General features: G+C 43.6%; 1 protein-coding gene across 2 annotated transcripts; it reads left to right on the forward strand.

Moving 5' to 3' along the window:
* The first annotated feature begins 3173 nt into the window (after positions 1 to 3173).
* notum2 (notum pectinacetylesterase 2) lies at positions 3174 to 45668 on the forward strand. Of its 2 annotated transcripts, none has more exons than XM_070856722.1 (13): positions 3174 to 3221; positions 4081 to 4213; positions 4286 to 4621; positions 4822 to 4874; positions 6455 to 6550; positions 7453 to 7513; positions 16836 to 16894; positions 17417 to 17519; positions 27375 to 27563; positions 28845 to 28945; positions 29029 to 29176; positions 39280 to 39327; positions 44751 to 45668. In XM_070856722.1, the coding sequence occupies exons 3-13, from the start codon at positions 4299 to 4301 to the stop codon at positions 45052 to 45054; spliced, it is 1485 nt and encodes a 494-aa protein (XP_070712823.1). In that variant the 5' UTR covers positions 3174 to 3221; positions 4081 to 4213; positions 4286 to 4298; the 3' UTR covers positions 45055 to 45668. The 2 variants fall into 2 exon arrangements, with proteins under 2 accessions (XP_070712823.1, XP_070712822.1); XM_070856721.1 differs by having other exon boundaries at positions 3190 to 3221; positions 4078 to 4213.
* The last annotated feature ends 26421 nt before the right edge of the window (positions 45669 to 72089 follow it).

The following is a 72089-nucleotide window of genomic DNA, read 5'->3' on the forward strand; positions in this document are numbered from 1 at the left end:
TACAAAGAGAATGCAGGCAGGAAACTAAAAAAACTGAATAAATTACTTTTAGCATAATTCTTGCAATACTTAGCTCTTATTATTTGTAATTATCCCATAGAAATTTTAATATTTCTAAGTATAGACTTCTTGGCAGTACGGGATTCCCTAATATAAAGTGGTATGTTAGAAACTCTATTTCAAAATATTGAGATAAGCACTAATTTTCTTATTAAATGTCCTAGAAAAACATCAGAACCATTGCGGGTACAGCAGGAACTGATCATAATGTGGTGTGAGCAGGAGGCTGTTTAAACCCACACTGCTGACGTCTGCCCTCCTGTGGCTAGGCTGGGTATTACTATTTCAAAACTGTTTAAGTATTTCCATCAAGAGGGTGAATGATTATTGCAATACCTTATTACTCTGCTAAAACTTTCTTTTAAGCTACATGCTCAGTAATGTCTGTTAATGTTTGCCTGTCTTATTCCAAAGTAACTAATCTACAGCTGCTTAAATACTCTCCATTTATAAGTCTGGATATATTTCAGTTCAACATGTATTCTTTGAGCAAAGCCTGACATAATTGCTGTAATCTATTTTTATGATTTTAGATGTTTGAAAAATTATTATTATTGAAGCAACGGCACTTAAGGGTCAAAGTTTCCACTTTTGCCGCAATCGACACCCCGGGCGTAAATTGCGCTCAAAATTGCGCTAGTTTAAGAAGATTGTTTTGCAATTTTCTGCTCAAACTCATTTGCATATCGCCGAACGTAAATTCTTCCATGAACCAGTGCATTCGGGCAGGGTTTTAGTACCTAATTTTTTAAAAATTGCATTGAAAGTATTCCTTGATTGTATGTAAGAATGGTAACCGGGTGCAGTTTTATTAATACAGCTGAAAATAGGTTTACCGCAAAAAAATAAGCGTTTTTAATCAGAGTGTCTACTCCACCACCAGTGAGTAACCCAATTTAAAATAACTGGAAAATGACTTTAAAGAAACTATATAGAACCATTTGCTAGTTATATTGCTGTATGGTAATCAGTTTCTTATCACATTTAAAGAAAAAGCTTTTAAAACATACCTGAAATAAAGCTTAATTGTAAGAGCTTCCTCGAAGACCCGCAAACAGGCACAATTAGCAGAAGCTCACCATGGTGATTAATTCGATTTGGGGGGGCGTGGCCAGTTACGTGGATGGGACCTGCTTCTCGGGCGAGGTTTTATAAATGCACGCAAAAGATGGCGGAAACTCAAGTTGCACAGGACATAATTTGCGCTTGAAATTCCTCTATCTTTTGCGCTGGTTTGGCAGATTTCGGGCGAATTGTGCTGAAAAAAGCCAGTGCACCCTAATGGAAACCGCAGGCCAAGGTGTTTGAAAATTATAAATTAAAAAAATAGTCTAATTTTCGTCCTGTATTTGCTCAATGTGCACCTAAGAATATGTTTTTAAAACTTTGGGATCGATTTCAACTCGCTGTCCAGGCAAAAAACTGGCGTTGCAAATCTGCCAGTCGTTTAAAAAAAAAAACGCTCAATTTTACATCTCCATTTTCTTCAATGGAGAAAGGCTTGGGCAGTTTCTGTGATGGGCAGCCAATCTACAATGCTTAGTTTGATGCGCAGGCAGCAATTTGGAAATTTAGCCCTTTATGTCATAAAACCAAACACATTTTTATATGGGTAAAGATCATTTCAATATTAATTCCATAAAACATCTGTGGAACAAATTGAGAACTGAATACAATGGGTAGTATTTGCGCAATGTTCCTTCAGACATACACAAATCTAGCTTCAGCTTGTAACGGGTAAAGTCAAACCATGTGTTACAGATGATGGTGGAGTAAGAAAGTCACAATGTCGGTGCATATCTTTCATCTTCTAATACCGAGAATTATTTTAAGTGAAAAAGCCTTAATGTCTGTGGGTTCTAGGAATGTATTCTCTTAGCAGAGATAATCCGGTTGAAGTTTTTGCAAACATTCTAGTTAGAAATTAACCCGTCTTGGTGTACTAAGCTTCCTAAAGGTGTTGGTGACATTTCCCAGTGACTTATCAAGTTGTCTATCGCAGGTCAATTTCTGAGTGCAAATTAAACAACAAGTAATATCTGTTTGCCCATCTGATTCAGGAGTGCAACTGTTAGAAAATAAGATGTTGTTTCACAATATAAACTATAAGAACTGATCAGGTCATAATTCTGTGAATTCACAGCTTTCGGTATTCAGATTTATTTTATTTATAGATAAACAATTCACTGCACAAGAGAAGCATTATTATCTGGTAGAATATCTTTATTGGGTACAAAAGCAAAGATGTGTGCGATGACACAATTGGTGATGTGATTGCATAATCTAATGAGTAATTGCATCAGCCTCAATACATTATTAAACTTTAATGCGAAATAGACAACCTCTTCCACTCCCCCAAATAACCTAATGTAAACATTCATGCTGCAGGAGATGTAACATTTGCTGCTGAGCATGTGTACCCTGGCAGATAGAATTGTAATTTTACACTGAGTTCGCAGCGAGTCCGGCTTTTCCAGGAACTTAGAAAGCATCTTAATTCAGGAGCGCTTCCTCTTTATTAGAAATATAACATTTGTAAGAGAACCATTCTATAACGATTGAGAATACAAAGAGACAATTTTCAAAAATGTATTCATGTTTGAAAATGCACTTATTTCCTAGCTTTCAATGATGGCAATCAGATAAATGCCTGGAATACACTCCGATTGACAGGAAGATCTCAGTAACTTTAAAGGCTTGCAAAATTCATGGTCATTATGGCTGGTTAGCACTCAATAAGGAATTGTGCTACACATTGGCATTAAAAAATCCATCTGTCAACATTGAATGCTTGAAAGATAGGAGAGTATGGTATGTAGTTACTACACATAAACACCTAAAAGACTGTGCTTTCCTGAAACGAGAGACCCTGTCAATCTTTGATGTAATAGGGGACTGGTTCTAATGATGGATCTGAGCACTGGCTCAATTAGTACGGTTGATGAATGTGGATGTCCAGCATTTCATTGATGAGTGTTTGGTTAGAGCACAGCACTCGTGATTCCCTTTAATGAACAGTACGTCACCCTCCTGCTATCTGAAAGATATGCAGGGCAGGTTCAAATAGCCAGTGTTTTCTTTCAAAGTGTTCAACTGAAACTTGGTGATGACTATTTACTTCAGACTGTCTGGAGAGACAAACTCTGCAACTGAACCCAAAGGTAAAGCCATGAAGTCTGCTGGACTGTACAATGTTGTGCCCAGACCTCGTGTTTGCAAATGTGTTAGGAAGATATTGATTTTATTTATAAATTCTAATTTTTTAATAGAATGGATTCACAAGTTTTATGTATTGAGTTCATTGTTTTAATATAATCTTACCCGGTTGTGTTGCAATTATTTCGACTTACTTTAGGATATTTCTTGATTTAATTCTGAAAAGAAATAGAATGAAGCTTTGTAAGTTTTTCCTGCTGAATTTAGTTTGAAAATGAGTTGTATTGCTTTCAAAGGAGCTGAATGAACCATTGAAAAAGTGTAAAGTACATTTCCTTTAATTTATGCCATTCATGTGTTATGACATGAAGGTTGTTTCACTTTAGTTTCTTAATTTGTATTACTGCTGAGTGCCCTAAAGGTTCCATGTGTTTGAGCACAAGCAGAAGTATAACCGACGAGAGAAGTTGACAAAGCAGGTTTATAGAAAAAATATAGAAACTTCAATGTTGAGAAATACTTCTTTTCTCTTTGTTCATTTGTTTTTGTGGATTCTGCTAAATGAATTCCGTCTAAGAATGCAACTTGACCAAAACAGTCCCATAATTGAGCACCTCTGGAAAAGTAAAACAAGGAAGTTTTAAATATCAGTACTGTGGGTGTCAGTTCAAAGGCAGGATTTACATTTTTCACAGGAGTGTGTCTATGTGTTATCCTTCCTGTCCAATCCATGCCATCTTCACATCCTTGGCACCAGCTCAAAGCAAAATTTAAGAAAAAGAAATTTGATCCATATGGCGACAATATAAAATCAAATTCACATCCGTGATTTGAGTAGATCCAATATTTCTTTCTTTGTAGTAGGTTGGCTTCAGAACCAGTCCTCACCCATTTACTACCTGTCTTTCTAAGAACATTGATAGTGTTGAGACCAAAGAGCTTCTGGACCTAACCTAGCATCCTCACTGCAGCAACTTCCTCCAGCACATTTACAAAGGTATGCATTATTTGAAGCTTTCATTTTCAAATTGACAAGGTTGATTGTTTAACAAGTCTGTATTTTCTATAGATCCCATTGTGCAATGAACCTCTTCAGCACTGTCATTTTCATCACCTTGCTGGGAGCAGTTGTGCCCCAAAACAGGCCAAATTCAAAGGCTACATCCAGGAACTCCAGCCCAAATAGACGCACGCCAAACCCGAGTGGGGAATCAGCGCAACCAGTCACTAATGAAGAACCACCTCATACTAATCTTACCGAAGACAACAATGACAATCTGGTGTCTCATGTCAGGACTCTAGCTCAGACCCTGTACCAATGCTCCAAATCAGCTAATACCGATGAGATGAAACTCAGCTTCCTGAAGAGCACCACAGTGACATGCAATGATGGAACTCCAGCTGGGTATAAAACACACTTCAAATGTATTAATCATAGAGAAAAGAAATATAGCTTAAGTTTGATTGTGTGTACATAAAGATTAAAATATTCACTCTATGACATTTTTATATGGAATCAAATTAAAACAACATATGTCTGCGCTAATTGTTTGTTATGCATTTTATATTAAATTTTATTGCATTTGTGACTTGTTAATTTTACAGATATTACATAAGGGAGTCAAAAGGAAGCAAGCGATGGTTAATATTTTTGGAAGGTATGTGAAATATGGTAAACTAATGGGTGCAGACTCTTCAGTTCAACGTAAGTTATAATGGAATGTGCCAATTATTGATGGAATTATTAAAGATAGATCTCAATAACTGGAAAATGTTGCTTTGTCCGTGTCCATAGATGATGCAAGGAGAATTTAACATGTATTTATGAAATGTTCAGAAAGTTAGTTGAAGCCACTTGAGGAACAATTGAAATTCCATGTAAAAGCCCTTAATGCACATATTATATCCCTGTTTTACACGGGCATTAACTAATTTAATGCCTGCATGGAAATAGGGCACACAGGAATGTAGTGAAAGCACATTCACGTGTTTGTATAAGAAGTTTGCAAATCAGAATTTCTAACCTACAGGTGCTGTATGCAGCTTTCTGTGTAACTGGCACAGTGGAGCCTGTGGAGTATGGTTCTGATTAGTTTGTAACAACCCTTTTAGCTTTCTCAGTGTAGACTCCAATTTCAATCTGTTTGCTACCAGGACAGACTTGTACTGTGCTGGTATTCCACACAGATTGCTTTGAAACATCAAAAAGCAAAGGGTTGTTTTATTCCTTAAGTAATTGCTTCTACTATTGTAAGTTTTGGGGGAAAGTTCCCTGGATAACATCAAGCATGACAGTGCATAACAGGCTGACAGGTTTCAGCCATAGCTCAGTGGTAGCACTCTCGCCTCTGAGTCAGAAGGTTGTGTATTCACGTTCCACTCCAGAGACTTGAGCACATAATCTATGCTGACACTTCAGTGCTCCCTCAGGGCTACACTATTAGACGTGCCATGTAATGTACGAGACGTTAAACCAAGGCCTTGTCTACTCCCTCAGGTGGATTAAAAGATGCCATGAGACTATTCGAAGAAGAGCAAGGGAGTTCTCCCTAGTGTTGTTGCCAATATTTATCCCTCAACCAACACCACCAAAAACAGATTATCTGGTTATTGTCTCATTGCTGTTTGGCTGCCGCATTTCCTACATTACAACAATGGTTACATTCCAAAAGTAATTCATTGGCTGTAAAGTGTTTTGCGACATCCTTAGGTTGTGCTATACGTAAGTTCTTCTCCTGCATAACAGGGCAAAACCAATGCAATGAAGATCTGAAAAAGATTACTTGGTCAACACAGAGTGTAACTATGATCTAAAGTTATATAAGTGATTGTAGCAGTTTTGCACCCTGATATGCCATCGTGGATTAAAAAATAGTATTTTGTTGAGAGATTAGTGATAGAAAGTTTTTGATCTCATCAATTCCAATTGTATCAGGATTTGACTACTTTATCTTTAATCTGGCAATCTGAATTATGTACAAACTTTAATCATAGAGCAAAGTAAGTGGTAGAACACCGTGGTTAAAAATAAGTAAAATATTTCCATTTTAACAGAACAAGGGTAATATATAAGTATTTTTTAAAATCATTGACAATAATAAAATCAAAACTCAATTAATTCTAATTCATTTCATGAGGCCATACTTGTGTTAAAACAACATTTTGTTTAGATGAATATTCTTGGTGTAATGATGAGTCCAGTGACATTAGTTTTTTTCTATTTTGTGAATGAATATAGGTGGCTGGTGTTGTTATAACAAAGAAAGCTGTGACGCAAGATACAGATCAATTCCACGCCTCATGAGTTCTTCTGAATGGCCACAAGCCCAGAAAGGTAATTATATTATACACGGCCAGAATTGACTGGAGCTGGCGAACGAACGGTGCCTGCCATTCATTAGACATACCCTTGCCCGTTTAATTTCCATGAGCTTTCGCACGGCAACTTGCTATAAGTGGGAAGTCAAAATAGCATGGCGCCCTCTACAGGGCATCTTTGACAGGACATGCAATGTGTATCTGCTTAACCAATCAGGTTGAAGAATTGTTAATGCACCACGCAGTCTGAACAGAGAAGTGTAAGTTTGAATTGTGAATTCAATGTCAAATCATGTACAGAAAGCAAAATAAAGAGATGGAAAGAAGGACTAGATTAAGATGGAAAGAAACAAGAAACAAAAAGAAAAAGTTAAAAAAATGAATTTAAATTTTGTTTTTACATCCTTAACAACAATTAAAAGCTGAAGGAATAAGACTCCACACTTGTAAAAGTTAAATTTCAGAGCCAGAGAGGTTTGTCAGTAATTAAGACTTATCACGCCATTATAAAGCGTATTTAGACTGAGATAGACAAGCCCTAACTTTTTGTGGCGAGTTTAGTTAGTATCGACAATGCAAATATACGAACTTGATGCCATTCAATGCATTTGAATGAAGCTAACGACATCTCGGACAGCAACTTCTGACTTTTTACAGTTGACCTCACATTTATCTTCGCCCGAACTTGCTGTGCGATTTGCGCTTAAATAAAGGCGAGCCCCGTTAGCCTCACTGTCATTTACGACAGTAAATTCGGACCCATTATTTCCTTAGGTGCTGTTTTATTCGAAGCAAGGGAAGCCTCTCTAAATATTTTTTTTTTGCAGTTAAGAAAGAGTTATTGCAGTCAATAGGGAAATATCAACTCTGACAACTGTGAAGAATGACCTTGTCTATGCTGTTTATTCAATATGGCAGGTTCTGGAATTCTATCATCGCAGCCTGAAGAAAACCCACATTGGTGGAATGCTAACACAGTGTAAGTGCTGCTTTTCATTTCTGTGTTTCAAGAATGTGTTTCACATTCAGTAAGATAAAACTAGGCAGAACTTCAAATATAACAAGTGATAGGACATTTTTTGCTCAATTGCACGACAAATAAAACTGTGACTAAAAAAGAGCAATGTTTCTATTTTATATACTTAAGACAAAAATTCCCTGTCCTTCCCATGTTTAGTCATTTTTGCATTTAGTTTTCCCCATGGCAAGCGGAATTCCTAGCCTGAGAGTGAACAAACAATCGGGGCTCCAACCAATGTCACTCGAGCCAGCTGTAAGGAGGTACACATTAACTCAATCTCTGACCTACCCTCCTGCCATTCAGCACCCACTGTGCGAAGAAGCATGGAGTAATCTCATTTGGGTTCAATGAGACTGAAAACAGAAGCGCAGGCACTTCTCCACAGGGATAGAGGCAGAACAGGAACACGAGTCTCCCCAGATTAATCTTGCATACTCTAGTCACATGTTATAGAGCAGAGCTCCAGCACATCTTAGGTGGAAATTAGCACAGGAGACTTCACAAAGAGAGCGAAAAAAAAGAGAAGGAATTTATTGAAATATAATCAACGCATCCCAAGAAATAAATGCTACAATGGAAGATGGATATATTTTAATATTCATGAGTAATTTTAATAATCTTACCTTTTAAATTGAGCAGGGCACCACTTGTCTTACTAACAACAACAACAACAACAACAACTTGTATTACATAGCACCTTTAATGTATTAAATGTCCCAAGGCGCTTCACAGGAGTGTTATAAGACAAAATAAATAAATTTGACACCGAGCCACATAAGAAGAAATTACGTCAGATGACCAAAAGCTCAGTCAAAAAGGGAGGTCATAAGGAGCATCTTAAACGAGGAAAGAGAGGTTTAGGGAGGGAGTTCCTAACAGTGACTAATTTTCCTCAAATAAACTTTGAACTCCAAACAGGAGGTTATACATCAGGAAAATAATAATATCCATCCTAGATTGCTGGAAGTAATTACATAGCTGAATAAAGACATTGCACAGTAGCTGGGTATTGGGCCAATGTGGGTTCAAAGCCACCAAAATTGTCAATTAGTAGCTTTTTATACTACATATTTTCCTCTTTAACTTACTATCAGGCAAATGACTGGGTTAGATCGACTCTTTGCTTCAACTAATTTCCTATTGTTCATCTGCTCTTTATTGAATTGATTTGTTTATTTTTTTCAAAAAAGCAAAGTCCTTTGTTTTTTTTCTCCGCCTTGCAGTAACTTCTATATCTAATTGACATTTTTTCAACGTGACCTCAAAAGTCTATTTTCACATCATTAAAGACTTTTAAAGCAGAAATTTCTAAATAACAGACATGCATTGAATTTAGCATAATTGAGAGAGCCGTGGGTTGTGATGAGCAGTCAGCTGAGTAGTTTGAACCCGGTCACAATTCCTTTGATGATTGTATACTAAATTAGCTCAAGCAACAGAGTGTCAGTCAGTACATCCTGGTCATATTTCCCTTTTCTATAACAGGGATTGTTAGGTTCAGTAAAGATTGGTGATACTCTGAGAAAAGGTCAGTGGAAATAGATGGAAAACTCTTTTTGGTTACTGATTAAAAATCTCCAAATTATGAAGAAAATTGAAGATAAAGCCAATAGGAATTGAACTTATTTGGCCAGAGACTAGAAACAGAAGTTATCTTGTTTGGTTTGAATAGTAGGCTCTCGGTTGCCCCTAATAAAAGCTTAAAAAGAAAGTCTGATAACTCTTTTATATTCACCGCATCTAAATGGGATTAAATTGCCTTATCCACGCATATACAATGTCAGATATTATTTGAGGGAGTGTCCAAGTGTTTTTATCTCTTGGAATTTCACAGAAACTTGTTTTTTTTCATTATATTTATTGGGTGAATCTTGGTGCTGCTCAGTGTAAGAGATGTCAGTACTAAGGAATGGAACGCTGTTTCTACTTTTATTTGCCAGTGTCAAGCATTTCCAGGTCGGGTGCTAAGTTAAACTCCAAAGGGTCAGATTTTTGGCTTTCAGGGTTATCCGGTGAAAATGGTAGCGATAGATGAAACTTACTGTTTTCGCTGCGCAACCGTTTTTAGGCCGATCTTTCGGCCTTCACATCTGCGCCACGGTAAGAACATAAGAACATAAGAAATAGGAACAGGAGTAGGCTACCTGGCCCTTCGAGCCTGCTCCGCCATTTAATAAGATCATGGCTGATCTGATCATGGATTCAGCTCCACTTCCCTACCCGCTCCCCTTAACCCTTTATTCCCTTATCACTCAAAAATCTGTCTATCTCCAGATTAAATATATTCAATGACCCAGCCTCCACAGCTCTCTGGGGCAGAGAATTCCACAGATTTATAACCCTCTCGGAGAAGAAAGTCCTCCTCATCTCAGTTTTAAATGTGCAGCTCCATATTCTGAGACTATGTCCCCTAGTTTTAGCTTCCCCTATGAGTGGAAATATCCTCTCCGCATCCACCTTGTCGAGCCCCTCATTATCTTATATGTTTCGATAAGATCACCTCTCATTCTTCTGAACTCCAATGAGTATAAGCCCAACCTACTTGACCTATCTTCATAAGTCCACTTCCTCATCCCCAGAATCAACCTAGTGAGCCTTCTCTGAACAGCCTCCATTGCAAGTATATCCTTCCTTAAACACGGAGACCAAAACTGTATGCAGTACTCTAGGTGTGGCCTCACCAATACCCTGTACAATTGTAGCAGGACTTCTCTGCGTTTATACTCTATCCCCCTTGCAATAAAGGCCAACATTCCATTTGCCTTCCTGATTACTTGCTGTACCTGCATACTAACTTTTCGTGTTTCATGCACAAGGACCCCCAGGTCCGTCTGCACTGCAGCACTTTGCAATTTTTCTCCATTTAAATTATAATTTGCTTTTCTATTTTTTCTGCCAAAGTAGATAACCTCACATTTTCCCACATTATACTCCATCTGCCAAATTTTAGCCCACTCACTTAGCCTGTCTATATCCCTTTGCAGATGTTTTCTGTCCTCACAATTTGCTTTCTCACCCACCTTTGTATCATCAGCAAACTTGGCTACATTACACTCGGTCCCTTCACCCAAGTCATTAATATAGATTGTAAATAGTTGAGGACCCAGCACTGATCCCTGTGGCACCCCGCTGGTCACTGCTAACCAGAAAATGAACAATTTATCCCAACTCTCTGTTTTCTGTTGGTTAACCAATCCTCTATCCATGCTAATATATTACCCCCGTGAACTTTTGTCTTGTGCAGTAACCTTTTATGTGGCAGCTTATATAATGCCTTCTGGAAATCCAAATACACCACACCCACTGGTTCCTCCTTATCCACCCTGCTCATTACATGCTCAAAGAACTCCAGCAAATTTGTCAAACATGATTACCCTTTCATAAAACCAAGCTGATTCTGCTTGATTGAATTATGCTTTTCCAAATGTCCCGCTACTGCTTCCTTAATAATGGACTTCAGCATTTTCCCAATGACAGATGTTAGACTAACTGGTCTATAGTTTCCTGCTTTTTATCTGCATCCTTTTTTAAATAGGGGCATTACATTTGTAGTTTTCCAATCCGCTGGGACCGCCCCAGAATCCAGAAAATTTTGGTAGATTACAACCAATGCTCCACTATCTCTGCAGCCACTTCTTTTAAGATCCTAGGATGTAAGCCATCAGGTCCAGGGGACTTGTCCGCCTTTAGTCCCATTAGTTTACCAAGTATTACTTAATTAGTGATGGTGATTGTATAAAGTTCCTCCCTCCCTAAAGCCCCTTGATTATCCACTATTGGGATGTTTTTAGTGTCATCTACCGTGAGGACCGATACAAACGATTTGTTCAACGTCTCTGCCATTTCCCTGTTCTCCATTACTAATTCCCTAGTCTCATCCTCTAGGGGACCAACATTTACTTTAGCCACTCTTTTTTTATGTACCTGTAGAAACTCTTACTACCTGTTTTTATATTTCATGCTAGTTTATGTTCATAATCGATCTTCCCTCTCTTTATCATTTTTTTAGTTGTTCTTTGCTGGCTTTTAAAAGTTGCCCAATTGTTTGGCCTCTCACTAGTCTTGGCCACATTGTATGCCCTTGTTTTTAAGTTGATACTATCCTTTATTTCCTTAGTTAGCCATGGATGGTTATCCCTTCTCTTACAGCCTTTCCTTCTCATTGGGATATATTTTTGTTGCAAGTTATGAAATATCTCCTTAAATGTCTGCCACTTCTCATCAACCGTCCCATACTTTAATCTATTTTCCCAGTCCACTTTAGCCAACTCTGCCCTCATACCTTTGTAGTGTCCTTTATTTAAGCTTAAGACACTGGTTTGAGATCCAACTTTCTCACCTACAACTGAATTTGAAATTCAACCATGTTATGGTCACTCATTCCTAGGGGATCCTTTACTACGAGATGATTTATTAATCCTGTCTCATTACACAGTATAAGAAAATAAGAAGTAGGAGCAGGAGTAGGCCATACGGCCCCTCGAGCCTGCTCTGTCATTTGAGACGACCATGGCTGATCAGATCATGGATTCAAGTCCGCTTCCCTGCCCGCTCCCCATAACCTCTTATCCCCTTATCGTTTAAGAAACTGTCTATTTCTGTCTTAAATTTATTCAATGTCCTATCTTCCACAGCTTTCTGAGGCTGAGAATTCCAGAGATTCACAACCCTCTGAGAGAAGAAATTTCTCCTCATCTCAGTTTTAAATGGGCGGCCCCTTATTCTAAGATTAAGCCCTCTGGTTCTAGTCTCCCCCATCAGTGGAAACATTCTCTCTGCATCCACCTTGTCAAGCCCCCTCATAATCTTATACATTTCAATAAGAACACCTCTCATCCTTCTGAATTCCAATGAGTAGAGGCCCAACCTACTCAACCTTTCCTCATAGGTCAACCCCCTCATCTCCGGAATCAACCTTGTGAACCTTCTCTGAACTGCCTCCAAAGCAAATATATCCTTTTGTAAATATGGAAACCAAAACTACACTCAGTATTCCAGGTGTGGCCTCACCAATACCCTGTATAACTGTAGCAAGACTTCCCTGCTTTTATACTCCATTCCCTTTGCAATAAAGGCCAAGATTCCATTGGCCTTCCTGATCACTTGCTGTACCTGCATACTATCCTTTTGTGTTTCATGCACAAGTATCCCCAGGTCCCGCTGTACTGCAGAACTTTGCAATCTTTCTCCATTTAAATAATAACTTGCTCTTTGATTTTTTTCTGCCAAAGTGCATGACCTCACACTTCCAACATTAAACTCCATCTGCCAAATTTTTGCCCACTCACTTAGCCTGTCTATGTCCTTTTGCAGATTTTTTGTGTCCTCCTCACACATTGCTTTTCCTCCCATCTTTATATCGTCAGCAAACTTGGCTACGTTACACTCGGTCCCTTCTTCCAAGTCGTTAATATAGATTGTAAATAGTTGGGGTCCCAGCATTGATCCCTGTGGCACCCCACTAGTTACTGATTGCCAACCTAAGAATGAACCATTTATCCTGACTCTCTGTTTTCTGTTGGTTAGCCAATCCTCTATCCACGCTAATATATTACCCCCAATCCCATGAACTTTTATCTTGTAAAGTAATGTTTTATGTGGCACCTTGTCAAATGCCTTCTGGAAGTCCAAATACACCACATCCACTGGTTCCCCTTTATCCACCCTATTCGTTACATCCTCAAAGAATTCCAGCACATTTGTCAAACATGACTTCCCCTTCATAAATCCATGCTGACTCTACCTGACCGAATTTTGCTTTTCCAAATGTCCTGCTACTGCTTCTTTAATAATGGACTCCAGCATTTTCCCAATGACAGATGTTAGGCTAACTGGTCTATAGTTTCCTGCTTTTTGTCTGCCTCCTTTTTTAAATAGGGGCGTTACATTGCAGTTTTCCAATCTGCTGGGACCTCCCCAGAATCCAGAGAATTTGTAAAAAGGGTATGATCTGATGGCCATTACAGAGACGTGGTTGCAAGGTGACCAGGACTGGGAATTAAATATTCAGGGGTACTTGACAATCCAAAAGGACAGACAGAAAGGAAAAGGATGTGGGGTAGCTCTATTGATAAAGAATGGAATCACTGCAATAGTGAGAAATGATATTGGCTCAAATAATCAGGATGTTGAAACAGTTTGGATGGAGATAAAGAATAATGGGAAAAAGTCACTGGTGGGCGTAACCTGCTCCCTGGTTGGTTCCACAATGTACTGTTCAAGGAAACTTTCCTGGATACACTCTATTAACTCTTCCTCAAGGCTACCTTGGCCAATTTGCTTTGTCCAATCAATATGAAGGTTAAAATTGCCCATGATTATTGCTGTTCCTTTTTTACAAGCCTCCATTATTTCTTGATTTATACTCCATCCAACAGTGTAGCTACTGTTGGGGGGCCTATAGACTACGCTCACCAGCGACTTTTTCCCCTTATTATTCCTTATCTCCACCCAAACTGGTTCAACATCTTGATCTTCTGAGCCAATATCGTTTCTCACTAACGCACTGATCTCATCCCTTATTAACAGAGCTACCCCATCTCCTTTGCCTTTCTGTCTGTTCTTCCGAATTGTCAAATACCCCTGAATGTTTATTTCCCAGTCCTAGTCACCTTGCAGCTATGTCTCGGTAATGGCTATCAGATCATACCCATTTGTATCTATTTGTGCCGTCAACTCATCTATTTTGTTATGAATGCTGCGTGCATTCAGATAAAGAGCTTTGAAATTTGTTTTTTTTAACCATCTTTTTCCTGCTTTGACCCCATGTTCTGATTCACTTTATGTTTATACATTTTGTCCCTTCCTGTCACGCTCTGGTTTTCATTTCCCCCAGTGCTACCCTGCTCTATGGGCCTTCTCCTTATTCTTTGACTTTTTAAATTTTCGCTCACCTGCACAAACATTTGTGGTGCAAAACGCAAGTTTTGGCAAATTTAGTGCGGGGCCGGGAGCGCTGCGAGAGAGGCCTTGGGGGTGAGGCGGGGGAGAAAGAAAAAAAATTCCAAAAATCATTCCAAAAACATTTACAAGACCCTTAACTATCTAATCGCTGCAAACAAAATAAATAAATAAAAACTTTAACTTATATTTTTTGCAGGTTTTCGTACTTACCGCTGCTGGCAGGGCTGCACCGATAGGTTTGACCGGTTGTTATTCTGGGCGCGTCGTACGGGTCGGGAGAGCGCCGAAACTCGGACACAAACCCAATCCGAGTCGTTGCACGTAGGCGCACCTCTCCCCGGCGGTACTTGGAAGTGCCGCCGCAAACAGGTACCCGAGGATCCTACCCGGGCTTTGCGACCAAGTGTTCACCACGGAGGGTCAAATCGCGGCCAAAACCCGGTCATGAATCTGCCGAAAATCCGGCCCATCGTCCGACTAAAATAGGCCTGATTCTCTTTTGCTTTGCACCCTGGCTATGCTTATGTCCTGGTGCAGCTCAGAGGGAAAAGGAGCAGAGACTGTGACGCTGGGTGTCTGTCCTTTTTGCATTTCCTGTGTACTTTCAGGGTTTCCTCCAGGAGAGTTGGAGCACTTGCTCCCGGAGCAGGCGCAAGCGTTGTACTGACAGAGTAATGGGGCAGTAGTGACAGCAACACGCCTCTTGCCTCATTTTTTGGGGTTCATCAACTGCCGGTGGCCCAAATGGACGAGTGCCCACAGCAAGTGGGCCTTACTGCCCTCTCCGACAAGAGGATCTGAGATAGGGCTCAAAGCAAAATCCTGGAGGCAGCTAAAATGTAGGTTTCTTTTTCTTACAGGGCCAGCAAAACAACTGTTGGGGCTAAAGGCCTTCTGATTGCTGCTTTTCGACTGCAGTCAGGAGGCTCTGAAGGTAGCAGCCATTACCGCTGCTGTAGGCCTCTGAATGATCTGAATCAGGCAGGGTCAGGTCAGGCAGGGTGGACTCTTATTGATCCACGCCAGGAAAGGAGGAAAATTGCCTCAACCCCAACCTCAAAGAAACACCCCAGACATGCACAAAAGTCCGATTTATTCTCACTCGCCAATAATCCCTCACTACCCAATTTTCAAAGAATTTCCTTTTGAAAACAAACTAAAAAAGGCACTTCCAGCCTTTCACTGGGGAGGAACCTTTGACCAATGCTCATTGGAGTTTAGAAGAATGAGAGGTGATCTATTTGAAACATGTAAGGTTCTGAGGGGGCTTAACAGGATAGATGCAAAGAGGACGTTTCCCCTCCTGTGGTAATCTAGAACTAGGAGACATATTTTCAGAATAAGGGCTCGCCTCATTTAAAACAGAAATGAGGAGGAATTTCTTCTCTCAGAGGGTCATGAATCTGTGGAATACTCTGCCCCATAGAGCTGTTGAGGCTGAGTCATTGAATATATTTAAGGGGTGGAAATAGACAGATTTTTGAATGATAAGGGAATGAAGAGTTATGGGGAGCGGGCAGGGAAGTAGAGTTTAGCCCATGATCAGATCAGCTATGATCATATCGAATGGCGGAGCAGGCTCGAGGGACCAAATGGCCTATTTCTTATGTTCTTATGACCTCGGCGGGAGATGTGAACTGGCGGTATTGGACCTGCCACCTGTACACAACCTGCTTGATTTTCCTTTCCATTTAAGTGAACGGAAAAGAGAATTGGTCAGGGTGTATAACAGGCAGCCGTTCCAATACTGCCAGTTCGCCTCTCCCGCCTAGATCGAAATTTCCTCCCAGCATGTCTTTAAACCATAGAAACTCAGGAGCTGATACTGGGATTAAATCCCACAGCAGTTTTAGGGAATATACCATACTTGGCCTTTATGAGAAAAATATCACCTCTGGTGGATCCAGTATTCTGAAAACAAGATGACCACTCAGCTCTTGTGCGATTTCAATTGTCCAATATTGATTTAAGGTGTCAACAACGTCCTGAACAACTTTAATACCTTAATATAGAGCATCATTCCAAGTTGCTTCACAGAAGTGTATTCAGAGAAAAAAAGTGGGAGCAGTGCCATATTAATGATCTCACCACAGGGGTCTGGCGTGCTTTGTAGAAATATGATATGCTATGCATTAGGAACATTTAGGGATAGTATTTTACTTTTATTATATTAACAACTTGCCCAATTTGCACAGCTTTGATCCTTTTGCTCTGACATGCCAGCACCTGTCGAACATGTGGACAGATCTAACATGTTAATGAACATCCCTGGAACACAAAACTGTTACCTGTTTGCACTTGTACAAATTTTGCATTTGATATAGGAAGAATTAATTTGAAACGTGCTTGTTCATTCATTTCTATTTTTCATGAACAGGTTTGTACCTTATTGTTCAAGTGACGTATGGAGTGGAACTGCACCAAAGACTCGCCAAGGTACATTGTAATGGCTTTATTTGATATATTGAGAAAGAAAGACTTGCATTTTTATAGCGCCTTTCCCGACCACCGGACGTCTCAAAGCGCTTTACAAAGTACTTTTGAAGTGTAGTCACTGTAGGAATTGCGGCAGCCAATTTGCGCACAGCAAGCTCCCACAACAGAAATGTGATAATTGCCAGATAATCTGTTTTTTGTTATGTTGATTGAGGGATAAATATTGGTCAGGACACTGGAGATAACTCCCCTGCTCTTCTTCGAAATAGTGCCATGGGATCGTTTATGTCCACCTGAGAGAGCAGATGGGGCCTCGATTTAACGTCTCATCTGAAAATGGCACCTCCAACAATGCAGCACTCCCTCAGCACTGCACTGGAGTGTCGGCCTACATTTATGTGCTCAAGTCCCTGGAATGGTACTTGAACCCACAATCCTTTGACTCAGAATTAGGAGAATTATTATTAGGAGAAACAAATGTAAATATGTTTCTGTGCATTAATGTAAGTATTTTCCTTCCAGTTGATTATGCGTTTATGGGCTCATTGATTCTCAGGGAGGTGATTAAAGATTTGGTCCCCAAGGGTATTAAATTGGCTAAGGTTGTCATGCTTGCTGGAACCAGGTAAGCAAGATTTATTTATCTTTATCGATTAACAATTTTTTAATGTGAGATAAAGGAGAATAGCTCCATTTATTACCTGCAGGCACGGTTGTTTATTTAACTCCAGCATAAATGATTGAACTAATCAATTTTCACCACTGCTCTTGAATTACATGAGGAGGAAGTTGTGATTAATACATTAAGGAGTTTTATTTTAAATTTAAACTTTGATTATCTCAGGTTCTCAATGGGTCCCAACCATCTGTTCAAACGTGACTGGATCACACTATGCTTTCCACTTGGTTGACAGCCTGAGTTTTGTCACTTTTGCAATTCTCAAACAAAAAAAATCTTCGAAGTCAGCTGCACTTTGCCAATACTGTGTCCAAAATATTAAAAATTATACTGTCAAATTGATACATTGTGGCAGCAAAATAAGGATAGGCCAATTGACTGAAACCTGGGGGCCACAGAATTCTGCAGGCCTTTCCATTGGGAGTGTGGTAGAAGGTCCATGAATTATGCCTGGTCTTTGCTATAGGTTTCCTGGGGGCCTTGTTTGGGTCAGCACCACCGTCATGGTCCCTTACATCAGTGTGGGTGTGGCCATTGGAAGGGAACTCCTCGACTGGGAATTTCCGCATCCTCGGCCTGGGTTCCAGCGAGCAGCTGGTACACCTGGAGGACCCTGGCATTCCGGCCCCCTCCCCCGCCCCACTCCCAACCTGCGGGTGTGAATCCCACCTGGGGGTTGTCTAGGTCTGAGCCTTGGCCTGGACCCTTGAAGAAAATCACAAGCTTTCTGCAACAGATCAAGTAAAGGGGACTGGTGGACTTTTGAAAATGTTTTGTTGGGCCAGGGCTGCTGACGTATTTGCAAGTAGCTGCCCAGCACCCCTTCACTCTGCTGGATGCCTAAGATGTGTCCACTGTGGTGGAGGCGTTCAACAATATCACTGAAATGAGGTAACCTCCCACTGACCCCAGACACTCCTGCATGTTCCCTGTGGCAAATAGTGGCTCACAATGGAATCAAAAACACGCAGATTTTCAAAGCTACAGCATCTCCATACTGTAAAGTTTGCTTTTACTTATGACATGCAATTATCCCTTCTGGTACTGACTCTATCGTTGATGGTATTCGAAAATCATTGACCCCGATAGTTACAGGGAGGGGGCGGGGGCTCGAGTCTGTGGTCGGGAGACTCCGAGATCCCAGGAAGGTGGAAGTCCGACTGTATTTAAAGGCAGGATCTCACTAGCATTCTTTTACTCCATTTTCCACCCGGCCGCTGGCCAGATTGAAGGCTGACACGTGCTGGGCAGGAAAGCATGCGCTCCAAGGTAGCAGCCCGGGATCCCTGGGGACGGTCCCAGGGGATCGGTGAAGGCCGGGGGTTGGTGGAGAAGATTGGAGCGCGGCAGCGAGGAGGGAGTGAGAGCTCGCGGTGGGTGGGGTTAGCCAATTATGGGGAGGACTTTATGATCAGACTTTATGATAAGTGATTAAGCAGATAGAAAACATAATCATTTTGAAATCTTTTGAACGCCAGGTACACATAATATGCCATAAGGAACTGCTTATGATTCAATGCCTTGCTATATATAGTACAATGATGTGACCCAGTGCAAACTGGAGCATATCTGACGTGATTATACTGGAAAGAATGTGTTTCCTATAAAAGCCTATATTTTGCAGCAGGCGGGCATATTTTTCTCCCTCAGCCTATTAATGTGCAAATATCAGTGTCAGAGTGGACAGGCCAGGCCTGCTCCACAGCTTCTGTCAATGCTGCTGTATATCTGTTCATCCTGAGCTGTGTGAGAGTGACTGGCCTCCTGATTCCCCTTTCCTCCCTGCGGAGACTGGCCTGACTCTGCTTGCTCCACCCCAGGGCAGCAAAATGGAATCGGAACCTCCCCGTGTGGAATCAGACACAGACCTGTGTCTGACCACTTTGTAGTGCAACATCTGGAGTTCTAATGCGTTATGCTACCATTCAATCGTCCTCAAGTCTCTGACCCGCTGAGTTACGCAGTCCCCTACATACCTTATGTCAATCTATTTGGAAGTTTCTGTATCATGGTCGGAACAGTGTTGTTCGGAAAACCATAACCAAGCAATATATTATGAAAAAATACATTTTATTATTAACAGAAAATCAAACTTTGCAAACTTTAGCAGCGTGACACATTAGTCATTGGGGATTGTTACAATGTCTAGGTCTGCCTTAGATACTCTCTTGGACCCAGCTATGCTGGACACTCCCATAAACAGTCTGACCGCCTTATGTTTAGGGATATGTCCATATTTCCCAATATCTAACTATATGATGGCGTAACCTTGGGGTGCAACAATAGGACTCTCTTGTGTTCTGGACTGGGTATTTTGAGGATAAAACTAAACTTTGACAGGGTGCGAAATAGACAGTAGTAGATCGTCCACCCTTTATAAAGTCAATGGAAAGGAAAATCGATGGAATGTATAGTGGGCGGCCAATCTGCTATCAACTATTTTATGTAGCAATGCTGATCCCACTATCTCATAAATCATGTGACAAACTCTTAAAAATCATGAGATTTGTTAAGAAATCAGGAGTTGCTATTTTAGAAGTAGAGAGAGGTTTGCGGGCAAGACCGTAACCAGGGGCCATAAATATGAAATAGAAACATAGAAACATAGAAACATAGAAAATAGGTGCAGGAGTAGGCCATTCGGCCCTTCTAGCCTGCACCGCCATTCAATGAGTTCATGGCTGAACATTCAACTTCAGTACCCCATTCCTGCTTTCTCGCCATACCCCTTGATCCCCCTAGCAGTAAGGACCTCATCTAACTCCTTTTTGAATATATTTAGTGAATTGGCCTCAACAACTTTCTGTGGTAGAGAATTCCACAGGTTCACCACTCTCTGGGTGAAGAAGTTCCTCCGCATCTCGGTCCTAAATGGCTTACCCCTTATCCTTAGACTGTGACCCCTGGTTCTGGACTTCCCCAACATTGGGAACATTCTTCCTGCATCTAACCTGTCTAACCCCGTCAGAATTTTATATGTTTCTATGAGGTCCCCTCTCATTCTTCTGAACTCCAGTGAATACAAGCCCAGTTGATCCAGTCTTTCTTGATAGGTCAGTCCCGCCATCCCGGGAATCAGTCTGGTGAACCTTCGCTGCACTCCCTCAATAGCAAGAATGTCCTTCCTCAGGTTAGGAGACCAAAACTGTACACAATACTCCAGGTATGGCCTCACCAATGCCCTGTACAACTGTAGCAACACCTCCCTGCCCCTGTACTCAAATCCCCTTGCTATGAAGGCCAACATGCCATTTGCTTTCTTAACCGCCTGCTGCACCTGCATGCCAACCTTCAATGACTGATGTACCATGACACCCAGGTCTCTTTGCACCTCCCCTTTTCCTAATCTGTCACCATTCAGATAATAGTCTGTCTCTCTGTTTTTACCACCAAAGTGGATAACCTCACATTTATCCACATTATACTTCATCTGCCATGCATTTGCCCACTCACCTAACCTATCCAAGTCGCTCTGCAGCCTCATAGCATCCTCCTCGCAGCTCACACTGCCACCCAACTTAGTGTCATCCGCAAATTTGGAGATACTACATTTAATCCCCTCATCTAAATCATTAATGTACAGTGTAAACAGCTGGGGCCCCAGCACAGAACCTTGCGGTACCCCACTAGTCACTGCCTGCCATTCTGAAAAGTACCCATTTACTCCTACTCTTTGCTTCCTGTCTGACAACCAGTTCTCAATCCATGTCAGTACACTACCCCCAATCCCATGTGCTCTAACTTTGCACATCAATCTCTTGTGTGGGACCTTGTCGAACGCCTTCTGAAAGTCCAAATATACCACATCAACTGGTTCTCCCTTATCCACTCTACTGGAAACATCCTCAAAAAATTCCAGAAGATTTGTCAAGCATGATTTCCCTTTCACAAATCCATGCTGACTTGGACCTATCATGTCACCTCTTTCCAAATGCACTGCTATGACATCCTTAATAATTGATTCCATCATTTTACCCACTACCGATGTCAGGCTGACCGGTCTATAATTCCCTGTTTTCTCTCTCCCTCCTTTTTTAAAAAGTGGGGTTACATTGGCTACCCTCCACTCCATAGGAACTGATCCAGAGTCAATGGAATGTTGGAAAATGACTGTCAACGCATCCACTATTTCCAAGGCCACCTCCTTAAGTACTCTGGGATGCAGTCCATCAGGCCCTGGGGATTTATCGGCCTTCAATCCCATCAATTTCCCCAACACAATTTCCCGGCTAATAAGGATTTCCCTCAGTTCCTCCTCCTTACTAGACCCCCCGACCCCTTTTATAACCGGAAGGTTGTTCGTGTCCTCCTTCGTGAATACCGAACCAAAGTACTTGTTCAATTGGTCCGCCATTTCTTTGTTCCCCGTTATGACTTCCCCTGATTCTGACTGCAGGGGACCTACATTTGTCTTTACTAACCTTTTTCTCTTTACATATCTATAGAAACTTTTGCAATCCGTCTTAATGTTCCCTGCAAGCTTCTTCTCATACTCCATTTTCCCTGCCCTAATCAAACCCTTTGTCCTCCTCTGCTGAGTTCTAAATTTCTCCCAGTCCCCAGGTTCGCTGCTATTTCTGGCCAATTTGTATGCCACTTCCTTGGCTTTAATACTATCCCTGATTTCCCTTGATAGCCACGGTTGAGCCACCTTCCCTTTTTTATTTCTATGCCAGACAGGAATGTACAATTGTTGTAGTTCATCCATGCGGTCTCTAAATGTCTGCCTTTGCCCATCCACAGTCAACCCCTTAAGTATCATTCGCCAATCCATCTCAGCCAATTCACGCCTCATACCTTCAAAGTTAGCCTTCTTTAAGTTCTGGACCATGGTCTCTGAATTAACTGTTTCATTCTCCATCCTAATGCAGAATTCCACCATATTATGGTCACTCTTCCCCAAGGGGCCTCGCACAACGAGATTGCTAATTAATCCTTTCTCATTACATAACACCCAGTCTAAGATGGCCTCCCCCCTAGTTGGTTCCTCGACATATTGGTCTAAAAAACCATCCCTTATGCACTCCAGAAAATCCTCCTCCACCGTATTGCTTCCAGTTTGGTTAGCCCAATCTATGTGCATATTAAAGTCACCCATTATAACTGCTGCACCTTTATTGCACGCACCCCTAATTTCCTGTATGATACCCTCCCCAACATCACTACTACTGTTTGGAGGTCTGTACACAACTCCCACTAACGTTTTTTGCCCTTTGGTGTTCTGCAGCTCTACCCATATAGATTCCACATCATCCAAGCTAATGTCCTTCCTAACTATTGCCTTAATCTCCTCCTTAACCAGCAATGCTACCCCACCTCCTTTTCCTTTTATTCTATCCTTCCTGAATGTTGAATACCCAAATCGTCAATAATAATTCCAATAGGGAATGAATGAAAACGTCTTTACCCAAAGAGTAGTGAGAATGTGGAACTCGCTACCACATGGGTAGTTGAAGCGAATAGTTTTAGTGTATTTCCAACCCGAGGGAAAAACCTACTTGACCTTGCCCTCACCAATCTACCTGTCACAGATGCATCTGTCCATGACAGCACTGGTAGCAGTGACCACCACACAGTCCTTGTGGAGACGAAGTCCCATCTTCACACTGAGGACACCCTCCATTGTATTGTGTGGCACTATCACTGTGCTAAATGGGATAGATTCAGAATGGATCTAGCAGCTCAAAACTGGACATCCATGAAGCGCTGTGGGACATCAGCAGCAGAATTCCATTCCACCACAAATGGCCCGGCATATCCCTCACTCCACTCACTGTCAAACCAGAGGACCACCATGGTTCAATGAGGAGTGCATAAGAGCATGCCAGGAGCAGCACCAGGCCTACCTAAAAATGAGATGCCAACCTGGGGAAGCTGCAATACAGGACTTCATGCATACTAAACAGCAAAAGCAGAATGCTATAGTCAGAGCTAAACGATCCCACAATCAACAGATCAGAATCATAGATCTGCAGTCCTGCCACATCCCGTCATGAATGGTGGAGGACAATTAAAAAACTAATGTGAGGAGGAGGCTCCATGAATATCCCATCCTCAAATATGGTGGAGCCAGCATTCAAATGCAAAAGACAAGGCTGAAGCATTTGCGACCATCTTCACTGAGAAATGCCGAGTGGATGATCCATTTTGGCCTCCTCTTGAGGTCCCCACCATAACAGAAGCCAGTCTTCAGCCAATTCAGTTCACTTCGCATGGTATCAGGAAATGGCTGAACACGCTGGATATAGCAAAGGCTATGGGCCCTGACAACATCCTGTCATGCTGAAGACTTGTGCTCCAGAACTAGCCATGCCAATAGCCAAGCTGTTCCAGTACAGCTACAACACTGGCATCTACCCGACAATGTGGAAAACTGCCCAGGTATGTCCGAGCCACAAAAAGCAGGCCAAATCCAATCTGGCCAATTACTGCCCCATCAGCCTACTCTCCATCATTAGCAAAGTGATGGAAGGTGTTGTCGACATTGCTATCAAGTAGCACTTACTCACTAATAACCTGCTCACCGCTGCTCAGTTTGGGTTCCGTCAGGACCACTCGGCTCCAGACCTCATTACAGCCTTGGTCCAAACATGGACAAAAGAGCTGAATTCCAGAGTTGAGGTAAGAGTGACTGCCTTTGACATCAAGGCAGCATTTGATTGAGTGTGGCATCAAGGAACCTGAGTAAAACTGAATTTAATGGGAATCAGGGGGGAAACTCTCCACTCGCTGGACTCATACCTAGCACAAAGGAAGATGGTTATGGTTGTTGGAGGTCAATCATCCCAATCCCAGGACATTGATGCAGGAGTTACTCAGAGCAGTGTCCTAGGTCCAACTATCTTCAGCTTCTTCATCAATGACCTTCTCTCCATCATAAGTGGGGATGTTCGCTGAAGATTGCAATGTTCAGTTCCATTCGCAACTCCTCAGATAATGAAACAGTCTGTGCCCACATGCAGCAAGACCTGGACATCATTCAGGCTTCAGCTGATACGTGACAAGTAACATTTGCGCCACACAAGTGCCGGGCAATGACTATCTCCAAGTGAGAGTCTAACTACCCCCTCTTGATATTCAACGGCATTATCATTGGAATTCCACGATGAACACCCCGGGGGTCACCATTGACCAGTAACTTAACTGGACCAACCACATAAATACTGTGGCATCAAGAGCAGGTCAGAGGCTGGGTATTCTGTGGCGAGTGACTTTATCCCTGACTCCCGAAAGCCTTTCCACCATCTACAAGGCACAAGTCAGGAGTGTGATGGAATACTCGCCACTTGCCTGGGTAAGTGCAGCTCCAATAACACTCCGGAAGCTCAACACCATCCAGGACAATGCAGCCCGCTTGATTGGCACCCCACCCACCACCTTAAACATTCACTCCCTCCACCACCATGCACTGTGGCTGCAGTGTGCACCATCTACAAGATGCACTGCAGCAACTCGCCAAGGCTTCTTCAGCAACTCCTCCCAAACTTGCAACCTCTGCCACTTAGAAGGACAAGGGCAGCAGGCACATGGGAACATCATCACCTCCAAGTTTCCCTCCAAGTTACATACCATCCTGACTTGGAAATATATCGCCGTTCCTTCATTGTCGCTGGGTCAAAATGCTAAAACACCCTTTCTAACAACGCTGTTTTAGTACCTTCACCACAAGGACTGCTGCAGTTCAAGGGCAATTAGGGATAGACAATAAATGCTGGTCTTGCCAGTGACACTCACATTCCAGGAATGAATAAATAAAATTCAAGGGGAAGCTAAATAATTACATGAGGGAGAAAGGAATAGAAGGACGTGTTGTTGGGGTGAGATGAAGTATGGTGGGAGTAGCATAAATCTATAAACCAGAGTGATGGGCCCTGGGTTCAGGCCCAGCCCCAAGTGATGGGCCTGGGACCAGTTGGGTCAAATGGCCTGTTTCTGCCTGTACAGTCTACATAATTGAAATACATTTTTGCCAATTGACTGCACTGAGTTCTACGTTCAGGTCTGTGATCTGTGTCCCTATCAACTGAGGCTCCACACACAGAGCTCAACAATTACACTGTAGGACAAAGCTGGACCTAACTCTGTGGATATTCCAATGCTGTCTTTTCCCAAGGCATTGCTCCTGCTTTCAGAATCGGAGAACGCAGCACATGAATCCCTAACCCCAACCTTCCCGAGCCGATTGGCATGTGATCTCCGCACCTCGTGCTCTTGCCGGTTCGGCCATGCACAGAAGTTAAAAACCCACGTGTCGATAAAAGTATAAAAAAGTAGTGCCTAAATCAAAAAATAACTTTATTACTGAGATAAATCCCAAAAAAGCCAGTGACTCACTGATACACTGCAGTAGAAGTTAAACGTTCATCCTGCCCGACCCGGTTGCAATGGTGTCCAATGTGCGCATGCAGTCTTTGTATCTCAGAATATTCCAATCACTCAAGGGAGCGGGGGAGAGACTACAGATGGAAAACCAATGGGAGATAGTACTATGGGAAAAAAAAACTCGGGGACCTCTGAAATCTTCTCGTGGACCACTAGGGGCTGCTGACCCCTCCATTGAGAACCCCTGACCCAACCCAAGTGCCCCAGCAGCCAATCACTAAAGTCAGATGAAAAAAAATCATGACTTATCTGAGTGGAATCGCGAGACCATGAGTTGGGGTGAATTTTCATGAGAAATTGTGTGACCCACGATTAAACCACGAGAGTTGGTATTACTATTTGCACCACCACTGGAGTTGAATTTTACCCCCTGTGTCCTTTGCACATACCCTCACGCCCACTTCTCCAATCTAGATGTGCATCTTTAATGAGATGAGAGCAGCACAAATTGTGAAACTGCTTTATGTTACAAATAGCATGTAAATGTACAGAGTAACCATTGTTAAAAAAAAACTCACTTATTTTACTAAATTTTTTTCTTGAAAAATGAGAAAAAAATAATAAACCAGGCACTGTCCCTTTTGTGTTCTAATTAATTTGTTTTTGATATTTCCTTTCCTTTCAGACAGCCTCTAACTGCTAAATATGACCTTTTGCATCCAAGTTTCCAGTTTCAGGCCCAGGCCTGCACTTCACAGTTTCTTGCTCCACGTTTCAGATTTCTCATTTCTCCTTTTGTCTCTGTATTTCATGTGAAAGGAAGGTGCCCCCTCTAACCTCTTCCCCCTCAGTGATTAGCCAGTGGACCGGTGGCCTTTCCTGCCCCCCTTGGGTCTGGTTCTCAAGAGACCCTTCCTTACTATTCTCAAAACAAATTGGCCCCATCTTGGATAATGAGCCTGGGATGAGTCAATTGTCTCCTCATTGTCTCAGTGTGAAGTAGATAGTGAGCCATGACGTTTCGCATTGATACGCAACGTCAATGACGCCTGACACATGAACACATACATTCTTTGCCTCTATGGCTGGGACCTGCGGTTTTTTAAACCTGTGTAAATTCACTTTGAGGCCGTTAATTTTAAATGAAGTAAAACATGACGATCACATTTTACAGACTTGGGTTCAGGTTGGTGGCTCTAAGTTTTGAATTTGGAACCAACGTGAATGCTAGCTGAAGCCAAGATTGGCTGCAAGACTCCAGTTTTCTCACCTGATATAATTACTCCAGAGGATCCTTCACAAGATGGGTGGCTGAGCATGTTTAATGTAAAGAATATTTGCAAACAAGAATAAAAATGCATTAAACTAAGTTCTGGATCTAACAAATTAAAGTTATATTAACAGAGATGACATCTATTAGAAATGATCTTAAATGTTCTTGAGGATTTTTCAGCTTTAAAGTATGTAATCTGGTTGCAGCGCTGGTGGAACTGGAGTATTGCTGAACATCGAGCGGGTGGCTAATCTTCTAGCACAGCTGGGCGCTGATGTTCAGGTCCGAGGCTTGGTGGACTCTGGCTGGTTCCTGGACAATAAACAGCCACGGCAGACTGAATGCACAGATGTAACTTCCTGTAGTCCAAACTATGTCATTAAAAAAGGACTCAGGTAAACCAATACATTAGAAGTATATTAATTATCTTTCGAAATTCACTAAAAATTTAAGCGGGGCGGGGGGGGAAGAAATGTATTGTTAAATATGTAACAGAATACTTACTATGGTGTGTTATTTTAACTTTATAATACAGCATGCAGTTGCTTGAATAACAATAACTTCAAGAAGAATCAGAATTGTAAACAGGAAAGTCCATATGTGTACAATGTAGCATTGCAAAATTCTGATATTATATCCCAAACCCATTCACACATTGGTCTATTTATGGACTGATTATTGTCCCGTCCAAAATTATTATTTTCCCTTCGTAGCACCCAAATAAAAGAGGGGGATAAATTTGACTCCCATCAGGCACGATCCAATCTGTAGGCCAATTTGTTCATTTGAACTCTCCTAAAATATGGGAATGATTCAAATGTATTCGATAAGAAAACCACAACTGTAACCACAGTAACATTTTCGGATTTTCATTGATGTTTTAATGAATACCATATTCTTGCAAACCGCACACCAGCAGTTTATCCTACTGTCAAATACCATCTCTGGTAAATACAGGATGCAGTATATGTACTGAGACAAGATATGAGTTAGCCTTTACCTTTATCACAGTAGTTCCTTTGGTTGAATTAGTCTGTATTTATGTTGCCAGTCTGCACTCCAATGCGAAAGTGGTAGTACCTGTATAACTCAGAAGGGAGTCAAGGGTTATGGGGAGCGGGTGGGGCAATGGAGTTGAGGCCAGAATCAGATCAGCCATGACCTTATTGAATGGCGGAGCAGGCTCAAGGGACCAAATGGCATACTCCTGCTCCTATTTCTTATGTTCTTATGTAAAAGCCCTAAGATTCCCTCCTCTGGAAGGTCATCTATCGCCAGTATGAGTTTCCAAAGTTTGCAGTACCTGTACAAATTGAGCCTAAGCTGTCGGGTTTGAATTGCCTCGGAACTTCTCCTCCTGCTTCGGCGCCCTAACCCATGCAAACAGTTGTCTGCCGGAATTCCGCTGATGGTACGATGATGGGGCGGCAGGAGCTCCGAGGAAATTCACCCCCAAAAATTCTGCAGTTTTCTCGAAATTTCAACATCAGATATATTGTGGGATTTTAATTTTATGATCAAAATTAAAAACCAAATTGAATATTAGTTGGTTGTGTTTAGGAAAGTAAAAATATATATATATATTTTTTTAAAGCTTTATGTGCCCATATGATGCAAAATAGCAACAATTGTTCTGCAGCAGCTTTACAATGAGCTAATGAGCCATTTCTGTGCAGGTTGTGGAATGGCGTTATTCCTGAAAGATGCAGGCAGCAGTTCAGACGGGGAGACGAATGGCAGTGTTTCTTTGGCTACAGGATGTATTCATCGTTAAAATGTAAGTAGAACTTTGAACATAATACATTTATGAATTTCTGTATGGACAGCGGAGTCAATATAACTTGTGCGGCTCTGGTTCAGCCCCAGTGTTTGTGGTGCAGTGGCTGTTTGATGAGGAGCAGTTGAAAATGGAGAATATTCAACTAGGAAGTCACTCTCTTACGGAAAACCAATGGAACTATATCCAGAATCTGGGCAGAGACCTCAGAAATTCACTGCGAGACGTATCGTAAGTAAAGTCGCAAAATATAATGTTATGATTTTAAAATATTGCAAATGTATAAACTCAGTGGAACAAGAGCTATCGAATATCTGATCTGCATTATTTTGAGAAAAAACTGAACAATATATGGCCCCAATTTTCCACAACATAGTCAACCGCCATGGTTTTATCAGCACTGGAGTGGATCAGCAGTTCAACATTGGGGAAAACAGCCATGTGGAAGCTTGAGGCCAATGCATGTTTTAATTTTGGAGCAAATGCTACCAGTTGCTGCGTTAAACTCAAATAGTATTTACAGTGAATTCTATTTTTTGATGGTTCACTGTTCAGAAGGATGGCTTCTACCCTGTACAGGCATGAACTCATCAGGGATCCCTGGAACATATAAAAACATTAACGGAGCACTACATGCTGTGTGAGTAATAGCTTAATCATAAGCATACCGAAACCCTGAGCAAGCGTGAGTGCAGACAGCACGTTGTGGCAAGTCCGCTGTGAGAATCAGCATGTTTGCCTAGAGCCAACTCAAACTTTCTTTGAGAAAGAAGTCTCGAGAAAATGTTAGAGTTGTTGAAGAATGAAAGAGTGGGTATGCAAATCCCAAATTGATCAGTTCCAATTAAGAGTTTTAAGCTGTCAGAGTGAAAGCTGGAAAATGATACAACTCAGTGAGATACTGCCGACATTGATGCTGGAGATCTGTCAGATAAGGTTGACAATGGTACACATTCATGTTACAGTATTTATGGAGAATGCATCCCTTTTGGATTTTGGGATTAATCTATCATAATGGATGCACATAACATAAAGCCAAGAAATTCCAAAATGGGTTGAGAATTCACAGTTAATTGATCGTTAGCATCAGCTCCTATAGACATGGATAAAATATATCGAGTTCAAAACATCAATCTGACCTAACGAATAATAATTTGGGGTCGATGAGGTGCCTTAATCCTCAAAATAATTAACAAAGGGCACAGAAATATCCTAAAGGTTAGAATTTACTGTTGCCAATCTTAATGACGAACATATTCATTTGGTGTTCTCTGTGCTATTTTGAAGAGATATTAACCCATTTAAAATAAAAGTAATAGAAACATAGAAACATAGAAAATAGGTGCAGGAGTAGGCCATTCGGCCCTTCGAGCCTGCACCATCATTCAATATAACGTGGATAAATGTGAGGTTATCCACTTTGATGGCACAAACACGAAGGCAGAATATTATCTGAATGGCGGCAGATTAGGAAAAGGGGAGGTGCAACAAGACCTGGGTATCATGGTACATCAGTCATTGAAAATTGGCATGCAGGTACAGTAGGCGGTGAAGAAGGCAAATGGCATGTTGGCCTTCATAGCTAGGGGATTTGAATATAGGAGCAGGGAGGTATTACTGGGCCTTAGTGAGGCCTTACCTGGAATATTGTGTTCAGTTTTGGTCTCCTAATCTGAGGAAAGATGTTTTTGCTATTGAGGGAGTGCAGCGAAGGTTCACCAGACTGATTCCCGGGATAGCAGGACTGACATATGAGGAGAGACTGGATCAACTGGGCCTGTATTCACTGGAGTTTAGAAGGATGAGAGGGAATCTCATAGAAACATATAAAATTCTGACAGAACTGGACAGGTTAGATGCAGGAAGAATGTTCCCGATGTTGGGGAAGTCCAGAACCGGGGGACATAGTTTAAGGATAAGGTGTAAGCCATTTAGGACTGAGATGAGGAGAAACTTCTTCATTCAGAGAGTTGTTAACCTGTGGAACTTCCTACCGCAAAGAGTTGTTGATGCCAGTTCATTGGATATATTCAAGAGGGAGTTAGATATGGCCCTTACGGCTAAAGGGATCAAGGGGTATGGAGTGAAAGCAGGAAAGGGGTACTGAGGTGAATGATCAGACATGATCTTATCGAATGGTGGTGCAGGCTCAAAGGGCCGAATGGCCTACTCCTGCACCTTTTTCTATGTTTCTATGTCTATGTTTCTAACATGATCATGGCTGATCATGCAACTTTAGTACCCCATTCCTGCTTTCTCTCCATACCCCCTGATCCCTTTAGCCATAAGGACCACATCTATCACCCTTTTGAATATATCTAACGAACTGGCCCCAACAACTTTCTGTGGAAGAGAATTCCACATGCCCACAACTCTCTGAGTGAAGAAGTTTCTCCTCATCTCGGTCCTAAATGACTTACCCCTTATTCTTAGACTGTGACCCTTGGTTCTGGACAGAAATTTCATAATAATGTTAAACATTTGTCCGTTAATACAGGTTGAACCTCTCTTATCCGGGACTCCCTTATCCGGCACCACCCCTCGTCCAGCACCATTTCCGGCCGCCGAGTGGCGCATGCGCAGACTGTGACTGTCAAAATCTTACTCACCAATATCTAATCTTTCTCCTCAATCGGCTGCTTCATCCTCATCGCCCTGCTGGAACCCCTGTAACCACAGTCCTCGGGCCGGCCGCTCCTCCACACAGCACTCCCTCCGGGGGGTCGGGCCAGCTTGTCTGGGCCCGCCTAACCGCTGACTCTTCGCGGCCTGCCGACTGTTCTGAGACCTGCCGGCTCTTCTGGGGCCTGCTGACTCTTCCGGGCCCGCAGGCTCTTCTGGGGCCCCTGCACACTGATTGGCTGACTGACTGACAGTCGGTCCAACCAATCGGAGCACACACATACTTACCCCAGCAATAGCACTTAAAGGCGCAGCCCACCCAAACACGTGACCTCCCCTCATCCGGCAAAACCCCTCGTTCGGGACAGGCCAGGTCCCGAGGGTGCCGGATAAGAGAGATTCAACCTGTATTGACAGTTGTAATTTCTAGGCTTAAATGTACTGGATGTAATAAAAAAAGTTAAAGATCATCCTCACCCGTTGAAAAAGATAATCTAAACCTGGGAATTTCATGTATCAAAAATGATTTGTTACATATTTGAGGTCTAGCCCCAGTCAAAACATTTCCCTTCAAAACAGCAGAGAAATCTGAAGGCTATCGCACCATGAACATTTTAAATGCCTGGAATCTGAGTAAAACACTGCCTACAGTGTGACTGCATGAAAAGATTGTACACCCACCATTACACTTTGCTGAAATCCTGGACACAATGGATTTACTCAAGGGTAATAATTCTAACACTCAGATTCACATAGTGCCTTTCACATTGATAAGTCTCAACGCACTTCATAGATTGCAATACATCTTGAAGTGCAGTGACTGCTATTATTTTGGCAAGCACGACAGTCATTGTGTGCCAGCAGTGCCACACAAATGATCAGCCAATAATAAAACCAGGAAATGCTGAAAATACTCAGCAGGTCAGGCAGCATCTGTGGAGATAGAAACAGAGTTAACGTTTCAGATCGATGACCTTTCGTCAGAACTGGAAAAGTTTAGAGATGTAATAGGTCTTTAAGCAAGTGTAGGTACAGGGAAAGGGGGAGAGGAAGAAAGAACAAAGGGAAGGTCTGTGATAGGATGGAAGGCAGGAGAGATTCATTGACAAAAGGGATGATGGTGCGAGGCAAAAGGAAACGGTAAGGGGACAAGTAAAGAAACAAAAGATGAGTCTAGAGGAGTTGTAAATCGGAATATAAGAATCATTAGCAACAGCTACTGTCCAAAATATGACGGCAGAGGTTATGATCTGAAATTAATGAACAAATGTTGAGTCCGGAAGGCTGTAAAATGCCTAATCTAAAGATGAAGGGCTGTTCCTCGAGCTTACATTAAGCCTCTGAGGACAGAAAGGGCAGAGTGGGAGTAGTCTGGAGAGTTAAAGTGATAGGCTCGGGGTTGAAGCTCGGGGTCACGCTTGCAGACTGAATGGAGCTGTTCCACAAAGCCATCACCCAATCTGCGTTTGGTCTCCCCAATATAAGTTGAAAGATGTACAAGTAAATTGCTGTTACACCTGGAAGGAGTGTTTGGTGCACTGGACGATGGGAAGGGAGGAGGTAAAAGGGCAGGTGTTGCTTCTCCTGCGCTTGCACAGGAAGATGCCGCGGGAAGGGAGTGTGTGCTGGGGGTGCTTGAGGAGTGGACCAGGTTGTTGGGGGGGGTGAAGGGTCTTTTCAGAATGTTGAAAGGGGAAATGAGGGGAAGATGTGTTTGGGGGTGGGATCACGCTGGAGGTGAAGGAAAATGATCCATCGGACGTGGAGGCTGGTGGGGTGGAAGGTGAGGACAAGAGAAACCCTATCATGGGTCTGGGGGGGAGGAAAAGGGTTGAGAGTAGAAGTGTGGGAAATGGCACGGACATGGTCGAGGGCCCTGTCAACCATGGTGGAGGGGAATCCTCGGATGAGGATAAAGGAAGACATATCAGAAACATTGCTATGGAAGGTGGCATCGTTGGAAGAGATGCGATGGAGATGGATAAACTGGAAGAATGGAATAGAGTCCTTACAGGAAGTGGGACGGGAGGAAGTGTAGTCTAGGTAGCTGCGGGAGTCAGTGAGCTATAGTAGATATTGGTCGATAGCCTATCCCCAGAAATGGAGAATAGAGAAATCGAGGAAGGGAAGAGTTGGAAATGGATCATGTGAAGGTGAGGGAAGGGTGGAAATTGGAGCAAAGTTGATAACATTTTCCAGTTCAGGCGAGGGCAGGAAACGACACAGATGTACCAGAAAGAGAGGTGAGGGAGGGGACCTGAGTAGGACTGGAAAAACGAATGTTCCACATAACCCACATAACTACAGGCATAGCTAGGATCCATATGGATTTCCATAGCAACATCTTTTGTTTGGAAGAAGTGAGTGGAGTCAAAGGAGAAGTTGTTCAATGTGAGAACAAGTTCAGCCAGGCGGAGAAAGGTGGTGGTGGATTTCAAGAAAGAAACAGAGCACCCTCAGGCTGTTCTGGTGTGGTAAGGAGGTGTAGAGCGATAGGACGCCCATGATGAAAATGATCAGACAATCTGTTTTACATGGCATTGTTTGTAGGGGAAATGTTATCCAGGAAACTGGGAGAACCTCCTGCCCTTCTTCATATGGTACCGCGGACTTGTTATGTCCATTTAAACCATGAGAACAGGCAGATCAGGACAGATTAACGTTCTCATCTGAAGAGCATCTGTCATGTTTGTAACTACAATGTAACACCACTGTATTACTGTATACACTCAACTTAGATGCACACCTTGATCACAGGGGGTGAACTTGTGGGAGACACTCCTTACCTGATCACACAGGTATATAAAGGGAGGTCCCACGCAGGGTCATCACTTCTGGAGTCCTGTGAATAAAGAGCTAAGGTCACAGAGTGGCCTTGTCCCTGGAATGTGCCTCGTTTAGTTTCATACTGTAGAGTAAGGACTTTACATTGGCGACGAGGAACGGGAATTCACGACCCACGAGAATGGCCACAGGTAGCACAGAGGAACGGTACTGTGTTGGGAAGACTGGGACGATTTTGTCGAGAGGCTTCAGCAAAGCTTCATTACTAAAGACTGGTTAGGGGATGCAGCGGCCGACAAGCGATGGGCTCATCTCCTGACCAGCTGCGGGCCAAAGACTTATGCGCTCATGAAGGACTTACTGGCACCCGAAAAGCTGTCGGACAAAACCTTTGAAGAGCTCAGCAAACTAATCGGGGAGCACCTCAAACTGGCGAGCAGCATACACATGGCTCGACACAGATTCTACACCCACCGACGTCGTGAAGGACAGAGCATACCGGATTTTGGCCAGCCTCCGTAAGTTCACAGATGCCTGCAGAGGGGAGATGCTAAGGGACTTCTTCATCGAGGGTATTGGTCATGCGGGAATTATTCGCAAGTTAATTGAGACCAAGGACTTGACCTTGGAAGCGGCAGCGTTGTTAGCTCAAAACCTCATGGCAGGGGAGGAAGAGACGAAAATGATTTACGCGCGCAATTCTGCCTCTAACGCGGCGATGGATCAGGGAGTCAACATCATAAATGCTACTCAGAGCCCCGCAGGCAGGCAGGGGCAGTCCGACATTTACCAGGCAGCAATAGATCCCAGAGCAGGGTCTCAACAGAGACAATGGCGGGCTGAACGGATGTTCACGCCTTCACAGTGGACAATGTGGCCTGGGATGGGGCCATTGACACCCACTAATAGGGTACTTAAAAGCAGTCAAAGGGACAGTCAGTGCAGAATGCCTGGCCATAGTCCCTTTGTCCCCAACAATGGAAACTTTAACTCATGCTGGAGGTGTGGGGGAAAACACTCAGCCAGATCTTGCAGATTCCAACAGTTTGTCTGCAGAAACTGCAATCTCAGTGGCCATTTAGCTCAAATGTGTAGAAAACCTGCAACCAGACTGATATATGAGGCAGATGAACCAGAAGGGGGTTCTGTGAGGCAGGATGACTTTTGGGGCAAACCGATGGACGCCGAGGTTCAGCGGGTCCATGCGGCGAATATTCACAATTCATACACCAAAATGCCACCAATTAGAATGTATTGAGACACAATTACGGACTCACACCAAGGAAATCATTCCGGTGCTAGGCAGTGCAACGATGGCTGTCATACACAATGGGTTAGTGAACCGGCTGCCACTCTGGATTGTCCCGGGCAATGGTCCCGCACTGTTGGGGAGGAGCTGGTTAGCAGAGATGAACTGGAAATGGGGGGATGTTCACGCAATGTCTTCGGTGGAGCGAAGTTCGTGCTCACAAGTCCCACAACAATTCAAGTCACTATTTCAACCGGGCATTGGGACTTTCAAAGGCACTAAAGTAGTGATACACATCACTCCGGACGCCAGGCCAGTGCACCACAATGCCAGAGCGGTGCCGTATGTGATGCGGGAAAAAATCGAATTGGACCGGCTGTTGCGAGAGGGCATCATCTCGCCTGTTGAATTCAGCGACTGGGCGAGCCCCATTGTTCCCGTTCTAAAAGCGGATGGCTCTGTCAGGATCTATGGCGACTACAGGGCCACCATCAATCGGGTGTCCCTACAAGACCAATACCCGCTCCCATGAGCGGAAGACCTCTTCACCACGCTGGCAGGCGGCAAGCTGTTCACCAAGTTGGACCTCACTTCAGCCTATATGACCCAGGAACTGGCCGACGAATCCAAACTACTGACCACCATCACCACGCACAAGGAACTGTTTGCGTATAACAGGTGCCCGATTGGCATTCGATCAGCGGCCGCGCTTTTTCAACGTACTTAAATCCATTCCGGGAACGATAGTATTCCAGGACGACATCCTCATCACGGGTCGAGACACCGAGGAACACCTCCACAACCTGGAGGAGGTGCTACACCGACTGGACCGGGTAGGCCTGCAACTCAAGAAGTCTAAATGTGTGTTTTTAGCTCCTGAGGTTGAGTTTCTGGGCAGGAGGGTTGCCGCAGATGAGATTCGGCCCACCGAATCCAAAACAGAGGCAATTCGACGAGCACCCAGGCCCTGCAACACATCGGAGCTGCGTTCATTCCTGGGACTGTTGAACTATTTCGGGAACTTTCTGCCGAACTTGAGCACGTTGTTGGAGCCGCTACATGTGCTCCTGCGTAAGGGTTACGATTGGTTTTGGGGGGACTGTCAGGAATGGCCCTTTGATCGGGTGCGAAACCTACTTTGTTCAAACAAGTTGTTGACCCTGTACGACCCCTGTAAACGTTTAGTTCTGACTTGTGATGCATCGTCCTATGGGGTTGGGTGCGTGTTGCAGCAGGGTAATGCTGAGGGTCAGCTACAACCTGTGGCTTATGCCTCCAGGTCGCGCTCTCAAGCAGAACGGGGATATGGCATGGTCGAGAAGGAAGCGCTTGCATGTGTCTATGGTGTAAAAAAAATGCATCAGTACCTCTTCGGTAGGAAGTTTGAATTAGAGAAGGACCACAAGCCACTCACATCCCTGTTGTCAGACAGCAAGGCTGTCAATGCCAAAGCATCAGCTCGCATACAGCGGTGAGCCCTCACGCTAGCTGCTTATGACTACTCCATCCAGCACCGGCCCGGCACTGAAAACTGCGCTGACGCGCTCAGCAGGCTTCCACTGGCCACCACCAAGGGGGCAGCTGAGCAAAGCGCTGAGATGGTCATGGCTGTCGATGCCTTTGACAGTGCATGGCTCCCCCATCACAGCCCGCCAGATCAAAATCTGGACAAACAGTGATCCCCTCCTATCCCTGATTAAGAAATGTGTCCTGACTGGGGATTGGGCGCCCGCACAAGGAGCCTGCCCTGAGGAGGTCAGACCGTTCCACAGGCGGATGGATGAGCTCGCCATCCAAGTCAACTGCCCACTATGGGGCAGCCGGGTAGTCATGCCCCAAAAGGGCAGGGAGGCATTCATCAGGGAAATCCACAGCGAGCACCCAGGCGTTGTGATGATGAAGGCCATTTCCCGGTCACATGTTTGGTGGCCTGGAATTAATTCAGACCTGGAATACTGTGTTCGCAGGTGCACGACCTGTGCCCAGCTGGGTAATGCCCCCAGGGAGGCTCCGCTCAGCACGTGGCCCTGGCCCACCAAGCCATGGTCACGCATTCACGTTGACTACGCGGGCCCGTTCATGGGGAAGATGTTCCTCATTGTAGTAGATGCTTACTTGAAATGGATCGAGTGCATCATCCTGAATTCATGCACATCATCCACCACCGTGGAAAGCCCAAGTGCGATCTTTGCAACCCATTCTGGTTAGTGATAATGGTCCATGTTTCACGAGCTATGAATTCCGGGAGTTTATGTCGGGCAATGGCATCAACCACGTCAGGACTGCGCCGTTCAAGCCGGCCTCCAATGGCCAGGTGGAACGTGCAGTCCAAATCATTAAGCAATGTATGTTCAGGATTCAAGGACCCTCCCTACAATGCCACCTATCGTGCCTCCTGCTGGCCTGTCGATCCCGCCCGTACTTGCTCACGGGGGTCCTGCCCGCAGAGCTACTCATGAAACGGACACTCAAAACTCGGTTGTCCCTCATCCACCCAGTCCTGACCGGCATAGTTGAGGGCAAGCGCAAGTCACAAAACGAGTACCATGACCATAATTCAAGGGGGAGATGTACAGAAATAAATGATCCTGTATTCATCCTCAATCACGCCATGGGGCCTAAATGACTTGAGGGTACTGTAATTGGCAAAGAGGGAAATAGGGTCATCGTGGTAAAACTCAACAATGACCAGATATGCCGTATGCATCTGGACCAAGTAAAAAAAAGATTCAGTATGGACATGGAGGAACCTGAAGACCATGAGATGGAACTCACACTATTGCCAGCGAACGTGCAACAAGAGCAATCAGAAGAATGCACAGTCCCTGAGGTCAGCCCGGACAGGCCAGAATCACCACAGGTGACAGACACTCATGTCAGTGTCCAACAACCAGAGCCCCAACTGTGGCGAGGGAGCGTAGACCACCTGAAAGACTGAACCTATGATCCCAGTAAGACTTTGGGGGGGGGGGGGGGGTGGGGGGGGGGAAGGTGATGTCATGTTTGTAACTACAATGTAACACCACTGTATTACTGTATACACTCAACTTAGATGCACACCTTGACCACAGTGAGTGAACTTGTGGGAGACACTCCTTACCTGATCACACAGGTATATAAAGGGAGGTCCCACGTAGGGTCATCACTTCTGGAGTCCTGTAATAAAGAGCTAAGGTCACAGAGTGGCCTTGTCCCTGGAATGTGCCTTGTGTGGTTTCATGCTGTAGAGTAAGCACTTTACAACGTCTCCTTCGACAATGAGGCACGAATGCAGTTGTGAATTGTCGGCCTGGATTATATGCTCAGAGCCTGATGTAAACCTCGATGCAGTCCAGTCAAGTTGGCAGGAAAGAGTACAAAGTATTCACTAGTAAAATTAGCAATCTCTTTTTAAGTAGTTATTTGCTGTTTCTCACTTGAAAAGATTTAGGTCCTCAGTGCTGGAAAACAGTAAAAAAACAATTAGTTAGCACCTTTCTGAGTTTTACGCGAGCGCAGTGAAAACTATTGTGCCTGGAATCGTTCAATAAGTGTATAATACACATAAACCATTTCATTCTAAATTGTCTAAAATGCCTCAGAAAGGAACCGTGTAGTTTAAGTACTTTGTAAATGTATGTACTGTTCTGATGTTTATTGTACAATAGTTTGTGCATAATTTTAATCATTTCTATTTTAGAGCTGTATTTGCCCCAGCATGTCTATCACACACCATGATCTCTAAAAGGTAAGACATTAAGATGTTAAACAAGTTGAAAGCTATTACATAAAATATTATTGGATTTGTATTCTGCTATTGAGAATTAGCTCATTAAACCATTTATAGAGTGCATATATTTCCTCTGCTGGCTCTGTCAGAACACATCTGCACTATATCAGTCATACCCTTCATGATGCTGTTAGACAGGAGATTAGCTTGGTGCCATAGCTATTTTTAAACCATATTTTATAATAAGGGTAAAATTTCAGTTAAACTAATGATCGCCTCATTAAAATTAGGCAACAAATTATGTCATGGAAAATGAACTAATCTATATTTTGCTAAATTTAGTGGTATATTCTTGTTCCACAATCTTTTGCAAACAAAAATGCTACAAGCAAATACTTATTGTGGCTGTTATCAGTTACGGGCCTGCAAATTTATGAGTTTTGAATACGCTATGCCAACGTGAGACATTTTTACGCAGTCTTCTATGATGAACACATACATTTTAATACTGAAAATGCTTTTTCGAATATTAATTCTGTGGGGTCGGAGAGAACGGTTTTAAGGAGTCTTTTGCAAACAGGAATTGAGGTGCAAAGGAAAAGGATTTTGGGAGAAGTGAAGGAGCAGAGATTGTGCGCAGGGTTATTCAGCTAGAGGAGAACACAGAAGTACGACTAGGCAAGACCATAAAGGAGTTTTAACTCAAGGGCAATGATCTTAGAAGTGATATCTTGGCACAGGGGGCCAGTGGGCGTGGGCACAGGCAGAAAGTTGGTGGTTGCGGATTAACCGCCCGTTGCTCAATCTGCTCGATTTTAGTTTCCAGTATTGCGCTCAAGCCCAAAGTGAAAATTACACCCTGTGAAGCTCGACAAGGATGGGAGTGATGGTGGTGAGAGACTTTGTGCGTAAGAAGCTGTAGGCGGTGGCGTTACAGACCAATTCTAGTTTATGGGGGGTGGAAGTCAACAAAGATCATTCTTGGAATCGTAACAGGAATGAATGAAAATAACAAACTGGAGCCTCAGCAACAGTGGGGGAGTGGGAGGGGCAGAGGAGAGCAATATTGCAGAGGTGGGAAAAGGCAATCTTGGTGATGCATTGGACGTGGAGAAGGAAACTCAGCTTGAGGTCAACCAGGATGCCATGGCCTTCAACCTCTGGGCTGAGCCTGGAGAATAAGTCAGGGGGTTAATGAAGTCCAGAGCTGTGCTAAGTGCAGTAAGTTAAACTTGAATAAAAACTACACCTGATCAAATATTTGTGTTAAGCGTAGGAAAACTCAAAACTAATTCTATGAGCATCTGTTTCATTTTTTCTAGTTGACTGCATTTGAACAAGAAATTCTGTATATTATATTTTCAGCCAGAACTGATGGTTAACAATCAGATAAGGTTTAATTGGTTATTTTTATTGTAATTATGTTTAAAATGTACAGAGTACGTGAACATGAATATATTTAAGCACGTATGCTTGCTGAATAATCAAAAAGTCACTCAATGTTGTCCTTTCTCCTCCTCTACATCACAAAAATAATAGTATTCCGTGGCTCTTTGGAACTTACAGTCGGTTATCAATCATTTTTGCAAGAAGCTTTAAACAAGGTGATGGTAATAGTATGTGAAAAAGTACCCGATTCATTCATGGTCAACAACCAGGGGGCATAGTTTCAAAGTAATTGGTAGAAGGTTTAGAGGGGATTTGAGGGGAAATGTTTTCACCCAGCGGGTGGTGGGCATCTGGAACTCAATGTCTGAAAGGGTGGAAGAAGCAGAAACTCTCACCACATTTTAAAAGTACTTGGATGCGCACTTGAAGTGCCTTAATCTACAGGGCCACGGACTAAGAGCTGGAATATGAGATCAGGCTGGATAGCTCTTTGTCGGCCGGCACGGGCACGATGGGCCAAAATGGCCTCCTTCTGTGCCGTAAATTTCTAAGATTCTATGATTTCACAACCTAGTCATGCAATCAGCCGAAAGGACTCTTACACAAAATTGTTTCATTCATGATGCACACATTTTTAGACAAAGTATATTGTTTCCACTCAACATTCCTCAACATGTAATCATCCTTATTGAAACCACACAATCACATAAATGCAAGTTTCACTACATGAATTTAAGAATGTTCAAACTTATTCGCAAATTCAGAAACAAATAATATACAAAGGAAACTAATAAAATGAGTCCAAGTCTGCAATTATACTGCTACATTTGCTTTGGTGCAAAGTGATTACAGGTGTCTGTCAGTGCAAAAGTTGCAGTATAACCTGGGAGCCTGACTCCTGAGTGCACACTGTCCCAGGGGCATTTTTACACAGCTTGAACTGTTTGGGTGGAGTATAAGTTCAGTCTGGTGTGAAGGCAGATTTTAAAAAGGCACAGGAAGTCCTTTGGTCCTCCTGGCCACTTTATTAACTTAATACTAAGTATAGTTAATGTTCAGTGAAAGCAGATACTGCCCCCTTCCCCCCTCCCCCACACGTTTTCCTAACATTAAAACTAGACGAGGGAATGTAGCACTGCACGTGAGTGTAAACATGTATAATGAGAGCTACCACCTGACATAAAAGAAAGCAAGCGCAACCAGGATTAGCCCACAGTATAACCTGAGTCTAGTTAGTTGTGCTTTGCACTCAATAGATAACAGCCTCTTGTCAATAGTGTAATACAGGGTATTACTGCAGACTTAAAGGCAATCGCAATACAATATAAATTTGAACTTCAAAGTCAACTACATGTGGTACCGATACAATAACAGTATAGTGTATATATAATGTTTATGTAGTTCATTAAGTTGCATTCCATTGGAAGACATGTACATCAACAACTTTACAGTGAACAAGGCATTCTCCAAAAAAGTAATTTTTACCCTCTTAACATTTCATTCCAAAATCATTTCCAAATCACACAGCATTGATTCCAACTGAAGTAACTATATGTACATTTTCTGACATCCTTGTTTTAATATTCATTATCATAAATTAAAGCACAGGGTAATGGTGAAATAGCAGGACAACAACCAGCAACTTCACCTCTTTGTCTTTCGTAGCAGTGACGGTGAGGCCGAAGAGCATCTGGCAAATCATGATTTTTAGATTTTCTGACAGCTGTGAAATGAACAGCATTGCTGACAAGTGCTTGCTCATTAACACCTGTCATCATCATCATCATCATAAGCAGTCCCTGCTAGGGATCTGAAAATCCTTGGGGATCGATCCCGGTAGATATGCCAGGAATGTACCCACCGGTACCAGAATCGAGGAAGACTTGCTTCCACTCCTGAAGTGAGTTCTTTGGTGGCTGAACAGTCCAATACGAGAGCCACAGACTCTGTCATGGGTGGGACAGATAGTTGTTGAGGGAAGGGGTGGGTGGGACTGCTTTGCCGCATGCGCTTGATTTCTGCATGCTCTCGGCATTGAGATTGAGGTGCTCAGCGCCCTCTCGGATGCACTTCCTCCACTTAGGGCGGTCTTGGGCCAGGGACTCCCAGATGTCAGTGGGGATGTCGCACTCTATCAGGGAGGCTTCGAGGGTGTCCTTGTAGCGTTTCCGCTGCCCACCTTTGGCTCGTTTGCCTTGAGGGAGCTCCGAGTAGAGCACTTGGTTTGCGAGTCTCGTGACTGGCATGCGGACGATGTGGCCTTCCAACACATACCTGTATCAAGTGGTTAAATGCAAGGGATCTGAAAATCTTTGCGGCGTGATCCCGGTAGATAAGCCAGCAATGTACCCACCGGTACCCTCCAGCGATGATCCCACCAGAGGTCGTGGGGTCATTGTGAACGTGGCACAGTCGGGCACAAGCATCACTAAGGGTGCCTCTCCGCTGCTCGCCTACCCCATGTGGCCAGAAACTCTGACACATGCCTGACATGGGGGGATATGGGGAGGCGGAGGGGGGGGGGTGTTGCCCAGCCCCCATCTCCTGAATGTCCACTATGTACCCCTTAGCCCCCTGAGGCTGATCAGCAACACAACAAGACTTGAATTTTTATAGCGACTTTAACGTACAAAAACATCCCAGTTATTTCACAGAGGCATAATCAAAAAATGAATGGCGAAACAAAGAGCTGTATATGATGAGGGGTGACCGAAAGCTTGATGCAAGAGGTTGGTTTTAAGGAAAGGAATTTCAGAGCATGGGGCAACAGGAGGCATGGCCGCCAATAGTGGGGCAAAGGACTAGAGTCAGAGGAGCGGAGAGTTTGGAGAGGTGGTTGTAGGGCAGCTGGAGGTTACAGAGATAGCGAGTGGTGAGGCCATGAAAGAATTTAAACAGAAAGATAAAAATTTGCACAACAGTAATTTTTAAATGTGGGGCATTAGATTAGATTACCTAAATCTTTGACTTTTAAATTTACATTTTCAACCAAATGTTCCCCTGACACATTTCAGCTCTGCCATCGGGAATGTCCAAAACAATGTGGTGCATACTTTGAAAATAATAGTTGCATTGATGCATACAATAGTATTTTATACCCTACAATAGCATAATGGTTAGACCTCTATTTACTGGGATGGGTACTGGACTGAATTGCAAACTCAACAGTTCAGGTTAATTTATTTTGTTTATTTTGTTGTTGTTTAACACCAGCCATTTTAATGGAGGAATTTATCTGTGTCTAACTCTTTTCAGGTCTGTATGACATCCTACAGCGATCTCATGGTTCCTGTATTCTTGGAACTAGAATTTCCATGGAGTTCTCCCAACCTCCAGTCATAACTTGGATGAAAGATTGGCGGAAACACCATTTACGGCATTTTTCTAGGGTTTTCGCTGAAGTTACAGTGAGCGATTGGGAGACCATCTATGGAAATTGCAAGCATTAGTATACTAGTCCACATTGGTCTAAGACTACATGGTTTGGTTAAATCCTATAAAACAAGCATAAATTCTCAATCCACTGTTGATTATTATACTAAGGATAATAGAACATCTTACATATAATGTCACAAAGCACTGTTGTACTGTAAACTAGATTGGTTATATTTACTATATGAATCAAACCACCTTAAATGATACAATTGGATTTGAATGTACCCTGAAAAGAAAAAAAAATGCCAATTCTTCACAATTGGTGCACACAGACAGCAGAACCATTGGACCAATGGTGTATTATAGTTGAAAGTTTATCAGAAACTTTCAAGGTAGTTTTATTTTTTCCCATTAATAAAATGGTTAAAGCCACAAAGACCAGTAGGACCCTTTGGGTAGAAATTCGTCTCAGGCGGCGGTGCAAAGTGGGCGGTATTGGGCCAGCGGCCCACTATATGCAGTGCCTGATAGTCAATCCCATTGACTGCAAGCGAGCTGAATGTCAGTTGTGATATCGTCTGTTTTGAGCCACCGCCCGAGACGAATTTCTAGGCCTTTGTATCTGATTACTACAACAACTTGCATTTATATAATGGTTCTTCAATATTTTATTTCAGCAACTGGCTGGATTTTCAGGTGAGGGGCACTTCCTTGAACAGAGCACTACAGTGCTGGGACCGAAGCCTCCAAGAGAACAAAAATTCACGACCTCCTGTGAGAAATTGCTCCTTCCATTTAATTGATCAGTGTCGGCTGCCACATTGTAACCCGACTTGCCCAGCGCTTCGCGATCAGGTCACAGGCCAGGAAGTTAACATGATTCAACTCCTGATGAACATGGGCTTTGATGTTCAAAGAATAGCACAGCAGCTTGGAATGGAACCCAGCCACCTGCTGGGGATGCTTAGTAATGGAGGTTAAAGTCTTAAAACTAATTCTAGTTGCTCAGAATTATGTGTTTTCCTCTGTGTGTTAATATTTACAGTGCAAACCATGGATTTCAGTCACAGCATTGCTGGGTTAACAAAGCTGGAATTTTGAATTCGCATGCCCAATTATTCAGAATGTATTCCAGTTTAGCATAACTATATATTTCTAACCTGGCATTGCTAAAAAGCATAGTTCAACTCCTTTACTGCCAACCCTGTTGTTTGAGGAAGTGATGGGTTTCAGTTGTACTTTACTTTTCCGTAAAATGTATTCTTCACTTTCGTTGAATGCATATTCAAAGAGTATTTGGTTTTGATCAGTTCTAACTCAAAACATTGATAAAGTAATACGTACATTTACTGGGACTAAATGGGTAAAGTGAAACCACATTCATTATGTTACTGGTTTAAACAAGTCTGCTTGTTACCGGCAGTTAAGGGGTTAAACGACAGATCCATTGTTATCACATTCATTGCCATCTATTTTATTGCTGCTGTTTGTGTTTAAGTTCAAGGAAAAGGAGAATTCCAATTGGTTTTATTAATTGCTTGTCCGGGATACAATAAAAATAAAGAAAGACTTGGATTTGTATAGCGCCTTTCACAACCACTGAACGTTTCAAAGCGCTTTACAGTCAAAGAAGTACTTTTTGTAGTTGCTGTTGTAATGTAGGAAACGCGGCAGCCAATTTGCGCACATCAAGCTTCCACAAACAGCAATGTGATAATGGCCAGATCATCAGTTTTACTGATGTTAGTTTTCCCTCATGGGGGAATCTAGAACTAGGGGGCATAGTTTCAGAATAAGGGGTCACCCATTTAAAACAGAAATGAGAAGGAATTTTTTCTCTCAGAGGGTCATGAATCTTTGGAATTCTCTACCCCAGAGAGCTGAATATATTTAAGGTGGAGATAGACAGCTTTTTGAATGATAAGGGAGTCAAGGGATATGGGGAGTGGGCGGGGAAGTGGAGTTGAGGCCAGGATCAGATCAGCCATGATCTTATTAAATGGCGGAGCAGGTTCGCAGGGCCAAATGGCCTACTGCTGCTCCTATTTCTTATGTTCTTATGTTCTTATGGTTGAGGGATAAATATTGGCCCCAGGATTCCGGTGATAACTCCTCTGCTCCTTCTTCGATATAGTGTCATGGGATCTTTTACGTCCACCTGAGAGAGCAGACGGGGCCTCGGTTTAACGTTCTCATCCGAAAAACTGGTTTGTTTTTTCTAAAGAGCAGTTAGGGCAGTAATATAGCAAAACATATTTATAGGTTGAAAAAGTAGGATGTTTTGATTCTACCTGTGCATTGGACAAAAATATGTGGCTACCTCAAATTCCAGTTACATCTATATTGCTAAGGCTTACATTGAGAGCAGACTGAATCCTCTATGTTCCACACTCCCATTTAAAAAAAAAGGGATTTATTTTCTTCTGCGTGTAAAGTTAGAGAAAGATTATTTTCCTACATTACAACAGTGACTACACTTCAAAAGTACTTCATTGGCTGTAAAGCGCTTTGGGATGTTCGATGGTCGTGAAAGACTCCTTATAAATGCAAGTCTTTCTTTTCTTTAGCCAGTAATAATTTTCTTTAACTTTACATATCGGGGAAAATATATTCCAGTGAGAATTTAACTGCAGAATCAGTGGTTGAATCGCAGTCAAATAAACCCCTATCCTGCTTTCCAAAAACAATGATTCTGGAATGTCATTATTTTTTCTGAATTAAAGATATTAACTTGACGTTAAAAAAAAATAAGGGCCAGCTGTTTAGCCAATCGGTAGTATCCTGCTGCATTTGTGTATTATTTGTGGCTGCTCTTTAACTTATCATTGTAGTAGTGAGTAAATAAGAATTTAATTTTGTAGAAAGTAACTTGGGGCGATCATTCTGAATAATGACACTATGATTGGTGAGATGAGGAACGCTATGTAAAAACCAAACTGATTACAAAAAAAATACAATGTACTGATTACTCCTATACTAATAACTTATATTTTGCATTAACATATATTTTATGTGTAATGTATACTATTATCAATAAGTTATGTTTACTTACATTTACGTGTATGATTCAGTAATTTTTCTGGCTTTCTTTGACCATAATCAGATGAAGGTATTTGTATTGAGATATACTCATTTAACTCATTGTGATTTTCTGAGCTGTTACTTGTAATATCATTTCAAATAAAATTACTACAGCTGAAATGATTTTGTGGAGTGATATATTTTTGGTTTCGGGCAAAGACAGCCTTGGCCTTGTGGGAATATGAGCCCATCAGAAGACTTTGATCCCCGCCCCAACAGTGAAAGCTTCTCAGGAGTGATATGTCATTCCTTACGGACATACCGTTGGATGCCATTATCATGGAAGAGCAGGAGAGAATAGAGGAAAGGAAAGCGAGGCAGCATTTAAGGAGGATGAATGCCACATGATATTATTCCCCCCAAAAGAATATACAGTCAACACAGAGAGGAAATGTGTATGAGAAGAGTGTGCTTCTCCAAAGATATAATAGGGGAGCTGTGCCAGCTATTATATAAGGACCTTCATAGGACTCGACGGGGTAGATACAGGGAGGATGTTTCCTTTGGCTGGAGAATCTAGAACCAGGGGTCACAGTCCCAGGAGTTGGCCATTTAGGACTGAGATGAGGAGAGATTTCTTCACTCAGTGGGTGCTAAATCTTTGGAATTCTCTACCCCAGTGGGCTGTGGAGCCTCAGTTGTTGAGAATATTCAAGACAGAGATCGATTGATTTTTGAATATTAAGGGAATCAAGGGATATGGGGATAGAGCAGAAAAGTGGAGTGCGGTAGAAAATCAGCCTTGATCTTATTGAATGGCGGAGCAGGCTCGAGGGGACCAATGGCCTACTCCTGCTCCTATTTTTTATGTTCTTGTGTTCTTATGACCTGTGGTCATGGTCATCTGTCCTCGTTGCTCTGCTGGTGGCTGTGAAGGTGCTGATCACACTCAATTTTTATGGCACAGGCTCACTTCAGGCCATGATGGGAGATCTCTATAATAACAGCCAGTGTGCAGTACAGACATGTGTTCATCAGGTGACTGATGCACTTTACAGGCGAGCTAGGGAATTTAACAGGTTTGGTGTGGGGGTGGTTCGGAGGAAGCCCTTGTAAGGCTGCAGGTGCTGCATTTAATGCTGGACGGCTCTTAAAAACGAACCAGCTGGCAGTAATCTGAAGACATGGCTCCAATATGAGCCCAGTAAGATCAGAGCCTCAGACTTCACAGAGAGTGATGTCAATGTTCTTGTAACAGAAATTAGGCACAGGAGGGATGGAATAGTGGGAGTGGGTTGCAAGGGACTAGCCAATAAAGCAATACAGCAGCCAGGATCATGTGGAGGGAGGTGACGTGGATAGTGAGTGGTAACTCCATAACTCCCAGGGCACCCATCCAGTACAGGAAGAAGTTCAATGATCTCACAAGAACAACAATTTTTATTTATACAGCGCCTTTAACATAGGAAAACGTCCCAATATGCTTCACAGGAGTGTAATAAAACAAAATTTGACACTGAGCTACATAAGGAGAAATTAGGGCAGGTGACCAAAAGCTTGGCCAAAGAGATAGGTTTTAAAAAGCATCTTATAAGTAGGAAAGAGAGGTAGAGAGACAGAGAGAGGTAGAGAGGTAATTCCAGAGCTTGGCGTCTTGGCAGCTGAGAGCACGGCCATCGATGGTTGAGCAATTATAATCACAAATGCTCAAGAGGGCAGAATTAGAGGTGCGCAGATATCTCGGAATGTCGTGGAGCTGGAGGAGATCACAGAGAAAGGAAGGGGCAAAGCCATGGAGGGATTTCAAAACAAGGATGAAAATTTTAAAACTGAGGTGTTACTTACCTGGGAGCCAATGTAGATACGCGAGCACAGAGGTGATGGGTGAGCGGGACTTAGTGCGAATTAGGACACCAGCAGCAGAGTTTTGGATGACCTTAAGTTTACGAAGGGTAGCATGTGGGAGGCCGGCCGGGATTGCATTGGAATTGTCAAGTCTAGTGGTAACAAAGGCATGGATGAGGGTTTCAGCAGCAGATGAGCTGAGGCAGAGGCGGAGACGGGCGATGTTCCAGAGATGGAAATAGACGGTTTAAGTGGTGGCACGGATATGTGGTCGGAAGTCGGAAGCTCAACTCAGGATCAAACATGAGACCAAGGCTACAGTCTGGTTCAGCCTCAGACAATTGCGAGGGAGAGGGATAGAGTCTGTGGCTAAGGAGCAAAGTTTCTGGTGGGGACCAAAGAAAATGGCTTCAGTCTTCCCAATAGTTAGTTGGAGGAAATTTCTGCTCATCCAGTACTGGATGTCAGACAAGCAGTCTGACAATTTAGAGACAGTGGAGGGTCAGCAATGGTACATTTGATGATAGCAAGCTGCCAATCATCTATATTTTAAACTCTGCAGAATACAGACCAGCATTGATCCTAAAAGTGCTGTAACAAAATTAAGCATGTAAGTATGTGAACTAGATGAACTGCACAGACTTGCTTAGCTGGAACAATTACATTATATCATTGGAGAATCCTGCATTGCATATGTTCCTTTGAAGAATCATTCGGGGAAATTTTGAGGCCTCCCATCCATCAGAAAAACACAATTGGGATCCTACAACAGGCGTAGGACGGCAGTCTACATATTTAAACAGCCTCATTACTGGTCCAGACAAACGGCTGCTCACCCAATTACAGACCCACCTGAATATCGCGTCAATGGAATGGCCATGCTGCCAAATACCTGCGGGGGCGACATTGTGTATTGCTCCGTTTGGGGGCGGTAACCTTGGCGAGGCGGAACCTCCTACGCCCAGCGCAGAAGTCCCGCCCCGTGACCTAAGTTTGGGTTAACCGCCCCCGAGAGGAAGTGGAGCACAATGTCGGGCACTCCACTTCCTCTTGGGGATGGGACTGGGGCGGTAAGCGTGCGAATGTTGCTGCACTTCGCGGCCTTGCCGCCTGGCGCTGACGGGAGCACAGGGCCTTCCCCTTCCGTTAAAGGGGAGGAAATGCTGCGAGCTCTGCTGCAGGGCGAGGGGCCTCCACAACGCCACTGGAGATGTGGGGTGTCGTGGCCGCACCATCGCGGCACGGACCTGGTGGAAAAAATAAGGGAAGGCCAGATCGGTAAGTCGGCTGAGAGGACAAAATGACGGCGCCTTTAAAATCGCCCCATGAACGGAGTTTGGCCTGGTTCGCAACCCGCAAGGATGGCATGACATTGCCCATGGCGACCTCTTGGGGCGCTGCCCAATTTCTGCTTTGGGATGAAAACGAGTCGCTGCGTACAGCGATGACATCATCGGCGGAGGCGCAGCAGCCCAGGGAACTACCGGCGGGAACGGGGCGCTACCGGTTTTGCCTCTCCGCTAACTCCTGTGCAATTTTGCAGGAGCTGGTAGCACCCCCTGCGCGCCCCCCCCTCCCCCGGCCCGGGCGTGAAATCATTTGTGCCCCATTAACACCGCTGGGAATCGCAAACCATTAACATTTCTCACACCGATTTTCAGCTGCCAGCCGCCCGTCCGTTTTGCAGGTGAGAAACGGATGGGTAGCTGTTGAAAATTTCCCTACGACATCAGCCTGATCTAACCCAATACAATTGCATGGCTGCACCTCAGCTAAGACAGGCACATGTTACACCGTCCCACATTTCTGGCTGAACTTAAGTTGAACTTTAACTGGGTGTAAAATCGACAAATTCTCTTTAAGTCCAAATATCAAACTAAATGATGCTGTTTAATATCAATTACTTTCATGCACATGATGCAAGGTATGGCAAGTAGTCACGGCCAACATTTCTATTAAGCTGTGTGGCCGTGTGGTGGTCTGGAGGTCCCACGCAGGCCCCTCACCGGCTTTTAAATGGAAAAAAAAAATCGCACATGCACAAAATTTTGAATGGGCCACGCAGCCATTAAAGTGCAGCGAAAATAAAAATAACAGGGAACATTGGTCATGGCCCTACCCAATTACAACAAACAACACACACTTTCTTTATATGTTTATAATTTGCTGATGTAATCTTACTTTACAAATATGTGTAGATCAATATACTGCATCTAATATACATTGGCCTGGATTTTGCAGTCAGCATCGAACAAACAGACTTTCTATGGGCTTTCACACTGGAACTTACGGTTATTAGAGAGCTAAAACAGGGTTTGGGGGTCCTGTCCAGAGTCACCACCCTCCCTATTGGAGAGGATAAGTTGGCCTGGTCTAGCCTGTTCTCCCTTATTTTCGCTGACCTGTTGATAGTCACCACTACCTGCAAGGTAACTCGTGCTCCAAAACCTCTCCCTCCCTGATGTTTTGCATTGTCTCCAACTCCACCCCAGGTTCTGACATCTTGAACTCGTGATTTTAATTAGAGACACTCCCTGAAGGTGTGTTTGTCCAAGTCAAAGTCTGCTACTCAAAACTCCCACATCCTGCAGGAATCACATCCTTACAATAATTGTTAGTTAGGTTTTAATTTTATATTCTTTATGTACTAATCACTGATCTCTACAAGCAGAGACCAGCACATTTCTATGAGATTTCTGATTCACTCCATGAGGTTGTCCTAGCTCATGAGGTTTCCTAGCATGGTGAAGCCAGTTTTCGTCATAGTTTGGATTCGGACCCCCAATGCTCACACATCATCAATGGGAGCATTTTCGAAAGATACTCCGACTATGCCAGCTGGTTGTATGCCTGAGGCCTCCCCTGCCAATGCCACCAATGTTACTTGCTATTCAGTGACATAGCATGACTCCACAACTGGGCAGCACAATTCACAGCACTCCCCAGACTAGCCTGCATTCTGTTGTGCCTGGAGACAAGAAACTGATTCACCTGTTCATGTCGATGAAATGCTTCATACAGAGGGAGATGAATGCTTGCAATAGACTTCCCAGGGAGACAATTAAGAATAATATCATAAGTCATTTTAATAGAGAGTCGTACAGCTATTTGGTGAGAAAATCAGTTGCAGATATAGGTAGTGAACTGTATATTTTGTTTTTCAACTTTAGAGTTCGGCCAGAGGGATTGAAATGGTCTTTTTCAGTCAGAATCACAAAGTGTCTATAATGAACTTTTGCCAAGCGGCATTCGGCTATGCTTAAACCTATAAATGTGTTCATCTGGACTCATAAGCCATGACTCATCCTTCTCACACACGAATGCTCTCAACAGTGGGATTCTCTGATGTGGCACATTGGTGGTGATGCAGAGCGCAAGAGTCAAGCATTGTAGCGAAGTTCCTTCTCCTCGGCCTGTGCCTTTCTGTGAAATTGCAGGTTCTTTCTCTCGCTCTTCCTTTTTGAAGAAAATATGGAATATGATGGGCACGCGGGTGTTCCATGGTTTGTATAAACACATCTTTTAATCTGGTGAATGGCAAATGGCAAAATCATTGCTACAGTCTGCAAGCGTGGTTATCATGGCACAAACCAGGGCCATTGTCGTCTTCAAACACTTGACATTTCCCAAGGCTTATACAGCCTCTCAGCCATACAGGATAACATCGCTGTAGTTAGTAAGGCGTTTTATCTGTAAAGTCCTGTCAACGGCTCTCAGGTGCTGTCATTGTTGAAATGTCTCCTCTTTTGCAAAGTAAAGAACAATATGGCTTTCAAATGAGAAAGCCGTGCAGAGAGAAGGCTGTAGCACATTATGTATGTGGCTAGACATCAAGGGGGCCCAAGTTTCAACTCGATTTGCTCCTATTTTTTTGGAGCAACTAGTTTTTTTTGGAGTATCCTCGAAATTGCAATTCTCCACATTTAGTTTGCTCCAGTTTCAGTGAGTTAATTTAGTTTAGTTTTAGTTTTGTTTTTTTTCCAAAAGGGGGCGTGTCCAGCCACTTGCACCTGTTTTGCAAGTTTGAACCACGAAAAGTTATTCCAAACTAACTTAGAACGGAGTAAGTGTCCACTTTTGTATGCCACGAAAAACCTTGTGTGCAGTTAAGAAATCAGCGCAGCTAGCCAGAGATGGCGGGGCTGGGGGGAGGGGGGCGCGGAAGGGAGAGCACTAAACACCTTTACTTTTAAAAATAAATAACCATCATCAATAATAAATAATAAATCAAACAATCAATAAATCAATAAATAAAAAATTAAAGCTCCTACCTCACCTACTGCAGCATCTATGCTCTACAGAATCATGTTGTGAGGAAAGGGTTAATCGGACAAACTCAAAGTGTGCTAATGCAATACTGCCTTTATTTTGTAGTAATGTTAACTTTTAGCTTTTGTTTGTTAGCTGGGGAAGTATTTTTCTTAAATTATCATATAGTTTTTTACTCGTTCCTGGGATGTGGGCTTCGCTGGCATTTATTGCTCAACCCTAATTGTCCTTGAGAAGGTGGTGGTGAGCCGCCTTCTTGAACCTCTGCAGTCTGTGTGGTGAAGGTATTCCCACAGTTAGGGAGGCAATTCCAGGATTTTGACCCAGCGACGATGAAGGAACGGCGATATATTTCCAAGTCAGGATGGTGTGTAACTTGGAGGAGAACTTGCAGGTGGTGGTGTTCCCATGCCCCTGCTGCCCTTGTCCTTCTAGGTGGTAGAGGTCACGGGTTTTGGAGGTGCTGTCAAAGAAGCCTTGGCGAGTTGCTGCAGTGCATCATGTAGATGGTACACACTGCAGCCACTGTGAGTCGGTGGTGGAAGGAGTAAATGTTTAAGGTGGTGGGTGAGGTGCCAATTAAGTGGGCTGCTTTGTCCTGGATGGTGTCGAGCTTCTTGAGTGTTGTTGGAGCTGCACTCATCCAGGCAAATGGAGAGTATTCCATCACTTGTGCCTTGTAGAGTTGGAAAAGCTTTGGGGAGTCAAGAAATGAGATATTAACCGCAGAATACCCAGCCTCTGACCTGCTCAATTTGCCACATTATTTATGTGGCTGGTCCAATTAAGTTTCTGGTCAATGGTGACCCCCAGGATATTGATGGTGTGGGATTCAGCGATGGTAATGACATTGAATGTCAAGGGGTGGTGGTTAGACTCTCGTTTGTTGGAGATAGTCATTGCCTGGTACTTGTGTGGTGTGAATGTTACTTACATCGCTACTTCTGACTTTATGATGGAGGTCATTGATGAAGCAGCTGAAGATGGTTGGGCCTAGGACACTGCCCTGAGGAACTCTTGCAGCGGTGTCCTGGGCTGAGATGCCCCCACCCCCCTCCCCCGGGTCCATTGGTTTCAGTTTTATTAGAGCTCCTTGATGCCACACTCGGTCAAATACTGCCTTGGTGTCAAGGGCAGTCACTCTCATCTCACCTCTGGAATTCAGCTCTTTTGTCCATGTTTGGATCAAAGCTGTAATGAGGTCTGGAGCCAAGTAGTCCTGGCAGAACCCAAACTGAGCCTCGGTGAGCAGGTTGTTGGTAAGTGCCGCTTGATAGGACTGTCAATGACACTTTCCATCACTTTGCTGATGATTGAGAGTCAACTGATGGGGCAATAATTGGCCAGATTGGATTTGTTCTGCTTTTTGTGGATAGGACATATCTGGGCAGTTTTCCACATTGTTGGGTAGATGCCAGTGTTTTAGCTGTACTGGAACAGCTTGTCTAGAGGCGCAGCTAGTTCTGGAGCACAAGTTTTCAGCACGACAGCTAGGATGTTGTCGGGGCCTATAGCCTTTGCTGTATCCAGTGTGCACAGCTGTTTCTTTATATCATGTGGAGTGAATCGATTTGGCTTCTGTGATGGTGGGGACCTCATGAGGAGGCCAATATGGATCATCCACTCGGCACTTCTGAAGATGTTTGCAAATGCTTCAGCCTTGTCTTTTGCAGCTATGGGCTCCACCATCATTGAGGATGGGGATATTTATGGAGCCTCCTCCTCCCGTTAGTTGTTTAGTTGTCCACCACCATTAAGAGAGAAGAAAAGAGAAAGAGAAACTACCAACATTGCCATAGCTCTGAACAAGACAACATCACACAGCATCCTGTGCCCTCTCACGCATGTTTTCAAATACCACCATAGCTACATATATCCTGGAGGATGCAGTTATTGAGCTTGAGAATGTAGCGTTGAGTCAGTAACAATGTGTAGGTGAGGGGGAGCAGGAACCTATGGGCTTGATGGTCAAATGGCTGCCATTAATTAAATCTTGCACTTTCTGAAATGATCAATGCATGCCATTGGGCGGTTGTTTCAAGTTCCTGTTGCTCTTCAGTGGGAAAGTAGATGAAAGTGCTAGTCATACTGACCAATGCATCAATCACCTGCTCCATAGTGCCGTGGCCAGCACGTTCGCTGATAAACCAGTTGATAAGCCTGAAATGAACCAGAGGTATAAAAATTGAGGGTGGTGGTGGTGACCTTGCTATTAATGTCACTGTCGTGCCTATGTTACAGGTTGGCTACAGATGTTCTTGTCACAGTTGGCACAGAACTGCGATTGGCTCGCTGCTGAACCAGAACCTACAGAGACATAAGAACCTAAGAAACAGGAGCAGGACTAGGCCATATAGCCTATCGAGCCTGATCTGCCATTCAATAAGGTCAACTACTTCAACTCCACTTTCCCACCCTATTCCCATATACCTTGATTCCCACAGAATCCAAAATAACTCTATGAACAGTTACCTATGGTCAAACAGATATGGTTGGTGATATAATGGCAGGTGTAACTGGAGCTGCGAGGGTATCTGCTTCTCTCCCTTTAAAGCTTTCTTTCATCTTGCTCGACTTCATCGATGAAATACTATATTTGATGTGCATTCAAACCAACCTCCATCATTAATTTTATCTTCACTTGCCATTGCTATGGGACTCTGTCCTTGCACTTAGACGGACTAGGGCTCCCTTGAAAGTTGACATTGGAAGAACTCTTTTTCCATATGCCTTATTTTTTCCTCTTTCCCTGTAACTCAGCAGACAAAGATGGGCCATCTTTTTTAATTACCTTTAAAACAAACTTACCTAACGAGTACATAAAAACTTTCTCCTGAAAATGATTCCAAAAAATACAGAATGAAAATTTCAGACTTATTGAAAATATCTATAATAAAAACACAGAGGATGGGGGTTTCCAAGGCTCCAAGCTACTGATAAAACCATGCACACAGTTGGCAATTAATAGGGAAATTGTGAGTTGTGTATGTGCAATTTTTCATCCAATGACATTAATGGGAAGAAAACCTTGGCAATGCAGCTGGGATTTTCCAATGCATGCAGGAACCACCAGTGCTGCCGGGCCTTGCAAAGTTTCATCCACATTATTAAAAAGTACTGTAAATAAGAAAAATACAAATACCGTTCCCCTTTAAGATCTACATTGCATGTGGATTTTGCCTTGTGCCCATTCAAATAGGCTTCAAAAACACCATCCCAGTACAAAAGCTCATAGATATTTTCAATATGTGCCAGGTCTTGAGTTAAATATTTTTGCATACGCTCTGGAGCTTTATGAAGCTATGGCACACGATGGCCTGGATTTTGCTGTACTAATAATGGCAAGGCTATTAGTGCTCGCTGTAATTACAAGGTAAATCTGACAGCAAATTCTGGTGTCCGCACATGCGCACTTAAACATGGAAATCTAGAAGTTACTGTCAGAGATACCCTGCTCCTCCACAGGCTGACTGTTGCAGTCTTCGTCGATAGACTCAACACTGAAATCACTGTAATGGCATGAATTTGGGGTAGTTACTCACTAATTCCGCACTAAAGACGGCTGAAAATGTTAGGGCTGGTACATTTAGGAGATTTTAACGTGAGGTTTTAACGGTGTAATAAGTCATAATGGTTGCTGAACAACCTCATTGGCCCTAAAAAATAATTTTACAAGTGTGGAGTCTCATTCCCTCAAAAGAAAATTAATGTTGCCAATTTTAAAAAAAAACATACGTTTATTTTTTACTTTTTCTGTTTCTTTCTGTTTTTCTCTTTTATGTCTCTCCCTTAATCCCATCTGTATTTCCCAAACTTTATTTCGCTTTCTCTACATCATTTTGATGTAATTTATTTCTGCGGCTTTATATTTCCTGGTTTGGATCTGCATGGGCAGTTGTCAGCGAGGTGAATGCCAAAAGCCACTGAGAGCAAAATCTGGACCATCATGTGCAAGCACTCTGGAGCCCTAGCAAAATCCAGTCCGTCACAGGTAGAAAGCATTGGGACAAATGACACCTAAGGCCTAATTTTTGAAACCCTCTGAGCCTGACCTGAGAACATTTGAGATGAACACTAATATTATTTGAAGGGAGCTGCTAAGAACATAAGAACATAAGAAATAGGAACAGGGATAGGTCATCTGCCCCTCGAGCCTGTTTCGCCATTTGATAAGATTATGGCTCCTCAATTTTAGCCCTTCGCTCCTGATCTTTGGCCACTCGGTGTGAAGGGGACAGGCAAGTTGGAGGACCTTCTTGTGGGTCTGCTCCTGGTCCTGGCTAAGAGGGTGATTCACACGTCTAGGTGGACATGGGCCATGGGTCTTATCCGTGCTGAGGTTGCCCTGGAGACGGAGTATGTAATGTACATCACAAGGTAGACACACACAATAGCAAGATGATTTTGTTTTATAAATTCCCTTTTGGTTTAGTTGAAAGTAGACTTTAAGTTTAAATTATTTTATTAGTTGTGCCTCCTTAAAACAAAAGGGCACTTACAACTTTATTTCTCTCATCTTTATGGATCAATTAATAAAAAATATATTTCTCACATGATGAGGGGGCTTCCAAATCCTTAACAAGTCTTCATACTTCATAAATTCCACAGCAGGATATCAGCACATTAAAAACTATAAGTCATTAATTCAAACAAAGGGATGTTAAACCTCTTAAGTAGCAGAAGGATCAGAATATCAGACCTTGCTTCAGTTAATATACCAAAAAAATTAATTACAGAAATTGTTTTTTTTTGTTGTTTTTTTTGAACTGGCTGCCAGCATTCCATCATCTAAATGATTGAGAATGAACTCCATCAACAAGATGGCCATGATCATTTATTTTTAAAGCGTTGGGAATTGGTAATAATGGGAGATTTTAATATTCTCATAGACTGGGAGAAGCAGAATAGCTCAAATAGTAAAGGTAATTAATTTCTAGAATGTATTGGGACAGTTTTGTGGAACAGTGGCTCAGAATTTGTTGGGAGAGAACGGCGAGTTTAATGTGTGCGTTGTTATTAGTGTGTAAAAAACCCAGCAACTTGTGGTGAGGAAGAGATGCGCTGTGAGTTGCGAATCATCACAAATTGCTGGACAATTTACACTGCTCCGCTGTTAGTCTCGCAAAAATGGGTACTTGCTGTGAACCTCCCCATAAGTTTCAAGAAACAAATTAAACGCTGCAGAAAGTTAAGACTGGTACTTAATGATGTAAGGACCCTTTTAATTATGAAACTGTGGTGTCTCATTCCTGCAGGTAGTAAATTGTTCCTGGAGGTTTTTAAAATTTAAAATTAATTTTCAAAAAAAAATTCTTATTTTTCCTTTCTGACTCATTTTTCTCTCACTTAATCCAATCTCCCCTCTCTTTATTTATCGTTCTGTATCTAATTGAATCTAATTCATCTTATTTCCTTCTCGGTCGTTCCTGTGTTTCTTTCTCTGTCCTTAAATCTCATTGGTTTAGGACATAGTCTGTTGGTCTTGTCGTTCACCAAGGTCTCAGATGCCCTATTAACCCTGTTATCATCTCATACATTTAGCAATTTGCGGCACAAAAAATTGTGAGCTGGAGAGTGAGGGAATAAAATCTAAAACGGGCACGCCACAAGATGCCCCACTCTAGGACTTTCTGGGCCGTATGTTTTAGAACTGACAAGGGATAAGGCATTACTAGAGTGAGTGATGAGTCATGAACTTGAATCAGTTAACAAATCTGACTGTAAGGGAACAGCTTGCAAACAGTGGCCATAATATGATTGAATTATATATTAGGTTTGAGAAGGAGAAGCAAATGTGACAAACCAAGGTTTTAAATTTGTGTATGCAAAACTTCAAAGGGACGAGACATGAATTGACCACAGCAAACTAGGTTGAGCTGTTAATGGGTAAACCCACAGGCAGACAGTGCGATATTTTCAAGGAAGTTTTTTGTACGTTATAAAACCAGTACATTGCCCTAAAAGGCAATAAAAGTTCCACTTGTGTAGTTAAGCAACCATGATCAACAAATGAGACATGAGATAGTATCAAGCTAAAAGAAAAAGCTCACACAAATGCAAGGAGAAATGGAAAACCAGCAGACTGGAAGAGCTATTAAAAGCAACAAAGGGATACAAAGAAAGTAATATGGGGTTCAACAAGGGTGTATGAATATAAACTTGCAAGAAATATCAAAGCTAACAGTAAAAGTTGTTATAAAAATATTAAGAGGCAGAAGAGTGGTAGGGGGGAAAAGGTGATACTAGAATGCATCGTACTATCGGCCTCCTCCTGAGGTCCCCACCATGTCAGAAGCCAGTCTTCAGCTAATTCAATTCACTCCACGTGTTATCAGGAAGCTGCTGAGCGCATTGGAAACAGCAATGGCCATGGGCCCCGACAACATCCCGGCTGTTGTGCTTCAGAACTAGCTAGGCCTCTAGCCAAGCTGATCCAGTACAGCTACAACACCGGCAGCTACCCAACAATGTGGAAAACTGCCCAGGTATGTCCTGTCCACAAAAAGCAGGACAAATCCAATCCGGCCAATTACTGCCCCAACAGTCTACTCTCAATCATCAGCAAAGTGATGGAAAGTGCCATTGACAGTGCTATCAAGTGGCACTTACTCAGCAGTGGCAAGGGGATCCAAGACGACTGGAGACCAGGCTCTACTGGATGGGCCTAGTTGCCTACGGTGGGATGAGTCATAAGCTTGGCGCTAAGCAGCGACCTTCAGTGAGATGGTGAGAGATCCGAGGTGTGGAGAGTGCGGGTGAGAGATTTAAGGTAATGCTTCCCTTTCCCAAGTATTAGATCCTGACTGAGGGCAGGCATTGGGATGGCCAGAGGTCCACTTCATGGGAGGAGGAGAGGTCAGGGTAGCTGCAGCCATTGTGCACACCATGTGCTCGCCAGGGGCTCCGCAGTTGAGTGGGACCAGCGGCCGGGGGGAGGAATGCCCGAACGTCGCCAGAGGGATGGAGGCCCAAACGTCGCTGGAGGGAGGGAGGGAGGCCCAAACGTCGCTGGAGGGAGGGAGGCCTGAACGTTGCCGGAGTGAGGGAGGCCCAAACGTCACCAGAGGGATGGAGGCCCGAATGTCGCCGGAGGGATGGAGGCCCTAACATTGCCGGAGGGAGGGAGGCCCAAATGTCGCTGGAAGGATGGAGGCCCGAACGTGAGGGCGGAGAGAGGTCGGGCCCAAACCTGTGGTCAGAACTGATCAGAGGCTCACCGGAAGCAGTCGGGGATTGGGTGCAGCAGCTGAGTCGGACACGTCCAGTGGGGAGCGAAAGGCTTGGTGGTCGGAAGGTCGATCTGGGAGGTAAGTCCACGCTCAGTGATGGAGATGAGCAGGCATGGTTGGGGGTTGGGCAGTGGGTCCAGATAGCTGCCCTTGCAGCATGGATTTTAGGGGTAGGAAATGCACCCATTAATACGCTTAAACAGTGGGAAGAGGAGATTTGGGGAGAGAAGATTGAAAGATGGCAGCAGATGGCCAGAGGGAAATTTGTTCAGGGAGAGCTCCGTAGGGAGCTGCCATCCCATCCACCATTTTGAGCACCTAAAACCTTGCTCTGCTAAGCCCCTGTGGTAGCCGATGTGCAACGGCCACCCCATATTAAAAGAACTCACGCACAGGCATCTTCCACCCTTTAAAATGAAGTTCAGAACCTGAAACGTCAGGCCCCTCATGTACAATTCCAACAGCGACAGGCTGGAACGCCGCACTGCTATCATTGTCCTGGAACTCAGACACTTCGATGTCGACATCGCTGCCCTAAGTGAGACCCGGTGGGCAGGGGAAGGCCAGCTCAAAGAACAAGGTGGAGGTTACACCTTCTTCTGGAAAGGCAAACCAGGAGAAAAACACTGCCTCCATGGAGTTGGCTTCGCCATCAGGAACGAGCTGGTCGGCCGCCTCAGAGACTCCCCCTGTGGGATAAGCGAACGTCTCCTGACTCTCTGATTCACCCTATCCCGGAACTAGTGCGCCAGTTATCAGTGTGTATGCCCCAACACTCAACGCAACAGATGAGGCCAAAGAGGAATTCTACTCCAGCCTCGAACAATCCCTGTCCCGTGTCCCTACGGACAACAAACTGATGCTCCTCGGCGACTTCAATGCCAGAGTCAGTAAGGACACAGATCTCTGGGGAGGCGTGATCAGCAGAGAGGGGGTAGTGAAAACCAGCTCCAGTGGTACTATGCTCCTGACAAAATGCCTAGAACATGACCTTGTCATCACCAACACCTTGTTCTGCCAGAGGGACAAGTACAAGGCATTGTGGCAACGCTCTCGCTCCAAACACTGGTCCCTGCTTGACTACAGCATCATCCGAATGAGGGACCGCAAGGACGTGCGTATCACCCACGCCATGATAGGAGCCGACGACTGCTGGACGGACCACCAACTAATCTGTTCCGTCATCAACATTAATATAGCCCCAAAGCAGCACCGGCAACAGAAGCAGTGCCGCAGAAAAATCAACGCCGGGTCACTCAAAGACCCAGCTTAGAGAGCCCTATACAGCCAGCGCCTCACTGCCAACCTGGAGACCCTCGATGATGCCGGGACGCAGAGTGCCCACAGTGCCTGGTCTGCCCTCCAGGCCTCCATAACCAGCGCCTGCGAAGAAATGCTTGGTCACTCAACCAAGAAACACCAAGACTGGATTGACGAGAATGACCAGGAGATCCAGGAGCTAATAAACCGCAAGTGCAGGGCATTTCTGAACTTAAAGCAGCAACCCAATTCGGGAGCAGCAAAGCAGCTCTACAGATGGCTGAAGGCCGAGGTCCAACAGAAAAACCCGCGACCTAAAGAATAGATGGTGGGTGGAGAAAGCTCAAGAGATCCAGCAGCTGGCCGACAGCCATGACGTGCGAGGATTGTTCACTGCAGTTAAGTCCACCTACGGCCCAAGCACTCAAGGTCCCACCCAACTGCTGGCCAAGAATGGGGAGACACTCATCAAGGACACTGAGGCAGGCTGGGCCCGCTGGAAAGAGCACCTCTAAGATCTCCTTAATCGAGACTCTGCCTTTGACACGAGTGTCCTCGACTCCATCCCGCAGCATGCTACCCACCACCATCTCAGCAAAACCCCATCCCTGCACGAGGTAGAAAAGGCCATCCATCAGCTCAAGAACAACAAGGCATCAGGAGCAGATGGAATCCCCACTGAGGCACTAAAGTATGGTGGAGATGTATGATTGGCATGAATGCATGACCTCGTCTCTCTTATCTGGAAGGAGGAGAGCATGCCGGGAGATCTCAGAGATGCCGTAATCGTGACCATCTTTAAAAAAAGGCCCAAGTCCGACTGCGGCAACTACAGAGGAATCTTGCTGCTGTCGGCCACTGGAAAGTCATCGCTAGAATCCTCCTCAACCGTCTTCTGTGGATGAAGAGCTCCTCCCGGATTCCGTCCACTAAGGGGTACAATGGACATGATCTTCACCGCGCAACAACTACAAGAGAAATGCAGGGTGCAACACCAACCCTTGTACATGGCCTTCTTTGACCTCACAAAGGCCTTTGCAATTTTCAACCATGAGGGACTATGGAGCGTCGTCCTCCATTTTGGCTGCCCTTAAAAGTTTGTCACCATCCTCAGCCTGCTCCATTACGACATGCAATCTGTGATCCTGACCAACAGATCCACCACAGATCCAATCCACGTCCTGACCGGGGTCAAGCAGATTTGCGTCATCGCGTCAATGCTCTTCTCGATCTTCCTCGCTGCAATGCTCTATCTCACTCTCAACAAGCTCCCCGCTGGAGTGGAACTAAACTATAGAACCAATGGGAACCTGTTCAACCTTGGTCGCCTCCAGGCTAGATCCAAGGTCGTCCCATCCTCTGCCATCGAACTACAGTACACGGATGACGCTTGCATCTGCGCACATTCAGAGGCTGAACTCCAAGCCATCGTCAACATCTTCACCAAGGTGTACGAAAACATGGGCCTTATACTAAACACCCGTAAGACAAAGATCCTCCACCAACCTGACCCTGCCACATAGCACTGCCCCCCAGTCATCAAAATTCACGGACAACGTGGATCATTTTCCATACCTCGGGAGCCTACTATCAGCAAGGGCAGACATTGACGACGAGGTCCAACACCTCCTCCAGTGTGCCAGCGCAGCCTTTGGTCGCCTGAGGAAGAAAGTCTTTGAAGACCAGGACCTCAAATCTGGCACCAAGCTTATGGTCGACAGGGCAGTAGTGATACTTGCCCTCCTATATGCCTCAGAGACATGGACCATATACAGTAGACACCTCAAAACGTTGGAGAACTACCACGATCAATGTCTCCGCAAGATCCACTGGGAGGATAGATGCACCAACGTCAGTATTCTCGATCAGGCCAACATCCCCAGCATCGAAGCACTGACCACACTTGACCAGCTCCGTTGGGCGGGCCACATCGTCCGTATACCCGACACGAGACTCCCAAAGCAAGCGCTCTACTCGGAACTCCTACACGGCAAGCGAGCCCCAGGTGAGCAGAGGAAACATTTCAAAGACACCCTCAAAGCCTCCTTGATTAAGTGCAACATCTCCACCGGCACCTGGGAATCCCTGGCCCAAGATTGCCCTAAATGGAGGAAGAGCATCCTGGAGGACACTGAGCACCTCGAGTCTCGTCGCCGAGAGCATGCAGAAACCAAGTGGAAGGAGCGTACCAGGCTCCCCACCCATCCTTTCCTTCAACCACTCTCTGTCCCACCTGCGACAGAGACTGGAATTCTCGTATTGGACTGTACAGTCACCTTAAAACTCACTGTTAGACTGGAAGCAAGTCTTCCTCAATTTTGATGGGCTGCCTATGATGATGATGACTCACCAATAACCTGCTCACCGATGCTCAGTTTGGGTTCCGCCAGCACCATTCGGCTCTAGATCTCATTACAGCCTTGATCAAATCATGAGCAAAAGAGCTAAATTCCAGAGGTGAGGTGAGAGTGACTGCCCTTGACATCAAGGCAGCACTTGACCTTGTGTGGCATCAAGGAGACCTAGTAAATTTGAAGTCAATGGAAATCAGGGGAAAACTTTCAACTGGCTAGTATCATAAAGGAAGATGGTTGTGATGGTTGGAGGTCAATCACCACAGTCTCAGGACATCACTGCAGGAGTTCCTCAGGGCAGTGTCCTAGGCCCAACCATCTTCAGCTGTTTCATCAATGACCTTCCCTCCATCATAAAGTCAGAAATGGGGATGTTCGCTGATGACTGCACTCAGAAAATGAAGCAGTCCATGCCCGCATGCAGCATGACCTGGATGGCATTCAGGCTTGGGCTGATAGGTGGCAAGTAACATTCACGCCACACAAGTGCCAGGCAATCACTATCTCCAACAAACGAGAGATGAACCACCGCCCCTTGATATTCAACAGCATTACCATCGCCGAATCCCCCACAATCAACATCCTGGGGGTCACCATTGACCAGAAACTTAACTGGACCAGCCACATAAATACTGTGGCTACAGGAGCAGAACCCACACCATTATTCATTCATTAATATGAAAATTAAAGTTTCAACTCATTTAACCATCATTCATGTGCATTAGGCACTCGGGGAAACTTTTCAATTTTTAATCGGACTTATACTTATGCCATAAAAATGCATTCAAAGGAACAAAAATACAGTGCGGATCTCAGTGAGGATAATATTATTTAAAAAGTTGCAATAAAACACCAGAAAAATGACTGTTTCCTGCTGCATCAGAAAATCTGGTTGTAATTTGAACAGAGCCTCTGAGAAAGCACAACTGCTGGAAACTTGTATATGAGGCTCTGTATCTTGGAGGCAAGGCCAGTTTTATGGGTGAGATGTGTTCAAGAAGAGAGATCGATAGACAGCCATAAAGGATTGAGTTACTGGTGTAACTCACATATGCCAAAAATTCTGCACACTTTTAAGCCAAGTAATTGGTTTGCGTCCAGGTTACGCACATCTCTGAACGCAAATATGGAGGAATTTCAAGGCCTAGATGATTGTGCCTTTGGATGGCAAAGTTGCAAATGTTGATTTTTTTTGCGGAGGTCACTAACATGGTGGACAGCGGAGTATCTATAGATGTTGTGTATATGGACTTCCAGAAAGCATTTGATAAGGTTCCACATAAGAAATTAGTAGTCAGAATGAGAGTGCACGGAATTGGAGGAAACCTTGCAACATGGGCAGGTAATTGGTTGGGAGGTAGGAGACAGAGAGTAGGGGTACAGGGAATATACTCAGATTGGTGGGTGTTCCTCAGGGATCAGCTTTTCACCATATTTATAAATGACTTAAATGAAGGAATAGAGAGTTGCATATCCAAGTTTGCAGATGACACTAAGTTAGGAGGCATAGTAAGTTGTGCAGAGATAGGAGCCGGAAGTCATAGGCAGATTAAGTGAGTGGGAAAAACCGCGGCAGTTGGATTTCAATGTGGGGAAGTGTGAGGTCATCCTCTTTGGAACCAAGAAAGACAAATCAGAACATTTACTTAATCATAAGAGACAATAACAATAACAACTTGCATTTCTAGAATGCCTTTAATGTAGTAAAACATCCCATGCTGCTTCACAGGATCGTTAGCAAACAAAATTTTACACCAAGCCACATATTAGGGCAGATCACCAAAACCTTGGTCAAAGAGGTAGGTTTTAAGGAGCGTCTTAAAGGACGAGAGAGAGGCAGAGGGTTTAGGGGGGGGGATTCCAGAGCTTAGGGCCTAGGTTGCTGAAGGCACGGCTGCTAATGGTGGATCGATTAAAATCGGAGATGCTCAAGAGGCCAGAATTGGAGGAGCTTGTTGGACTACTTTCTCATTCAAATTCATCTCATTGTCTTAAATAACAGATTACATACACACATACAGTTGTATTAATGCAGGATATGGTCTTTATGGGTACTTTTCAGAATGGCAGGCAGTGACTAGTAGGGTACCGCAAGGTTCTGTGCTGGGGCCCCAGCTGTTTACACTGTACATTAATGATTTAGATGAGGGGATTAAATGTAGTATCTCCAAATTTGCGGATGACACGAAGTTGGGTGGCAGTGTGAGCTGCGAGGAGGATGCTATGAGGCTGCAGAGTGACTTGGATAGGTTAGGTGAGTGGGCAAATGCATGGCAGATGAAGTATAATGTGGATAAATGTGAGGTTATCCACTTTGGTGGTAAAAACAGAGACACAGACTATTATCTGAATGGTGACAGATTAGGAAAAGGGGAGGTGCAACAAGACCTGGGTGTCATGGTACATCAGTCATTGAAGGTTGGCATGCAGGTACAGCAGGCGGTTAAGAAAGCAAATGGCATGTTGGCCTTCATAGCGAGGGGATTTGAGTACAGGGGCAGGGAGGTGTTGCTACAGTTGTACAGGGCCTTGGTGAGGCCACACCTGGAGTATTGCGTACAGTTTTGATCTCCTAACTTGAGGAAGGACATTCTTGCTATTGAGGGAGAGCAGCGAAGGTTCACCAGACTGATTCCCGGGATGGCGGGACTGACCTATCAAGAAAGACTGGATCAACTGGGCTTGTATTCACTGGAGTTCAGAAGAATGAGAGGGGACCTCATAGAAACGTTTAAAATTCTGACGGGTTCAGACAGGTTAGATGCAGGAAGAATGTTCCCAATGTTGGGGAAGTCCAGAACCAGGGGTCACAGTCTAAGGATAAGGGGTAAGCCATTTAGGACTGAGATGAGGAGAAACTTCTTCACCCAGAGAGTGGTGAACCTGTGGAATTCTCTACCACAGAAAGTTGTTGAGGCCAATTCACTAAATATATTCAAAATGGAGTTAGATGAAGTCCTTACTACTAGGGGGATCAAGGGGTATGGCGAGAAAGCAGGAATGGGGTACTGAAGTTGCATGTTCAGCCATGAACTCATTGAATGGCGGTGCAGGCTAGAAGGGCCGAATGGCCTACTCCTGCACCTATTTTCTATGTTTCTATTGAGACACCATACTCACTATTCCCATGTGAGTGCTTTGATCACGTCATTCTATGCGTACTACCAATAAATAATACTAAAACAAAGATACATACAAATAACAACAGAATAACAAACATGAACCCAGCAAAAGTTCACAACCCATCTGATCTTATCCAATCGCTTTATGACTTTAGTTATATTGCCCAAACTCTTCCGATCATTTTATTACCATGGCACAAAATCAGCCCTCTGATCTGTGGAGATACATTTGCCTTAAACCTCCTTACACAATTCACAACCCATGCTCAACAGAAAGCTGTTTTAACCCATCCTGCGCTGGTCCCACAGCCTGCCCAGGACTGCTCAGATAGTGTGGACTCTCGTTGCCACAGAGCACTGATATCTCAAGACTAGGAGATGTGGAAGAGCAAAGGGATTGGGATGTTCAGGTACACAAATCACTAGAAGCTTGTACACAGGTACAAAAAGTAATCAAAAAGCTGAATGCAATGTTGGACTTTATTTCAAGGGGGCTGGAATACAAGGGGGAGGAAGTTATACTTCAGTTGCACAGAGCCTTGGTCTAACCCAATCTGAAGTCCTGCGTTCTGTTTTGGACACCGGACCTCAGGAAGAATATATTGAAGAGGGTGCAGTGCAGATTCACCAGAATTAAACCATCTCTTAAAGGGTTAAATTATGAGGAAAGGTTGCATAAACATTACTTATACCCTCTTGCATTTAGAAGGTTGAGGGGTGATCTAATTGAGGTGTTTAAAATGATAAAAGGATTCGAGAAAAGATTCTGGTCCAGAAATTAGTCTCGAGCGGTGGTGCAAGGCGGGCAGTATCAGAGCAGCTGTCCGTTACACGCAGCACCTGATATTCAATCCCATTGACTGTAGTGTAACTGAATGTCAGGGGCTGCAGATAACGGGCAGCCGATCTAAAACCGCCCGCCCTGTGATGCCACCCGAGACTCATTTCTAGGCCACAGAAAACCTATTGCCTCTGGTGGGGAATCCAGAACAAGTGAGCACAATCTTAGAGCTAGGCCACTTAGGAGTGGAATCAGGAAGCACTTTTCACACAAAACGTGATGAAAATCTGGAATTCCCTCCCTCAAAAGGCGATTGATACTTGGTCAATTGAAATTTTCAAGACTCAGATCGATAGATTTTTATTAAGGATATTAAGGGATATGAATCGAAAGTGGGTAAATCGAGTTAAGGTGTAGATAAGCCATAATCTCATTGAATGACGCAATAGGCTTGAGGGGCAGAATGGCCTACTCCTGTTTCTATCGTACTAATCATCTGGTTCATTTTTCTTGGCATTGACGGATTCTACTAACCCTATTTGAAAGATTCCCTGCCACGCCATCTGATACTTCTCAAAATAAATCCTACAAACAGCCGATAGGTTGCTTATATATCTCTCACTAGGACCCCTCCGATTCCGAATATTCTGATTGGCAAAACTAAGGACCCTCCAGGGAAAGCATTGTTTCTAAGCATTACACAAAGCAGATTAAGATTTGTTACCTCCTACAGTGCACTGCTGGGGATGACAATCATGTCCAGGCCTTGTTGGCAATTGAAGAGTTCAACAAAACAGTGAAAGATAAAATGAAACAAAATTTATACAAAAACATATTTTGAGAAAGAAGGGTTAAACAACAGTAAGAAAAAAATGAGCCACATGGAAAATATTTCCATTACAGGCTCCATTGATAAAACAAAAAGGGTTTGCTCCCCATTCCTGATCTCTCCCATCACAACCTTAATGTGAAATGATCCCAGTCAGCACTCTTGCAGCACATGCTTGGGGGTGTTCCAAGATTCCTGCTTTATTTGAGTCCAGTACACACATTTTAAAAAATCGATTCATATGCAGGGCTACGGGGAAAGGGCACAGGGAGTGGGACTGGCTGAGAGCCAGCACGGGCACAATGGGCCAAATGGTCTTCTTCTGTGCTGTAACCATTCTATTATTCTATGGCCCCTTGAATTACTTGCTTTAACATTTTTTATATTTGAGAACGACACCAAAGTCAAACATCCTCAAGCTTGACGGAGCTCCTCCCCTATGTATGTTGCATTGCGAGCTCGAATTTAAATATAAGAGAAGCAAAGGAATAAAACAAGGAAATTCCATGAAACACTGAGGTAACTCTAATAGATCCTGTATGGTTATGTTCAGCTATGCATGTATTTTATTCCAAATCGGGTAACACGAGGAATGTTAAAGTTGCGTTGAGGGCCCAGAGGGAGCCCTGCACCAGGACATATTCTTCTCACATTAAGGCTTAAGTTGAATTTTTCCCATGACCTAAGCTGAGCTTGTCCCAGGGAAGTAGCAATGGGTTGGGCTTGCATCAGCTGGTGCTCAGCACTCGCCAATTGTGTCCAGTGACTATTTTCTCACAGAGAAACTCTTTTAGTGGCGCTCAGCTTTGAAGTGACCAAAAATAAGTATCCTTAATTAAATGACATGTATTCATTTTAAAATTGAAAGCAATTTTAGCAGTCCGTGATATACAATGCAGTTTGCACAAGAAAGTAAGATTTGTATATCCCTATAAAGAGATAGGTGTTTTAATCCACACTGTACCATCGCCCTCTATAATAGAAATAACCAGGTCTCTGTGTTACACCCTAATAATTGTAAAATAGTATTAAAATGCATGCAGGCACATTTTAAATACAAGATTGTTGTTTAAAAATATAAGCAGAAATTATATCTATTTCACTGATTCATGTTTATATATTATAAAAGGTTTTAAGAATTATTTAATTTTCATTAGATGTTTATTCCACGCCCATACACATTTTAAATACTTTTGCAACATATCTTTCAGACATCTATCCATTTAACGATCTGATTGCTGTGTTGTTGAGCACTATAATTATATACAACACATAATTATCCTTAGATGTGGAAACAGTCCCTGGGACAGAAAATCCAGCCATTTTTAGAAAGAACATTTTTGGCCGAAATTTTCTGGGGCCTTGCGGGTGGGAATGAAGGCGGGTCGGGTGGGAAATTTGAATGAAGTCATCTCGCCGTCAGGTGCCTTGCCTGCGGGCGCGGTTTGCCGGCGCGACAGCGACCCGACCGGCAGAGGCGGGCGACCGAATTCAAATCAGACCTTTAACGAGTCTGTTTCAGCCCACCCTGAAAATTTCCCTGGCTGTCCACAGGATTCACACAGCTTGGGGCTTTCGTGGGCATTTGCTGAGCAATTATCCCAACTCTGCGGCAGCGAAAGTGATTTTTGAGTCGGTGTGATAGATCTGCCATGCAGAAACACGGAACTTGTGGGGCCTTTTACAAGGCTTACTGCAGCACATACTCTGCGTACCCTGTCACAGGGAATGGAAAATCCGGGCCAATACATTTTAAATATAACAGAGTGGAGTTGTACGCTCACATACACAGAGATCTCTTTTGAGTGAGAGGATTCAACAACAACAACAACAACAACTTGTATTTATATAGCGCCTTTAACATAGTGAAACATCCCAAGATACTTCTCAGGAGAATTATGAAATTAAAAATTTGACACCGAGCCACATAAGTAGAAATTAGCGCATGTAACCAAGAGGTAGGTTTTAAGGAGTGTCTTGAAGGAGGAAAGACAGGTAGAGAGGCGGAGAGGTATGGCAGGGAGTTGCAGAGCTTGGGGCCTAGTCAAAGTCAGGTACTAGAAAGGAGGCTTCACACCAATGCTGAACTGGCAAGGTGGGAGAATCTAGGACAAGGGGATATAACCTTAAAATCAGAGCCAGGCCATTCCGGAGAGGTTAGTAAATAATTCTTCATGCAAAGGATGGTAGAATGTGGAGCTCTCTCCCACAAAAAGCAGTAGATGCCTTCAATTGATCATTTTAAATCTGAGATCAATCAATCTTTGCTAGCCAAGTGTATTAAGGGATATAGAGCCAAGGTGGGTGGATGGAGATAGGATAATGATCAGCCATGGTCCCATTGAATGGCAGAATAGGCTCGAGGGGCTCAATGGCCTCCTCCTGTTCTTATGTTTATATGTAATGTCAATCTGGAAACCTGGATCGAAGCAGAACGAGACTCTCAGTAGCACAGTTCTTGGTGCAGTGGCTTACAAATTTCTAAATTATCCCTAATATATTTAAATAGCAGATTTTTGTCAAAAAATACAAGTATAAAATCAAATCCTTTGAGCACCCTATAAACACTTATAACCTCAATTTAAATGTAACGTTGGAGCAGAACTCCCAGTCAGTCACCCAAAATTAAAGCCACACACCCAGTCCTAAATCCCTTTGTATGGAGTCATTTACACAGTTGTGACAGGCCCTCTGCACCTGAAAGGAGCTTTAGATGCACTTGACCTGATCGGCCAGTGGATGTCGGAGCAGTCGACAGGGTGGATAGGGGGATTCTGAGTCCTGTCTGAGGTCAAAGGCGATCTGCAGGAAATAACTTTGTTTGCTCCAAACGGAACGTAGAATCCTCGATTCATACAGCACAGACGGAGGCCATTCAGCCCATTGTGTGCCCATTTGAAAGAGCTATCCAATTAGTTCCACTCCCCTGCTGAAAGAGCTATCAAAATCACTCATAATTTTGAACAGCTCTATCTGATCTCCCTTTAACCTTCTCTGCTCTAAAGGTGAACAATCCCAGCTTCTTCAGTCTCTCCACATAACTGAAGTCCCTCATCACTGGTACCATTATAGCACATCTCCTCTGCAATCCCTCCAAGGCCTTGACATCCTTCCCAAGGTGCAGTGTTCAGAATTGGACACAATACTCCAGCCGAGGCCTAATCAGTGATTTATAAAGGTTTAGCATAACTTCCTTGCTTTTGTATTCTATGCCTCTATTTATAACGCCAAGGAACCACTACGCTTTTTTTTAAGCAGCTTATCAACTTATCTAGCCACCTTCAAAGATTTATCTGTTCCTGCACC

This window comes from Pristiophorus japonicus, chromosome 15 (genome assembly GCF_044704955.1).
Source record: "Pristiophorus japonicus isolate sPriJap1 chromosome 15, sPriJap1.hap1, whole genome shotgun sequence".
NCBI classification, from domain to species: domain Eukaryota; kingdom Metazoa; phylum Chordata; class Chondrichthyes; family Pristiophoridae; genus Pristiophorus; species Pristiophorus japonicus.

What these genes read in the sequence shown, in the direction of transcription:
- notum2 (XM_070856722.1), top strand. Translation starts at nt 4,299, where the DNA reads ATGAACCTCTTCAGCACTGTCATTTTCATCACCTTGCTGGGAGCAGTT. An exon ending in TGCACCAAAGACTCGCCAAG is followed by an intron (nt 16,895 to 17,416) that starts GTACATTGTAAT and finishes TTTTCCTTCCAG; the next exon opens with TTGATTATGCGTTTATGGGC. An exon ending in GTCATGCTTGCTGGAACCAG is followed by an intron (nt 17,520 to 27,374) that starts GTAAGCAAGATT and finishes ATCTGGTTGCAG; the next exon opens with CGCTGGTGGAACTGGAGTAT.